We start from the raw sequence: 72,089 nt of genomic DNA on the forward strand, positions 1-72,089 counted from the left end.
GGTTCAATTTTCTACCTAAATTAATATTATACTAGCTCAAAATAATATTAATTAGATTAAGAGAAAGCCTTGGGTATAAAGCTTAGGGAGAGATCTTATACTTAGATCTTGTTCATCCATAAGGAAAGCTCAAGAACAAAAGAAAAAGAGATTTCTTTTGTGCCCAATAAAACCGAAACATCAATGTAAGGATGTGATTTCTCTTCTATTTATATTTTGTTTGCATGCATAAAATCCGTTTTAATTTTATGACAAATTATTTAGACATATATGAGTATGTTAATATGTATATGAATCTACATTTCCTTCAAGTAAATATGCTTATGCCATCTTGCTTATCCCAATGATAGCTTAATAACTAATGATTCTTTATTATTGGTGGGATAATTGCTTTCATGGGGACATCTTGACATAGTAGGTGGAAGATGAAATTTGAACCAAATAGGCTTGATCTTGACTTTTGGCAAGCCACAAAATGGTAAGGTAGAGCCGTCTTGGACCGATAAATCTATATCCGGTCTCACTTAGGTGATGTAGGTCTCCTTATAGTGTGTGTGTTATATCAATAACGCACAAGTATGATTTTTATTTCATCTCTTTATACGTATTACTTTCATAATATGCTATGCATTTGAAGCCATTCACTTTGACTATGTTGCCCATTTCTAGCCCCTTGATACACATGTTTATAATTTATCTAGCTACATTTTATACTTGCCTACCTTGTTAAGCTAGTAGCTATGTCATTGGTGTTACGGTGCTCATTTGAGATATGTTTTGATTGAGTCATTGTGATCTTGGTTATGCCGGAATTGCTATTTTCCGGAATTTGATTATGGAAGAAAAAAGAAGTGAAAAGAAAGTTGAGAAAAAAAAAAGAGTGAAAGAAATTGAAAAAAAAAGATGTGAAATGAAAAAGAAAAAGAAGAAGCATGAATTGAAATGAAAACAAAAAGAAGAGAAGTTGAGTTAAGAAGCTCTAATGTTTTTATCGTGAATATTTGGAGAGAATATAGTTTGGGATTGAGCATCCTTACATTTGTTTGTTACTAGCTTGACTTAGCTCCACATACCATAATTCATATGATCCCCCTTTTTACCCATTACATATTGCCTTCTTCTTACCCATTGACTTCTTATTCATGCTTGCATTTGATTGTTTTGACTTATGATTTGAAATGACTACCATATTAGATTGCGGGCACACTCTTATGAGTCGAGGATAGGTGAGTGCTACTCACATGAAAATCCTTTCACATATTAATGAGTATTGGGTGAATCGTGAGAGTCCAAAGTAAAAAAGATCATTCAAGGGCCGAAAACTTCATTTGAAGTCATTCATGCTACGCCGCCATGTAAATCTCATCCACGTTTATGCATTATCCTTATGCACATGTTGTTTCGGGATTTGAGTCATTATGCTTATTGCTTATATTGGGATTATGCTATTGATGGGATATGTTTGCTTGCTTGAGGCAAGGATTTAGCTTAGGGGAGTTTGATGTGTCTAATTTATATACGATTTTACCCCTTATTTTAGCCCGGTTTTATTTTATTAATGCACTCTTATTAGTGTATTTGTGAGCTAATTCCGTGTTCTAGGTGTCTTTTCTTGTATTCATTGTATTTTGTAGGAAATGAAGCTTTGGTAGCTTTTTCCGGTCAAATTTGCAAGCAAAGTTCACGAGACTAAAAGAAATGAGATCATGCAAATGGAAGGGCGTTTTGGAGAATTATGAGCAAAGAAATCCCGAGCATGGAAGAAATGAACATGGGTTGTGTGGACATGGGCCACCTGCGACACCCATCCGGCCTGTGGACGTGCGGCGGTCGGAAAGCCACTCTCGGCGGTGTATTAAATGCTTGATGCGTGTCTTTGATATGATGTTTTACATCCCATTTTACACGCATTTCAGAGCTCATTCATATAGTTTATGCTACATTTCTCCCTATTTCCGTCTACTTCCGTATTATTGTACATTATTGCAGAAATGTGAAGAATCCAGCAGAAATCGAGCTAAATCCGTCCCCGAGTATCCTGCATTGCATTTGGCGTGAATTATTCGCTTAAGGAATGAGCTTGGTGCGCAATTCAAGGCCCAAAAGACAAATCCACGAGTTTATAAAAGGCAAGTAGCAGCTCAACCAGTCGATCGACCACTACCTTCCGTCGATCGACCAACCATCGGGTTCCAGAAGCTACTGTTTACTGAAGACCAGTCGATCGACCACCATGATCAGTCGATCGACCAAACTGCTATTCCAGACGAGAATTAAAACACTGAGGAAGCATAAGCCCACTATGTTTTAGGTTTTGGAAATAAAAGTTACGTATGTTTGCTATATAACGTAACATAAACATTCAGTTTAGGTATCTCGATTTAGACTCAAGTTTTCATACGATAATATTTAGTTTTGAATTAGGGTTTGGATTATTGTTAAGCATTGGATCTTTGGTTCTTATTCCTAATCTTTCCTCTGCAAATTCGGTATTCATCTGTCCTAATTTCAGTTTATTGTTTTATTTCATCATTAGTATAGAATTGCTAGCTAGATTCCCGCAACCAATTCATTGTTTATGTTAATTGTTTACTTTATCGTTTCAAGCATGAATTCAGTAGTTAGTCTCATCATCGTTATTATTGTTTTTACCCTTAGCATGAGTAGCTAGATTATTTGTGCTAGGATGTAGGCGAGTTATAGCATAGGCGGCAATAGATTGAACACGGCCTGATTCGCGTGTCAGTCGATCGACTGACATTCTTGGTCGATCGACTGACCTCGTGGGGTTTTATTCTCGTTTTAATTGTTTTAATGTTGTATTTAACGAATCGAATGCATGCGACCAGTTAGATACTTAATTTATGACTGACCCATTAGATCGAAAGATAGGGTAAGTTATTAGATCACCAATTAAATCGACTAAACTGTGCTGAGATCGAAAGATAGGTATAGTTTAGACCGTTAGTCGCTTTTCAGGACGAGAGTTAGTATTAGTGATATTAGGGACCTATAGCGAGATCGAAAGATGCTATTTGTTAAGAATGGACCGAGAGGACCTCTTGTTTCCCGCCTCACTTGTGTTCGATTCCGACCGACTTAATATGCTGCCGTCGAAGCTATAATGAACCGACCATCCTAGTACCCCTTCTTTATCTGTTTAATCCGTCTTTTTAGTTTATTGTCTTTACATATTCTTAGTCTTAGACCAATTCAAATCAACCCCCACAATTGTTACTTTAGACTATTATTAGACAACTAGAAATTACGTCTGCCTCCTTGTGGTTCGACCCTGTTACCACTAGCCTAGGTTAGTCTTAATAGGAAATTATAAATTTTATTTTTGGTACTCACAACGACGGGTATCAAATTTTGGCGCCGTTGCCGGGGAGGCAATAGTTCTAATTTTTAGTTGTTTCAATTTTAGTCTTTCTTAGTTTAAGGGACATCCGTTCCTTAAACTTTTCTTATATTCTTTTTGTAGTTTCCTCTTATGCGCAGGTCACAGGGTGGTGAACTAGTACCATTCGATCCTGAGATAGAGAAATCTTTGCGCGAGTTGAGACGATCACAAAGGGTATTACCGACAGAGGAAGAGCTGAGTACTCTGTCAAGCTATTACGAGAATGAGCTGTTTGAGGAAGATCCACATTCCTCACCCGTTTCCACTTCTTCAGCCGAGACAGTTACTTCTCCAGAAATTCCAGTCATGGCCGAGGAAGCGAGTATAGCTAGTCATTCTGAGCCGACAGCTGTAAACTTATATAAGGGGTTCGAATTACCAGGAGATGCCAGGAAGTTCGAACCAAAGCCTTCATACATTAATATGGTTGAGAGAAACCAGTTTGGGAGCCGCAAATGAAGATGCGGCTAAGCATATGGAGACCTTTATTGACTACTGCTGTTCCATACCCCCACCAGCTGGCGTGACCCAAGACCAGATCAAGGAGACCATGTTTATCTTCTCCCTTCGTGATGCTGCAAGGGAGTGGTATAGAGATCTGGACCGAGCTGCTCATGGGATCACCGACTGGAACTCCTTGGCATTGGCATTTTACAAGAAGTACTTTTCTGCTTCAAAGACGATTGCTAATAGAGCCCAAATCACGAGTTTCAAACAAGGGCCAGATGAGAACTTCCACGAGGCATGGGTCCGAGTTAAGAAGCTGGTGCGAACCATACCGCACCATGGTTTCGAAAAATGGAGCCTGTGCAATCATTTCTATAATGGGCTGTATGACGATCAGAGGGCTATTTTGGATGCTGCAGCCAATGGCCGATTTGCTGAGAACTTGGGAGAGACCAAGGGGTGGAAGATCATTGACGACATAGCCACCCACAAGGCTGGGTATGGGAATTCCAGAGGGAACCAGAGGAGAGCCGCTGAATCTTCCTCTGTTGCTGCGCTTGAAGCTCTCACTGCGAGATTTGACAAATATGAATTAGGAGGAGCTTCAAAGGGGGGTATTTACCAAGTAAATGCTGTGTCAGACGGTCCTTTCATCTGTGAAAGGTGCGGAGCTGAGGGACACGTTTCGAAGAATTGTCCTAGTCCCTTTGAGTCTTGTGCTGCCTTTCAACACTATAGGCAGACAAACACGTACTATGAGCCGAATGTCCACCCCTACTTGAGGTGGAGTAGCCAGAATGTCTTGAATCCGACTCAACCTCCACCACAGCAGCAGCAACCCTATGTGCCCCCTCATCAAAAGCAACAACAATATCAAAAACCTCCTTATGTGCCGCAGCAGCAACAACAATCCCATGGTTCTGATTTTGCTGAGTTCAAGAACTTGTTGTTGAAGGAGTCCCAAGCAAGAGAGGCCGGGATGAAGCTACTAGAGAGCCAAATTGCTCAATTGGCTAGTAAGAGTACCACTCGAGCTCCGGACACTTACCGACTCAAACTGACCAAAAGGAGACCTTAAATGCCATCACTTTGAGGAGTGGGTCCACCCTTGAGGGTCCTGCCATGGTCGAGGACGCTGTTGAAAAAGATGAGCCGGAAACAAGTCAAAAGAAAGCTTCAACGAATAAATCAAAGAAACAGGCGTCTACCAGGTATATCAGTCGATCGACTGATACACCCGGTCGATCGACTGATATGCGGGTAACAGCAGCTTCTGGAACTGTGCACCTCGGTCGATCGACTGAGGATAGTGGTCGATCGACCAATATCACTGCTGATAGCGAGATTTTTCGTCCTTCAATGCCCGACAATTTGAGAGACCATTTGTTCCGAGGTTCGACAGTCCCGAAGACATTGGGACAAGACCCGAGTGCTGATGGGGCAGTCCCGGCTCCGAAGTTCGATCCGATGACAGTTAATGGCTAACATTTGAGACGATCTGAAGAGGGGTCAAGCTTCAATAAGGAGAAGGTGACGGACTTTCAGCCTAAGTCCACGGATACCGGCACGCGCGATTTAGAGGAGAGGGCTAAGGTACTTCTTACAGCCCCATACCCGGAGAGACTAGTGCCGACAAAAGAACAGGTATCTTTCAATAAATTTGAAAAGGTTATCCGTAGTTTGAATGTACAAGTACCTTTCCTTGAGTTGGTCAACCAAGTGCCAGCATACACTAAATTCATTAAACAACTCCTGTCTAAGAAAAAGTCGCTTGAACATGTGCACACGGTCGCTTTAACCAAAGAGTCTTGCTCTTACTTGTCTCACGCTGCACCCCATAAGCTAGAGGACCCGGGTAGCTTTTCTGTTCCTTGCAATATAGGTACCTTCTCTATTGAGAAGGCATTATGTGACTTAAGAGCTAGTATAAGCGTCATGCCCTTGAGTCTAGCTAGGAAGCTCAAATTGACTAGGTTCGCAGTGACAGATATGACCGTCCAGATGGCCGATCGCTCTGCGGTCCAACCCATAGGAGTCCTAGAGGACATCCCTGTCCAAATAGGGAAGTTTTTCTTCCCCGTAGACTTTGTGGTCCTTGACATGCCTGAGGATGCTCATATTCCCATTATTTTGGGTAGGCGTTTCTGCACACTGCTGGTGCAGTCATAGATGTCGGTCTAGGTACCTTGACTTTCAAAGTAGGCAAGCATTCTATTGTCTTTGCCCAACCGGCTAAGAAAAAGGACCCCATGTGGCCTGTGACTTGTAATACGGTTTCTGAAAAGAAATCGTACTTTGTGCTTCCTGAATTGCCTGTCTCTATTACTACTTCTGTGTTAACCCCTCCACCCCAAACTGGGAGCAAAAAGGAGGAAGAATCTGTTGTTTTAGATGTCGCAGGGGCTGGTTTGGGGAAGGAAGTGCTGCAAGTTGCTCCAGCTGTAAAGAAGCCGATCATTCAAAGAGGAGGTCTTGGTTGCCTGAGCTATGGAATTGATGAGGTAGTTGATGACGAGCCGGTCAAAGCCAGAGAGTCTGATTTGGATTCTGACAAGCCCGAAGAGATCATCGACTGGGGAGATGATGAGAATGTTGATCCGTTGAGCCATACGGACGTGGAAGCTAAGAAGGGTGCAGCTGCTCAGATAAGCACCGTTGAGGCTACCTCTAGTAGTTAGAAGCCGACAAAGTGGGCCATACCGTGGCCGTTTTTGATCAACTACTAGTTGGTCACATGTTTTCCAAACATTTTATTGCTTTTAAAACTTTTTATTGCTTTTGTGTGCGCGAAACTTCGCATTTTATTTTGCTTGCTTAGAATTTCGTACGTTTGAGACTTTATTCTGGGTTTTTTGCGCAATTTTGGGCGCGTATTATTGTGCACTTGCAGATTTTAAGACCTCAATAGCTCAAGTAATCGAGCAAATACGAAGAAAAGAGGAGTATCAGATATTTTGGTCGATCGACTGGCTACATTGGTCGATCGACTGAGTTGCACTTTCCAGGAGCTACTGTTCCTGAGACGTTGGTCGATCGACTGCCATCCTTAGTCGATCGACCGAGGACGCTGCTGTACCTATTCACGACCTCTCCCTTGCTGTGTTTGGTCGATATGCGGACTTAAGGGAGTTTTCTACTCCACTCTATTTTCCGTCCGATTATTTATTTCTTCCAATTTTCTCATTCGTGCACGTATTTACCGCTTCAAAATTGTCTTCTCGGTTTTATGCGTGGGTTTTCATTTGCCTTTTCAGGTACTTATTAGTAGCACTGCTGGCTAGTGAAACCTCCTAGCTCACGCTGGTTTGGGGAGGTTTCCTTTGCTGCGCTTAAAGTCTTGTGAGTTCCCGATTTTCATTTCATGTCATTTTTCTTCATTTTCCCGCAAATTCCCATTTCTCTTTTCTTTATCACATGGTTTTGCACATTGGGGACATTGTGCGATTTGGTTTGGGGAAGGGTTTTGCGTCGCATATCATTTGCTTGCATTCACGTTTATAGTCTGTCTTGCACTGTTTATTTCCTTACATATATACAGAAAATCCAAAAAAATTGAAAAATTTCAAAAATTTCCATAAAAAGAACGTTTATTTTAGCATATAGGTCGAGTCGGAACGGTAGTATTTCAAGGATGATATTGCATTTTGCACCTGTTTGTCTGAGCCTTGCTTGATTAACATGTTATTAGTAGAATCATATATGCATATCTACGAGTTTTCGTTAATTATTTGCTGGACTTGAGACTTGACTTTGAAAATTGGCAAGCTACATCATATTTCTGAGATTTAGAGCCTATAACTGGTGACATTCATGACCAGTTCATCTAGGAATGTGAGTAGTTACTCCTTATGAGGCATGTTTCATAAATTTGCATAAATATGAACTTAATCTGCTTAATACCTGTACGCATTCGGTTTGTGGTTAGTTGATACATGTGGTAGAGGTTTCCCTTTTCTCGTTTCACCCATAAGCTCCACACTGCCAAAAATAGCCCTTTTGTCCCATTACTACATCCTACATTTAGCCTGTCCTTTGTCAAGCTAGTAGTCCGTGTCCTTGGGATTGTTACTCATTTTTGGTGGCATATGCTCTGTTGAGACGTTATTGGGAAAATGAAATGAAGGAAAGAAAAAGAAAAAAAAATGAAAAAAAAATGAAAAAAAAAAGGTTCTGTACTGTTTAAGCAGTCGATCGACTGGCATCATAGGTCGATCGACCGAGGTTCATGATAAAGAGAAAGAATCAATTCGCATAATTCAAATCCCTATCTTTTGGCGATTTTTGCTCCCATGTATTATTCGTATTTTATGGGGAGTTAGTTGATTACTTTTATACCTGGAGATTGTGAGATTTGTGCTTGCTATAGCACCGTTTCATTTGTTTTTGAGCAAGAAGTTGGATGTTGCCATATGGTTCCATTTTGGTACTAGCTTGATCACCTGTACCTCCACTTTACCATAAAACTTTTTGCCTCTTCTTACCCATACCTCACATTTCCATATTTATACCTCGGCATGTGTCATGGTCTCTTGTTGGTTGGAATGCGTATGTACGGTTGTAGAGATTGCTTTCATATTAGGCTGCAGGCATGTTCTTATGGGTCGTAGTTAGGTGAGAGTCACTACAAAATTAATTCTTTCTATCCTCTTATTTTCACCTGTGCTTATTTGAGTGATACGAGCGACCCGTGAGAGTCCAATTTGCTAAGTCTCTATAGTTAACGGTTCAGCAATATTTCTAACGACTTCATAACTCGTTTGCATGATTCATTTGCTAATTGATTGTTGGTTGTGCATTAAATTGGTTTAGGCCTTACATGTTGCATTTCGCTCTGAGATTGAACTCGTTCCATTAGGTCAATAGATCGAGTCTAGTTCTTGCTTGGGGATAAGCAAGGGTTTGGTTTGGGGAAGTTTGATGCGTGTCTTTTATATGATGTTTTACATCCCATTTTACACGCATTTCAGAGCTCATTCATATAGTTTATGCTACATTTCTCCCTATTTCAGTCTACTTCCGTATTATTGTACATTATTACAGAAATGTGAAGAATCCAGCAGAAATCGAGCTAAATCCGTCCCCGAGTATCCTGCATTGCATTTGGCATGAAGTATTCGCTTAAGGAATGAGCTTGGTGCGCAATTCAAGGCCCAAAAGACAAATCCACGAGTTTATAAAAGGCAAGTAGCAGCTCAACCAGTCGATCGACCACTACCTTCCGTTGATCGACCAACCATCGGGTTCCAGAAGCTACTGTTTACTGAAGACCAGTCGATCGACCACCATGATCAGTCGATCGACCAAACTGCTATTCCAGACGAGAATTAAAACACTGAGGAAGCATAAGCCCACTATGTTTTAGGTTTTGGAAATAAAAGTTACGTATGTTTGCTATATAACGTAACATAAACATTCAGTTTAGGTATCTCAATTTAGACTCAAGTTTTCATACGATAATATTTAGTTTTGAATTAGGGTTTGGATTATTGTTAAGCATTGGATCTTTGGTTCTTATTCCTAATCTTTCTTCTGCAAATTCGGTATTCATCTGTCCTAATTTCAGTTTATTGTTTTATTTCATCATTAGTATAGAATTGCTAGCTAGATTCCCGCAACCAATTCATTGTTTATGTTAATTGTTTACTTTATCGTTTCAAGCATGAATTCAGTAGTTAGTTTCATCATCGTTATTATTGTTTTTACCCTTAGCATGAGTAGCTAGATTATTTGTGCTAGGATGTAGGCGAGTTATAGCATAGGCGGCAATAGATTGAACACGGCCTGATTCGCGTGTCAGTCGATCGACTGACATTCTTGGTCGATCGACTGACCTCGTGGGATTTTATTCTCGTTTTAATTGTTTTAATGTTGTATTTAACGAATCGAATGCATGAGACCAGTTAGATACTTAATTTATGACTGACCCATTAGATCGAAAGATAGGGTAAGTTATTAGATCACCAATTAAATCGACTAAACTGTGCTGAGATCGAAAGATAGGTATAGTTTAGACCGTTAGTCGCTTTTCAGGACGAGAGTTAGTATTAGTGATATTAGGGACCTATAGCGAGATCGAAAGATGCTATTTGTTAAGAGTGGACCGAGAGGACCTCTTGTTTCCCGCCTCACTTGTGTTCGATTCAGACCGACTTAATATGCTGCCGCCGAAGCTATAATGAACCGACCATCCTAGTACCCCTTCTTTATCTGTTTAATCCGTCGTTTTAGTTTATTGTCTTTACTTATTCTTAGTCATAGACCAATTCAAATCAACCCCCACAATTGTTACTTTAGACTATTATTAGACAACTAGAAATTACGTCTGCCTCCTTGTGGTTCGACCCTGTTACCACTAGCCTAGGTTAGTCTTAATAGGAAATTATAAATTTTATTTTTGGTACTCACAACGGCGGGTATCAATGCTTTCGACCGGATCATTTTAGATCGTCCGGTTTTGTCTCGGCAAGGGTCTCAAAACGATCTTAGAGATGTTCGGAGTCGCCATCAAGCAATTGTGGGATGCTTGGAAACCATTCGAATCCACTTTATACCTAGGTCAACCAAGCCAAAAAGCGGTGTTTGACATAGGTACTAAAGATAAGGAGTCGTCCCTCTTTAGCATCCTGTCTCTAGAATGACTCTCGTTCGCCCTGGATAAGGTCGTCCACTATCCAAAGTTTCTGAGTAAGAGGTGAAGGTACATATTGGGAAGCCTTTTAATTGGACACCCAATCCCGCTCGCGGTAGCGGCCTCTACTGATCGATCTTGGTTGGTTGAATGCAAAAGTTGATAAAACGGGTAAATGCATAAATGCGCATCCACAAGTTTAAACCTAACATGTGAGTTTACTATGTCGGTTGTTTATCCAAATATCAAGTAATTGATGTCAAGTTGGATTTAGTGTTGATTTGCATGCAAGACGGAAATTAAACATCCTGTTGGACCATATAGTTATATGATTTGTTTTGATAATGATAAGTGTGCTTTATAATATATATACTCTTTGCTCGTAATCGTTTGTTAGTCTTTGTTAGATTTAATAAAGGTTACAATAATAGCAAGCAATGTTATAGCATCCATGGCTATAACTTTGATGATTTGTTAAGCATCATTGAAGTAATGTTATAGCTGCTTGAGCTATAACATTGAAGATTATTAAAGCATCATTGTGACTACTTCAATCACAAGTATGATGATCACTCAAGCAAAAGGCATGATCAAGTCTATAAGAAGCTCAAGATGAAGAGCATATGATCAAGATGAAGAGATGATCCTACTACTGAAGATCTCCAGGAAGATTAGCTAGTATAGGACATCATCTAATACCAGTATCATTGGAGGTAATATTGGGAAGGTAAAGTTATAGCTATTTCACCTTTAACTTTACTTACCAAGCTTAATGTTATAGTCACTTATTCTATAACTTTAGGTTGCTTTTTGAAGGCACGATGTTAAGGTTTTAAAATCAATTTGCGAAAGCTCAAATCATTTATATATTTTCGAAAAATGTGTGTGTATGATTGAGATGAGATACGGGTTCAATTAGGTTGAATAATTTACATGTACCCTACTGGTTAGTAAAACGACTTATGAGTCGTCATGCTACCTAGGGTTTGCTAAAATTATCCAAACATAAACCCTAAATCCACACTCCTTATTCCGACTAGGGTTTCGTATGAGTTAGGCTTATGAGCTGTCTCTCATATCGGGTATACTCCTTGCACAAGTAATCTATTAGGTTAAATCTAGAAGAGATTGTCATAAGATATTCTTATAACTTAAACAATTATTTAGATTTATCCTATTTTACTTAACAAAAATATTTTGAGGATTAAACTAAGGAAGATAAGATTTGTTTCTTATGAAATAATTCATCATGCCTCATGGCACTATTAGGGTTTTTCGATCAAACCCTAGTTATCTCATCTACTATATATACACATGTGCCTCCTTATTTCAAATACAACTTTTCACGATATTAAAATTCCTTTGCAAACAAATCGAGTCAAATTCTTAATCAAGTAATTTATTTGTTTTTGCAATTCGAAAATCTTTACGAAAAGTCGTGTTCCAATTTGCTTATTATTCCATAAGATTACGTTGTTAGATAATAGTACTTAAATATTATTTCTTACTCGTTCATTCGTGTGAACACTTAGAAGAACAATCAAGTGCTTTCTTATTAACGTAAGTTAGACAAAAACCGAGTATTTAACGGTACTCAATTGAGTTACAACTAGAGTTAGTTGTACGAGTGGGTTAATAATTTTGTAATCCGTAGAAAGGTACTATAATTATTAATCGAGAATAGTGGACGTAGGTTTTGACTTGTGAGACTGAACCACTTCAAAATCACGTGTGTCACTTGTTTTCTGTTGTTCGTTTCTTTACGTTTTATCTATGTTTCGTTGATTAGTTAAAGCTTAATTAATAAGATTTAAGTAATTAATTATTAAGTCACGCTCATACGGACATTCGAAAAAGTGGGCAAAAGTTTTAATACTCAATTCACCCCCCCTCTTCAGTATTTCGGATCCATAGACTCTTCAATTGGTATCAGAACCTCGTACTCTTGATTGCCTAACCGCAAAGAGGCTGATCCGTCTATCTTTTATGTTTTTATTTTTTATTTATTCCGCTGCCTTACACGTGTGAAATGGACTTCAAGTATCTTAAGTGTCTCGTCTTTGATGGGAAGAATTATGGACTTTGGAAAAACATTATGACACACTATGTGAAAGGACACGATTGGGAGTGCTGGAAGATCATACAAAATGGACCAAATAAAATTCTGGTCGGATCTACTAAAGGCACTACCTATGAGAAAAAGGAAGAAGACTATGTGGAGGCTGATTACAAGAAAGCTGAGAAAAACTCGAAAGCGATAAGCCTGTTGCAAAACGGCATGACATCTAATGAATTCGATCGTATTTCTTCTTGTATCTCGGTCCAAGGAAATATGGGATGGTCTTGAATTAGCTTATGAGGGAATGAAAATCGTTCAGAAATATGTTATTGACTTGCTGATTCAAAAATATGAGCTCTTTACATTGGAGCCAAACGAATCTCTCGATAGCATGTCTGCACGATTTTCTAGCATTATAAATGAATTGAAAAATCTTGGTAGGAAGTTTGAGTCTGAGGACATTGCTAGAAAAGTGATACCGAGTTTGTCGTGCTCCTCGGTATACAAACAATATTTGTAAACTCAATACCAAACTAATGAATGTAGTAGGGTAAGGAGGTCGATCCACAGAGACGGTGTTTAGCTCTTAGATTGATTATTTTATTCCTAGTTTAGTTCTTGTAATAGTTGAATTAAATGATTGATAAACTAATTAACACGACTATAACTAATGACAAGTGAACGAAGTATGCGATTACTAAAGCGAATAAGATAGCAATTAAAGAGTAAGGTAATCGGGTTCACAAGTGTAGGTCAAGGTCGATTATGCTCGCAACTAAGGTAAGTCTAACGGTGAGATTAAGGTAGGCCTTCACCTCTCGGTGCGAGACGGTCCATGGTCTAAGTTTGGTTGAGATCTCTCCCTAACCACCCCCAAGCATGCAATGGTCATACACAAACCTCACCCAAGTTCAAGCTCTCACTCAAACATGGCAATGAAAATGGAAAGAATCTAAATTACTCATTCAAGCCTTTCATCAAACATGTGGTGTGCACAAAACATTGCTACAACTCAAAAGACTCAATATATGTATCAACAACCATAATCAAACCATATTTTCTACACAAGTTCCCCCATCAACCTTAGTAATACACTACTCAAACATACTAATAGAAATGAGAACAAAAGATGGGAACTTTAACATGGAAATAAGAAGAACAAACATAAAGATAAGACAAGTAATTAAACTATAATAAACAATAAACATGTAAACAATTGAGAGGAAGTAAATTAGAAGAAGGATTATACCAATATTAATTAAAGATGGAAACTTTGGTTGAAATAAGGAAGATGAATCTTTTCTTGTCTTCCAATCACAACCCAATAATCTAAATGTAAACTAATGAGAATTGTGAATATTCAATAAACTAAAGAGCAATTAAATTAATGATAGAAGGATTACAACTTTTATTGAAGGAAATTAAAGGGAGAAATATTAGGGTTCTTGTTACAATAATGGAGAAGCAGCAGTTTCTGAACCAGCTGTGGAAGAAGAAGCTATAAAATCCGGGGACTGGACTCTGGTGAAAGGTAAACACTCTTCTTCCTCTAAGGATACTGAGTCTGCTTCTTGTCATGCGAAGGAATTGTTACAATTTACTATCGAGGATGTAGCTTCAGAGGTAGCCTATTGGGTACTGCCGTGGTTTGTTATGTCTTGGGTAGTAATCCTCCATGGGAGTTGTTATCGGGTTTTGTCCAGAAATTGTGGGGAGTTTATAAAATTGAAAAAATTCTTTCCTCCCTAATGGTGTTTTCCTGGTCAGATTTTCTACCAAAGAGTGTCAAAGCTTAGTTCTTCAACAAGGTTTTCCTATGTTTGACAATAAGCCTTTAGTTGTGAAACCCTGGACTGAAACCTTTAGTCTCATGAAGGAGAGAGTCAAAGCTGTTCCTATTTGGCTAAGATTATGTGGATTACCCCTTAAGTTTTGGAGTAAGGTTTGTCTTGAGAAATTGTCTGGTCTCCTGGGTAAATTTGTCAAAAGGGATGCAGCAACAGAAGACAAGACAAGATTAGGGTATGCTCGACTATTGGTGGAGGTAGAAATAGGTCAAGAGTTCCCTGATAAACTCTTTTTTAAGGACGAAAAGGGAGCTGAGGTTAGTATTCTGGTTGAATACGAATGGAAACCAACAGTGTCTGGTAGCTGCTGGGGTATTGGTCACACTAGAGAGATATGTAAGAAAAAATCAGTGCCTATTCCTGGTCCAAAATCAACTGTTGCACCTGGCCCTAATCCTCCTGTTAACGTTTGGAGGCCAGTGCGAAAATCTGGAGTAATGCCTGCTCCTGTAGCTCCACCTGATCCACCTTTTTTTTGGGGGGGGGGGGGGGGGTATCTATCATGATTCTTCTAGCATTGTCTCACCTGTACCAGTTATTCAACAAGTCATAAGACAGGAACATAATAGCTTAATGCCTGCTCCTGTAGTTTTATCTTTTCTTATTTTAATATGCCCAATGAAGCATAGTTTGGAAAAAAACAAAAGCATTTTGGGAAGAAAAATGTGTAAGCGGAATGATTGTGTTTAAAGTAACACACAATCCCATTTACACGATTTCCATGACCCATTTATGGGTCCAAATCGGTTCTTATATTTGTCTCACAAATACGTGTAAATTTACTTTAAACATCGTTTTATGTTTAAATGCTTCCCGATTAATTTTGTCCAAAACACTCCGTAAATATACGTGCACCGCTACACATATTATTTACGTACTAATTTTAATCATATTAATCAATTAGTACAATTTTAGTGAATTAACAATTAATTTACTAAAACCCGTCTCAATAAATTTATTATTCAATTATCGCATAATTAAATAATAACAGTTGCGCCACGAGTTCGCAACTCGAAATCTCTCTAAAAATAATCGACTAACCTTTTAGTCAATAAATCAAGGGACAAAATAAATTGTATCTCATACAATTAATTAGTTGTCAATTAGGGTTTGTTCCTTTAGGTGTGACCGAAACGGGTCAGTTGATCACCGCCGTCTCACGACAATAACGTCAAACTCTAGTCAGTTAACCGTTATTCATTTACGTTAATCAACTGACGAGGATCAAATAATAACTATCCTGATGATATTCCTTTAATGAGATTTAATATATAAACGCACTATTGTGGAGGACAATAACTCCAACAATCTCCCACTTGTCCGACACAAGGTGTGCACTACCAATTCTCTTGTCCGTTTTTAATCTCGCACTTAATGCAAGGTGTCTTTCAGGTCGCACTTGCACATGAACATATCGCGAGTGGTTTTCTTGATCGGGAGTGTGACTACTAGACAGGAAAAACCTCCCACATATTACTTCCGAGCGTGGCCAAGCATTTATAGTCACAACTCCTCGAGTGGCCTTAAGATATAATTACCCAATGTGGGTGGACAATTCCTGTATGCCCGATCTATCTTTGCCCAATACAGATCATCGTGACTCAGAAGATGTCCTTTGGCCTCCTTTCACGGTACGACCTAGGACAAAAACCAAAGTCACTCAGAAACTGCACTTTACTGAGATAATAGTCTCCAGTCAAAAGAATCGACTCATAGGAACATCTTAGAGATCCCTGCCATGACCAGGCGTCTATAATAGAACTAAGGGACTCTCTAAATGGTCACTGTCCGGCAAAGTGTCACACACTCTGTCTATGTAATCGACTAGTCATCACGTATGACCTCATGGTGTTGAACAACCATCAATCGACTTATAATCTAGTCACTCCGAGACGTCACCTCATTAAGTGACTAGGGACAAAATACAATGTTCATCTTATTCACTTGAATAGTTTTCAACATTGTCTCCACAACTTATTCAGATAAATAAGGTATTAAAAATTTAGTTACACTAAATAAAAGATTCATAAATGAATGCCTAAACAATGAATTCGATTATCATGTATATAAAAGGAGATACACTATCCAATTATTACATATCCATAATCTAAAGAAAATTTGGTACTCGTCTCAATCCCATTGCGACGACATGACCATCATGCTTAGCCTTTGATAAAGGCTTGGTTAAAGGATCAGCAATATTATCGTCTGTCCCAACCTTACAAATGTCTATTTCCTTCCTTTTCACATAATCTCTAATTACATGGTATTTCCTTTCAATGTGTCTAGATTTGTTACTAGACTTCGGCTCTTTGGCTTGAAAAATAGCTCGACTGTTAACACAATATAGAGTGGTCGGATCTTTGGCAGAATGGACTACTCCTAGTCCCTCCATGAATTGCAGAATCCAAACAGCTTCCTCTGTAGCCTCAGACGCTGCAAGGTACTCAGCCTCTGTTGTAGAATCCGCGGTAACGCTTTGCTTGAAGCTCTTCCAGCAAACAGCTCCTCCATTTAGCATAAACACATAGCCGGATTGGGATTTCATATCATCCCGATCGGTTTGGAAACTTGCGTCCGTGTAACCTCTTACAAGCAACTCAGTTTCTCCTCCAAACACTAAGAACGAATCCTTAGTCCTTCTCAAGTACTTAATGATGTTCTTTACGGCTATCCAGTGACTCTCACCAGGCTTGGCTTGATAACGACTTGTCATGCTCAAGGCATACGCAATGTCGGGACGAGTGCAAATCATAGCATACATGATAGACCCAACAACGGAAGCATAAGAGACGGTCTTCATGTGTTCAATCTCCTTAGGGCTAGAGTGAGACTGTGACTTGCTTAAAGTATTCCCTTGGCCCATAGGTAGAAATCCTATCTTGGACTCTTTCATATTGAACCGGTCAAGAACTTTGTCAATATAAGCTTCATGACTCAATGCTAGTATCCTCTTGGACCTATCTCTATAGATCCGGATACCCAAGATTCGTTGTGCCTATTCCAATTCCTTCATCTGGAAGTGATTCCCTAGCCACTCCTTAACGGAAGTGAGCGATGGAATATCATTCCCGATGAGCAATATGTCATCCACATATAGGACAAGGAATGCAAGCTTACTCCCACTAAACTTCATGTATAAACATGGTTCTTCAACACTTCTAGTGAAACCATATTGTTTAATAACATGATCAAAATGATGATTCTAACTCCGAGATGCTTGCTTAAGACCATAGATGAACTTCTTGAGCTTACACACCTTCTTATGGTTAGATGTATCCACAAAACCTTCAGGTTGTATCATGTACACTTCCTCTTCTAGAATCCCATTCAAGAAGGCGGTTTTGACATCCATTTGCCAAATCTCATAATCATGAAACGCGACAACCACTAAGATTATCCTAATGGACCGAAGCTTTGCGACTGGAGCGAAGGTTTCGTCATAGTGTAAACCATGAACTTGGGTGAAACCTTTTGCCACCAATCTAGCTTTGTAAACATGTAAATGTTTACCACGCCGAGCTTAATTTTATATATCCATTTACACTGAAGGGGTCGCACTCCCTCAGGTAAATCCACCAAGTCCCATACTTGGTTCTCGTACATGGAATCAATTTCGGACCGCACGGCTTCTAGCCAGAGCAAGGAGTCGGGACTAGACATGGCCGATTTGTAGGTAGTGGGTTCGTCACTTTCCAAAAGTAACAAAACACCATCCTCTTCGATGTTACTAAGGTAGCGGTCAGGTGGATTAGAAATCCTACTTGACTTTCTAGGAATGAAAATCGTCTCAGAGGAGGAGGGAACGTTATCCTCCACGTTCTCCTCTACCTCATTCTCGATTTATGGCTCTCGAACTTCGTCAAGTTCAAATCCTCTCCCACTCTGTCTTCTAGAAATAAATACTTTTTCTAGGAATACAGCATCACGAGCCACAAACACTTTATTCTCGTGTTTATTGTAGAACTAATAGCCACGTGTTTCCCTTGGGTATCCTACAAAAAGACATTTGTCAGACCTGGGTGCAAGCTTATTGTCAGACTTGATCTTGACGTACGCTTCGCAACCCCAAATGCGCATGAATGACAAATTAGGGACTTTCCCTGTCCATATCTCATATGGAGTCTTATTGGCCACTTTAGGCGGGCTTCGATTTAGTGAAAATATTGCAGACAAGAGGGCAAAACCCTAAAACGAATCAGGAAGCTCGGTTAGACTCATCATAGACCGAACCATGTCTAATAAAGTTCGGTTTCTCCTTTCGGCCACACCATTTAATTGTGGTGTGCCAGTAGGAGTCCATTATGATACTATACCACAATCTTTTAGGTGTGAATCAAATTCAGAATTTAGGTATTCACCACCACGATCAGATCGTAGTGTCTTAATCTTTTTATCCAATTGGTTCTCTACGTCATTTTGAAACTCTTTGAACTTGTCAAAAGCTTCACTCTTGATCTTCATCAAGTAGATATACCCATATCTACTCAAGTCATCAGTAAAATTAATATAGTAGTGAAAACCTCCTCTAGCGGTGATGGTTAATTGTCCACACACATCCGTATGTATGAGAGCCAAAACCTCACTAGCTCGTGTCCCTTTTCCCGCAAAAGGTGCATGAGTCATCTTGCTTAAAAGGCAAGACTCACATATACCATAAGATTCGAAATCAAATGGTTTAAGCACTTTTGATGAAACAAGTCTCTTAATGCGTCTTTCGTTTATGTGACCTAAACGACAATGCCAAAGGTAGAATTCATTTAGATCACCCGTTTTGAGCTTTTTAGTTTCCACGTGATAAACGTCATTAACATCATTTAAAACATAAATGCCTCCAATTGAAATGGCCTTGCCATAAACCACATCATTCAATAAAAAAGTACAACTATTGTCTTTAATCATAAAACAAAAGCCTTCCACGTTTAGTGCGGAAATGGAGATGATGTTCTTGGTTAAAGTTGGTACAAAATAACACTTATTTAAATACAACTCTAGACCACTAGCTAAAGTGAGCACATAGGTCCCCACGGAAACGGCCGCTACTCTAGCTCCATTGCCCATGCGGAGATCCACATAACCTTTTGCTAGTGCTCGCACGTCCCTTAAACCCTACAAATGATTACAAAGGTGAGAGCCACATCCGGTATCTAGTAACCAAGTGGAAGTGCAAACATAATTAACGTCTATCAGATAGAGAGAGGAAATCATACCAATAGGCGTCACACGCCCTTCCTTGAGGTCCTCTAATTATTTGGGGCAACTCCTCCTATAATGCCCCTTCCCATTATAATGGAAACATTTGGCCTCGGAGAGTTTGACATTCTTTGCCTTGGGTTTGCCATTCTCAACGGCTTTCCCCTTTCCCTTGTCTTGTTTCTTTGACGATTTCTTTAATTGGGACTTTTCCTTCCCCTTTCCCTTGTTAACTCCAACGGACATGTTCTTTAACTTCATGGTTAGAACATCCCCTTTTTCACTCCCACTAGCTTCCATATCTCTCTCCGCTTGGGTGAGGAGTGCATGAATTTCATGATAACTCGTATCCATGCCATTCATGTTATAGTTTACCCTAAAGTGGGCAAACTTGGAAGGAAGTGAGTGGAGGATGTGATCCACCACAAGAGTCTTAGGAATCTTACACCCTAGACGCTCTAGGATTTCAACATATTCGACAATTTTTAGCACATGGGGACCAACCTTTTGGCCCCTCTCAAGCTTTGATTCAAAGAAGCGTGCTGCCGCTTCGTATTGGCGGACTTTTGGTGTTTGTGAAAACATAGTAGTCATACGAGTGAATATCTGGTACGCATTTAAGGAAATGCATGAAAGCTTAAGATTTGGGGACATCGACCATATCAACACATTTTTGATATCATTCGACATCCTCACATGGTCATCATAGGCGGTCCGCACCGCCGATGAAGCCCTTGCACCGGGCTCGATGGGAGGGGCATCGGTCAAGTAAGTGAGCACGTTGTCGGACAACGCGGCACTTTTGATGTTGGATTCCCATTCAAAAAAGTTACTACCGTCATCTTTTAAGATACATTTGTCCATTACGGACCTTAGCCATGAATCTTTGCCTAGTGTAGCAGTCGATGGAGTTGATGAAGTTGCCATGCGAATTAAAATGCTACAACAAAATAAGGAAATATTAACATTCATTGTTTTAAATATACTTGTGAAAACATGTTTAACAAGTTTTAACATTTATATAACGATCTCTCATTAAATTATATAAATGATTCCAAGATCCGTTTTTAAACAAAAATAAGCATCGCTTGGGCGAAACATCCCATAATCGTGTAAATTCGGTAAGTCAATGGTTGACTAATTCTACCACTAGAATTCTTGGTCGACGAACTTCCTTAAATTCATCTACTAGCCCCGGAATACAAGACCGTCTTATACCCCATTGAGTCCAACCAACTTTGGCGCGTGATAACCGTTTACCACCCCACTTACCCGAGGTAAAAAGAGAACACTCGGCTTGGGCGAGCGTGGCTCTAATGAACAAGGGATTCATAGGTGTTAGTAATTGGTAAGGCTAATCTCAATTTTAGTTATGTGAGAGATCTTGTCAATTTAGTCATAAATTCCCTATAAGTGAACTAAGTCGGTGAATGTAAATGACGTTAATTGACAACCGTGAAAATAAAATGCATGTTAATGGCGATATTGGCATTCGCGGAAAAATAAAAGCAAGCAAGCATATTAATAATCCTAGTATGGCCTCCTAGTTAATAAAAACTAGACTATTACATATCGGAAACCAACTCCTTTGTCCCTTGCCTCTTCATTCCAATAGTGGCTCCTTCTTGTGGGATTTGGAACACCTTTCCAAAGAAAAGACTCCGTCTCGATCTAAATCCGTCTTTTGGGAACGCCGGTAAAATAACTATTACAATTAAATTACATAGTTATTCCTATTATACATTAATTAATAAAATAAATAAAACTATTAATTAATTACAAACCGACGATACGAGATCGTATTTAAATTACAAACAAATCGCTATTCCCATTCATTTCGGGTAATAACGATTAAAATAAACTAGGCCATACTAGGTAGAACAAAATAAATACTTTAAATAAATGACAATCATTCATTCAACATAAATAAATATGCTTAAAATGCTGTAAAATGATGCCAAAATCGCCCTATCTAACAATCGTTGGTATCTTGCTCGGTTTTGTGGATTTAATCGATTTTTAACTTGTAAAAATCAATAATCAACTCATAAATCTCATTTAAATCCAAACTAATTGTCCAAACTGTTTTGGACCTTAAAATTAGTCCTCACTAATTTGATGATGAATAATTAGTTTGATTTGGTGATATTTGCTAATTTAATCGCTAAAATCATAACTTTTATCTAATAATTCCAAAATAATTGACAAATTACCAAAAATTGATACAAAAAATTTTGAGTATTCTGAAACACTCCCAAGAACACCAAAATGTCAGAAAATATTTCCAAAAATTTTGGATAAATTTTATGAAGAAAAAGATCGATATTTATCCGTTTTTAACCACAAAAACCAATAAACATCAAAACAAGGTGAAATCACATTTTAAATTTCACTTTTAACTTTTAAATCATATATTTAAATGTACATAAATTTATCAAGGGCAGGAACAAATTTTTCAAATATATGATTAATTTTTTAATTCACTTTTATCGACTTTTATCTCATAAAATCAATAAACATGCAAAACTTAAAACCATCCTTTGAAATTTTACATACAATCTGTAGAAAATATGCATGAAACAATATAAAAATTTCATGACTCGAATAAAATTTTAACTATTTTTAGTTAACTCTTAACCAAAATACGGCATTTTTTACTCGGTTTTCTACCAAAAATCATTAAAAATAGCAAAATAACTTCACATGTCACCAAATTTTACGACAAGCCTTTTGCGATCATTAGGTATGAATTCCCAATACTTTTCGTGCTAAAACATCTTCTAACACAATTTTTGAGTTTTTCAAATTATCTCATAATTTGTTTAATATGGTTAAAATCAACATGCAAATTACAAGCATAGCTCTGATACCACTTGAAAGATCATAGATCCATATTAGACTCTCTAATTAAAAATCAAATTATCTCATAATTTATTTTTATGTGATCTATGTGACATGCATGCAAATATAAAAGCATAATAAATAAAGATTAAGGAAATACAATTTCCTTACATTGATTTTGGTGGTAATATGGGCACAATCTAGATCACCTATCTAGATTGTTCTTGTGCTAATAAACGATGGATGATCCTCCTAGAACAAATCATCAAATTAGAAGATCTCCTTCAATATGCACCCAAGAACAAAACCCAATAATCTAACAAGTATTAACTAGATAATTGTTAAATTTAACCTTGATAATATTTGTAATATTATTAACACTCTTAGTAAATATATATTTCACTAACAAATCTTAGTAAAATGGTTTTATTATTTTTAGAGAGAAAAATAATTTTTCTTCACATGCAAAATGTTCAAGTATGTAAAATAAACAATTGATGGAGTGTTAGGGGGGGGGTAGCGGTTTTGAGAGAGGGTGAGTGGAGTGTTATATTTTCTTATTTTAATATGCCCAATGAAGCATAGTTTAGAAAAGAACAAAAGCATTTTGGGAAGAAAATTGTGTAAGTGGAATGATTGTGTTTAAAGCAACACACAATCCCATTTACACGATTTCCATGACCTATTTACGGGTCCAAATCGGTTCTTATATTTGTCGCACAAATGCGTGTAAATTTACTTTAAACATCGTTTTATTTTTAAATGCTTCCCGATTAATTTTGTCCAAAACACTCCGTAAATATACGTGTACCACTAAACATATTATTTATGTACTAATATTAATCACATTAATCAATTAGTACAATTTTAGTGGATTAACAATTAATTTGCTAATACCCGTCTCAATAAATTTATTATTCAATTATCACATAATTAAATAATAACAGCCGCGCCTCGAGTTCGCAACTCGAAATCTCTCTAAAAATAATCGACTAACCTTTTAGTCAATAAATCAAGGGACAAAATAAATTGTATCTCATACAATTAATTAGTTGTCAATTTGGGTTTGTTCCTTTAGTTGTGACCGAAAGGGGTCAATTGATCACCGCCGTCTCACGACAATAACGTCAACCTCTAGTCAGCCAACCGTTACCGATTTACGTTAATCAACTGACGAGGATCATATAATAAATATCCTGATGATATTCCTTTAATGAGATTTAATATGTAAACGCATTATTGTGGAGGACACTAACTGCAACAGTGTTCAGTATTGTGGGCTTACTGATATTAAGGGCCAAAGGGTATTCTATACTTGGAATAACAAGCTTGAGCCTCAGTCTATGGCTTTTTCATGGATTGATAGATTCCTTATTAATTCTGATTGGATGGATTTATATCCTAATTCTTATGCTCATTTCTTATCTGAAGGATTATTTGATCATAATCCTTGTGTATGCTTTAGAAGACAGCTGAGGGTTGACCTAAGGGGCACTTCAGATATTATAATATGTGGAGTCTAGATGATAATTTTCAGACTGTAGTGCAGCAGGCCTGGACTAGACCTATCATAGCTACTCTCATGTATAAACTTGTCCAAAAACTTAAGAATCTTAAGCAACCCTTGAGAGAGCTGAATAGGAATAAATTTTCTGATGTTGAGAAAGCTGTGGGAGTTTCTAAGGCACTGTTAGAAAGTATTCAAATTCAGATGAATTCTAACCCTACAGATGAGAGTATCATTAGTGCTGAAAAGGAAGCTGCTGACTCATATAAGCACACTACGCCAAATCTGGCAATCAATAAGGAGCGTATCACAATAGTTTAATGCATTTAATAACGACACTTAGATTACCGTTTTCCAAATATTGGCGGAAACCTAGACCGCGCTAATAAGAATAACGGTTTCCCTCGAAAACCGTTGTTATTATAATTTGACAACGGCTGCTTAACAAATTGTTGTCAAAAACTTTAAACGGTTTCCAAAAACTCGTTATAGAATCACTATTATCAACGGTTGTTAGAAAACTGTTACCAGTTTAAGATATCGACGTTTCGAAAACCGTTGCTAAATTAACACCAGCAACGGTTTTTTTTACCCATTGTTATCTTATAGCTACGGATTTTTTTGTAACCGTTATTATTTTCTATTATGAAATAACGGTTTTTCAATTCAACCGTTGTCAGTATTTGATTAAATTTTTCAGTTTGACTACTGCATTCAAAACATTATCAAAACTTTAATAAATATTCAATTTGACCAATAATATTCAATTTGACCAAAATAATTCTATAAATATGTCTTCATAATGTTTTAGGTCAAATTCTAAATTATCAAACATTTACTCTTTAATTTCTTTCTAAAAAAAATATGGCTGGTGTATCGGAGCTACAATCACATTCTCGTTACGCACAACCTTTTACTTGCATTCTCCATAATCTCCCGGTTCATTATGGTGTGAATGGAAAGGGTTTAAACCCTAATTTTGGGTGGTTGACGCAAATGCTTCATGACTCCGGTTTCACCGCGGTTTAAAAAGTGTACCCTGTGTCTACAAACAAGCAAGGTTTTGTAGGCTTCGCTTTTATCGTGTTTGACGAAGGCAACTGGCATGATAGTTTTCGTCAGGCAAGAAAATTAGGGGCTAGATTTGCGGGGGAAGATGCAGGGAAAGAGGACTTCTATTCGGATGATAAACAACAAGGCCCTTATCTATGGGTTGCGACCCATCTTCATCATCATCTGCTGAAACATTGCAGGAAGCATCACATTCTTGCCACTGTGCCTATGTCGTGGGAGAAAGAGGCCATTCCACCTGCACTTCCCGGTGATAATGAAGGGCCGATCTACGACTTGATCTATACCGAAATTGATAATGAGTATCCTAATACTTCATCAGATTCTAATAATTAAGTCTTTAATTATTATCTGGCATTGTAAGTTTTATTTGGATTATGGTGGTGGTTTGAATTAAAGTTTAATTATTTATGTTTTTTGTTACGTTTTTTTTGTTACCCCATCCTCTGGAATTCAGAGACAATATCACCAGAAAAATATCAAACTTTTATTATAATGACTTAGGTTTTTTTAGGAGTACATTAAAATATCAAACTAAAGAAAAAAATCGCGTAAACAAGCGTTGACAAACGTGAAAAAGCAAATATGTAGTGTGGAGTTGAATGGAGGGGGTATTTTTTTTGTTACCCTGTCCTCTGGAATTCATAAACAATATCACCATATATGTCTCTTTCACCTTCAGCCCAATCCACACAGTCGTTTTCCCATTGCAACGACACTGTCCCTTGCTCTGCAATGCGATCTTGGCGGTGCAGAATCGTAAGTAGTAGGAGACGGTCAGATTCATTCGCAACCTATAAATATGGTTCTACCCGCTGATCATCGTGATCAAACCAGAGTCTCGAAGAGTCATTGTTATAGAATGCCCGCTCAAGTTTTCGAGCCTGACGAAAGCATTCCCGCTCCTCATCCCCGCCAAACTCGATGAGGGCGCACCGCCCGAAGCCATCATGCGCATCATTGTCCGGGTAGATAGTTTGAACCAAATTCAACCCGGCTAACCGAATCAAACCTATTAACCAGTCAAGGCTATACGAGAGTATAGCCTTTCCATGCCCGTCCTCTGTATACGGGAGATTGTGAATGATGCACGTAAAGGGTTTAGGGTACATAAATCTACTTGGGGGTCCTGCAAGTGGTTCATATGATGCTTCATCATCATCATTAGCGTATGAATAATATGAACCACTATAAGTTGATGAACTTGACGAAATAATCGATCTGGAAAATTAATGGAGGACTTAACAAGTTAAGAATTGGAAAGTGCAAACGGTACAAGTTAAGATTGTGAAAATTATAATTTTACTTATAATAAGTTTGGGTTGTATTGGAAACGGTATAATAAGATACTAAGAATTGGAACCGGTATAATAATAAGATAAGAATTGGAAACTTAACAAGTTAAGAATTGGAAAGTGGAAACGGTACAAGTTAAATAAGAATCGGTCAACTCTACCGTGTTAAATATATTAGCTTAGAACGGTTATCAAAAAACCGTTGTCCAATTAGTAAAAACACAACCGTCCAATTACTTAACAAGACTAATGCATGCCTTGTACTTTTTACTTTTTCTGATTCAAAGTTGCAGTATTGCGTGTTTAACCATATGTATAACATAAAATGATAACGGTTCTTTGTTAAGCCGTTATCATATTACACATATCAACAACGGTTGGACAGAATCCGTTTTAAAAAAAATTGTTTAATTATCTGTGATTTTCTAGTGTTTGTGATTTGACTAATGCATGCCCTGTAATTTTTACTTTTTCTGATTCAAAGTTGCAGTATTGATTGGTTGACCGTATATATAACACAAAATGATAACGGTTCTTTGTTAAGCCGCTATGATCATATTTCATATATCAACAACGGTTATTGTAAATCCGTTGTCATATTACACCAATAAACAACGGTTTTTCTTATAACCGTTGTAAATACTCCACTGTGAAAACTGAAAAGTTTGTGCTTTTACCAATGCATGCCCTATTATTATTGTTTGTTTGACCATTATTCACCTCATGCATGCATGCACAATTAATACAATTTTGAATGTAACGTATGGATGAAATTAATCTAATTAATTATAGCTTTATTATACTATAAATAGCATCACATTTCCAGTAACAATAAGAATCACTTTATTATTACTAACCTTTCTACTTCACTTTTTAACTAATCTACATATATATACATATCATAATTAAAAAAATGTCGTCGTCTTCATCATCCGCAGTTGCACCTCCTCAGCAATCGGTAACCCGCTATATCAACCCGATTACGTGCATAATTCACAATCTCCGAGTCATACGCGATGCTGCTGGGAAGCCAGCTTCTAAGTCCCTTAACCCATTGAGGGACATCCTCATTGAGAATGGGTTTTGAAATGTTAGGGCAATCCACCCAGCTTAGATTTCTGGTCGTGGGTTTCTTGGATATGCTCTGATCGTGTTTCGAGGGGATGGCCTTGACGATTTTCGCCAAGCAAAACAACTCACTGGAAGGTATGCATCACGTGACCATCAAAGGGGCAAAAGTGACTTTTATGGCGACAACCCTAACGATCGTTATGTACACGCTGGGCCTTACTTATGGGTTGCCACCGCTGAGGACGCTCTTCTGATGAGGACGTTCATTCCGTATAGTTTTATTAATGTACCAAAATCATGGGAAGACGAAGAAGTGCCTCATTTTTATCACCGTCTTGATGCCGATGTAGTACGCTTGATTTATAATCAAGTTTATCCTCAGTACCGACCTCCTAGTCAAACTCCTGTTAGGGTGTTTGATTAATGTACTAATTATTTAGCTGTTTGTTTTTGTTGTTTTTTTATTTTTTATTGTGTTTCCATTTTTCCCCCCTTGTTGTACTATTTTTTTTTGCGCCATTGTATAATATGTTCGTTTTAATATATAGTTCTACTCTTTATTACATGCAAATGCTAATTAACATAGATTTTAAATAACTTGCGAACAGACAAATGAATGAAATAATAACATATAATATAATGACAACGACAGTGCATAAGAACCGTGTTAGAATATAAACACCTCTAAAAATAAATGGAAATTGGAAGATATTAATAAGATAATTACAACGGTTCTTATAAGAATCGTGATAAATTATGCAATTGTTGAATAACACTATTTTAAATAACCTTCTTTCTTTCTTTCTTTCTTTCTTCATTTCTTTCTCTCTCTCTCTCACTCTTATTACTCAAATTATGTCAAGTGGTAGCTCTTCTTCTTCCTCTATTTCAACAGGGACATGTAATTGCTCAGTTTCGGCAGCATTGTGGACTTCTTGGACTTTGGAAAATTCGGGAAGACAGTTTCTTACTTACAAATTCTATAATCCCGAGACTAAAATGCGTGGATGCAATTACTTCAAGTGGGTTGATGAACCAATGACTGAGTGGCAGAGGAAGGCTATAAATAGATTAGTGAATGAGAAAAAAAGCATGGATATCGAGATTACTCAAGTGAGAAGTATACTATATCAACTTGAAGAATCGAAGCGGGGAAATGACAGTGAAATATTGGAGGCAAAAGAAGAATGCAAGAAGTTAACCATGGATATCGTAGAACTCAAAAATAGTGAGGCATGGCTTAAGTTAATTGTCAAATTTCTTCTTCTAATTGTTATTTACCTCGTTTATTATGTATGGTGGTAGTTTGTACTCTTTATGTGTAAACTTGTAATCCTTTAAATTAATAGAAATAAGCAAGATTTTCTAAGAAACATATTGTAATTAGCTGGCATATACCAAATGATGCTTTATTTCTTGGCGGTAAAATCAAACACAATGAAATATAAAATGAAACGGTTATACCCAAACCGTTGTTTAGGATGTATACAGTTATAACGGTTCAGGCCGTTGTTATGTATATAAAAATGATGCTTTATTTCTTGGCGGGAAAATCAAACAACATGAAAATATTATAGACAACGGTTATTTCAAACCCGTTCTAGATAGCACTAATCAGTTATGGTTTCACACAAAACCGTTGTCTGTTTGGGAACAAAATACAACGGTTTTTCGTATACCGTGTTTATTACTTTCCAATAAACAAGGTCTTGCAAGTGTTGTATTATTCACACATATATACTCTGAGCTTCCCCTCCCCCACATAATATCCTCAAACATTGAGCTTCCCCTCAACCACCATCCTACCCCATCTCCGTCGCAGTCATCGCCATTGCCGCCGCCAGATCAATCCGGATTCTCCTCTTTAAAGAAGTAATAAACCCTCATCTCTGGAGATTTGTTTCTTATTATAAGTATGCCCTGTTATTATTTGTTTATTAATTTCAGCTTTAGATATGGTCCAAAAACGGAAAAGAAACGATGGAAATGCGTCAGGCGACGACTCAGGTGATGAGAATAATTTGCAACACACTGCGGGTCGAATGCGCTACAAGATTTCCCTAGAAGCAATAAATTCAAAGATAACTAATCCTTTACAGTGGGATAAATATACGGGGCTGCCATATGGTGAGTATGCCAGGTATTTTGCGAGTTGGATTGGTTGTTGTGTAAGACAGGATGTGCCTCTCGGTACGCCGCATATCAGTGAACTGAGCAAAAGACGGAACACCATGCTAATAAACAGAATAAAGGTATGTATATACAATAATAAATGTTTTAGCTGAAATTAAGTTACTACTTGATATGTGTTTTCGCCGAAACACTTGTACCAACTATGCTCATCATGTATGCAGTTAGCTTACGTTGTCCCCGAAATGTATGATAAGTACCTAAAAAAAAGACAGGGAAAGCCCTCAATTCTTGGATGTTAAAGATTGCTGAGAAGCACTTGTTCAACAAGGAAACCGGGGAGATGAACAAGAACCTACCAACAAAGAAGTATCCATATGTCAGTCAAGACCATTGGGATATCTATATCGCTTATAGGCAGTCTGACAAGTTTAAGGTAACTTAATAATAATAAGAAGTATACTTAGTTTAGTGTTTGGTCATGCTTACGTTTCTTGATACAATTTATTTGATGAAGGCTATGAGTGAGAGGAACAAGGCGAACATTTCAAAGAAAAAGACCGTCTTTTACGGCTCCCGAGGTGGTTATAGATTGATTAAGAAGAAACTTATAAGTACATAATTCTTATAGTATTAGACTGTTAGGTGATGAATGTTATATATGTTCATAGTAATCATACATATTTTGAGAGGATATCAATGTGCTGAATGAATTGTAGGCAAAGCTTGGAAAATTCAGTCGTCACGACGCTTGGGTAGAAGGTCACCTCCTAAGAATGTAAAGATGGAAATTAAATATGATAAGTACATCAAAGAGAAAATTATAAGTTTGAATAAATAAAATTGTAAGTTGCTTAATGGTTTTATGTGTATGTAGAGGATCTGTGAGAATGAGGTACATGAAGGAAAATGGAAGCCTGATGGACGTGATGGCATTCTTGCTAGGGCAATCGGCAAAGTAGAGCATCCATGTCGTGTGAGAGGGATATCGACGCATGTTGGTATCACTAAGTATTTTGGGAAAACTACTCGAAGTGGTGATGATTCCTAGAAGGTAATCTATAAATAGTGTATTTGAACCAACGTAATTTATAACTATATATGCTGACATTAATTTCTACTACACAGCTACATAAAATAGCCAGGTTGATGGTGAGAATGTTGGAAACTGGGGAAAAGCCATTAGAAAAAGAGTTGGATATGGTTCAAGAAGTCATACAGGAAGCAGAGGAGGAGGAAGAGGAGGAGGAGAAGGAGGAGGCGGAAGAGGAGGAAAAAGAGGTAATAATATTTACGTCTTATATAAATACAATGTGTTATATGATTTGGAAAATCAGTACGTGTTATATGGACAAGTGTTAATGTACAGAAGGAAGTCGAGGAGGACATGGCAAGGGAGAAGGAAATGGCAAAGGAGACTGAGATGGGAGTCGAGGATCGATATCAAGCAGTTGAAGGGGAAGAGGCAGCCAGGAAGGCCGTGACACAGGATGAGATTGAGGTAGTTGATGATCAGACGTTCTTCTCTATACCGAAAAAGGTAATAGCTGCTAGTTTATAATTATTCATCTCAGTACACGTTTTTTACTTATTAAATTTATTAAAGGTAGTGAATGTATGTGTACTAATTGATTAAAGCTATCGTGAAGGGCGATTGCAAGGTGGCTTGTCGCCTGTTCTATTTACAGGGGAAACAGAAAGTTGTTGTTGTCAGGGGATACATGTTCGCTTAGGACCGGCTTCAACAAGTTCAGGTTCATGGTATATCCCTTCCTCACAATTGCAGGAAAGTGGAAGTGTCTCAATTATATAAAGATGAGTATGGGGAAGTAAAAGTACCATTTCCTAATGAGGAGATCACTTATTTGAAAGAAGCCCTGAGCTCTTATGTGCAATGGCCTAACAGCCTCATCAATGTTGTCATCCCCGAGGTACCTATACGCAGACGTTAGTTATTACTTGTTCTTTAAATATATTAGGGTACGAATATTAACACATCGTAAGTACTTTAATCTTTACAGTTGCAGAAGTTAAGCAAAGCCATGGCGGCAGCTAAAGCAATTATTACTACGTCAGCGTAAGTTGTTGCAGTCAAGCTTGCTTATGATTCTTACTATGAATCGTGTTGAATATAAGAAAAAAATGAAAACTGCTTCGCTGATGGCTTTGCACAACCTGACTGTAAGGAAGTCACCTAGAGGGGATGTAGTCATGGTTAACATTGAAGAGGAAATTATGGGCGCAGCTGATATAGCCGTACTGGACCCGAAGCAACTGATAGAATTTGTCAACCTTGACAATTTAGATGCTGTTCACATTTTGATTTAGATGAAGTAAGTTTTATTAATAAAACTATTTAGTCATTTCCATTTACGAATAATGATGTTTGTTTAAATTATCAATTACAATAACATTTTTCGTTCCATGTGGCGTAATAGGTACCTGAATAATCAGATTGCTGAGTGGTAGGTCCCAATTCACGCCTACGGATTCTTGAGTCCTAAGGCGTCCTCTGTGCACAGAATTTCATACGAAGAACAAATCAATAGTATTGCTCGTCGGTTGATGTCGTCCAAAAAACTACGGCTTGCCCCCTACAATGAGAATATGTATGTATAGTACGTGATTATTGTAATGGATCACGGTTCTATAAATTTATTATTAACATGCTTAAATGCGTGTAAATGAACTAACAGTTCAATGTCCCAAATTGAATAGGAAGCATTGGGTGCTACTGGCAATCCAAGGGGAAACAAAATTAGTGTACTGGATTGACTCTCGCGAAGGCAAACCCTATGACAGTTGTGTTAGGATGTTAACTGAGTAAGTTTACAACCTTCAATAATGTCATTTTTTATTGTATGACTTGAGCCATATATATTCAAATAATAATGGCATGTGTGTATATTTATGAATTAGTGTTTTTGAAGCAAAAAAAAAATTTATGTCAACTTGGGAAATATGAAAGCAACGCTGTTCCCAATTTTATCACGCCATTAGTAAGTGTATTTTTACTAATAACTCGTATCATTTAATTAATGTTTCTTCGAGAGGTTGATTTTCTAATTCAGCTGATTTGTGTGTGATTTATATAATAGTCTCCTAAAGCACCAGACGACAAACAATGCGCATTTTACGTTTGTCAGTCCATGTGGGAGGTTATCAACAGAAAACTATCTACCATTCCGATACGGGTTAGTGTGACTTAAAAACTATTTCAGACGTTAATTGAGTTCATTTCTGTATACTTCCATGTATTATATCTATTTTGACTATGTATATTTTGAATTGTAGTTTCCACTAATACTCAACAAAGCCCTAGAATATTCGGCAGAGGACATTAACCAGATGAGAAATATGTGGGCCAGTTATGTTGTTTCATTAGCGGAGTCTCAATAGTTTTCTTATGCTTTATGTACGAGTGCGTATATATAGAGCTATTGTGTATTGTCTTTTGTTTTTCTGAGGAAGTTGTGTTTTGGCTGTTGATCATCCTGTTTGTACTGTTTTTAAACTGGGTTTAATTGATCGCGGGGTGTAATATTTTGATACGGGATTGCATTTTTGCACTGCACAACTGCTGGAATGATATGTTTTAGCAGCTGCTGAAAAAATAGCATTTCAGCAGCTGCTATAACAAGCTAAAATCATTATTTTTAAAAAAAAAATAATTAAAAACGATAACGGTTAAAAACAACCTGTTGCAAACAATTATTTGACAACGATTTTATTTAGATAAATAACCGTTGACATATTTTCCCTCCCATTCAAACCGCCAAAAATATAAGATAATGAACGATAGCCGTTGTCGAGTTCAAAACTTTTACAACGGTTTATTTAAGCAGAACCGTTGTCGAAAATTTCATCAATAAAAATAGATAATGGTTACATACCGTTGTCAACAGATGAATATAACAACGGTTTTGCACGCAATAAAGCCGTTGTTAAATTTTGACATTCAATTAAATAAGATAACTAAATGAACCATTATCATATATAATATTTAACAACGGTTTTGGAACGTAAGACATTGTCAATAGTAAACTACGATATCGGATTTGAAACCGTTCTTAAGATTTAATAACGGTTTCTTAGAAGATTTTATAACGGTTCTTGATGTTATATAACGGTCGCGTGTTATTTGTACAACCGTGGTATATATTTAACAACCGTCGTTGCAATAACGGTCCCGTGTTTCTATTTAAAAACAGTAATTGCATTATTTGACCGTTATTAAAGGTCTTATTTGGCGAAGTGGCATATGTGTAAAATACAGCATAGTTTCTTGAGTCAGAAGGCTAAGGTTGATTGGATTAGTAATGGTGATGAAAATACAAGATTCTTCCATAACCATATCAGATCAAGGCAAATCCATAACAGAGTTATGAGTATAAGAGGGGAAGATGGAGTAGTTTATCATAACCCATAGGACATTGAAGAAGCTTTCTTGAACTATTACAAGTCCTTAGTGGGTACTTGCCATTCAACCACTGATGTTCATGTGCCTACTGTAAGAGCAGGAAACCTGGTGACTGAGGAGCATAAAAAGATCCTGCTTGTAGATGTGATAGATGAGGAGATTAAGGAATGTTTATTTTCTATTCCAGCTACTAAGTCTCCTGCCCTGATGGTTACACTAGTCAGTTTTATAAGGATGCCTGGGAAATAGTAGGTGGAGATGTTCTGAGTGCTATAAAAATTTTTTTTCACAATGGTAAGCTCTTGAGACAGCTTAATACTACTACCTTAACTCTCATTCCTAAAATAGAGAATCCTTCTAGTGTCTTAGAATTTAGACCTATAGCTTGTTGTAATACCTTATACAAGTGTTTGTCTAAAGTTCTTTGTAAGAGACCGAGTAAGGTATTGCCTGACATTGTGAGTGACAGTCAAGGAGGGTTTGTTAAGGGAAGAAACATTGTTGAAAATGTTCTTATATGTCAAGACTTGGTGAGGTTGTATAATAGGAAGGCTGCTTCCCCAAGATGTCTGGTGACAATTGATCTTAAAAAAGCATATGACTCTATAGAATGGAAATTCTTGGAGCAAATGCTTTATGCTCTTAAGTTCCCTCAGAAAATCATTGATCTAATTATGGTCTGTGTGAGCACACTTGGTTATTCTTTGTCTGTGAATGGAGGATTCTTTGGATTTTTTCATGGTAAAAGGGGGTTAAGGCAAGGTGATCCACTCTCACCTTTACTTTTTACTCTCTGTATGGAGTACCTCTCTAGAATATTAAAAATTGCTGCTCTTCAGGATAGTTTCAGGTTTCATCCTATGTGCAGTCACTTGAAACTTAATCATTTGCTTTTTGCTGACAATCTCCTCATGTTTCGTAAAGGGACTGAGAGTTTTATTTTGTGGATTCTTAAAAGTTTTGCCACTTTCTCAGCTGCTTCTTGTCTCAATATGAACAAGTCTAAATCTGAGATTTATTTTAATGGGACTGCAGCAAGTACTGTGACTAACATCTTGCAAGTTTCTGGTTTTACGAGAGGAACTTTGCCCTTTAAATATTTGGGAATACCCATTTCTTCTAAAAACTTAACTAAGAATGAGGGTATGAAGCTTCTGGATAAGTTGGTAGCAAGAATCAGAGGATGGGGGGCAAGACACTTGTCTTATGCTGGCAGGCTCACTTTGGTGTCCTTGGTTCTTTCTACATTGCACACATACTGGGCTAATATTTTCTTGATCCCCAATGGGATAATGAATAAGGTGAATGCTATCTGCAGGAATTTTTTGTGGTCTGGAAAATCAGAGTATGGGAAGCCTCCTACTGTGAGTTGGGATACTTGCTGTGCTCCCAAGTCAGAGGTTGGTTTGGGGCTCGAGGTGGCTAAAGAGTGGAACAAGGCGTTATTGGGTAAGTATGCTTGGTGGCTGGCGTCTAAGAAAGATCATATATGGGTCAAGTGGGTCAATCATGTTTACATGAAAGGCAAAGAGTGGAATGATTATTCTCCATTTCCTGACCGTAGCTGGTCGTGGAGAAAGATTTCTCAAATTATGGCTCTTTTTTCCCAAGCATACACCAACAACAAATGGATGAACACTAATGTGGAGTACACTGTCAGAGCAGGTTATGATTGGTTAAGACAAAGTAAACCAATGGTGCCTTGGACTCACTTATGCTGGAGCAGACTCAACATCCCTAAGACCTCTTTCATTTTCTGGGCTGCACAGCATAAGAGACTTCTAACCAAAGACAGATTAGTTTGAATGGGGACTATGGTGGATACTACTTGTGATATTTGTGGGGCTCAATCTGAACATCATCAGCATCGATTCTATGGATGTGCATACAGTTCAGAGTGTTGCAGACTCCTCCAGCAACGACTGAAGATAGATTTCCCTATGACTGAACTGGTAAGGTGGTACTCTCCTGCTAGGCGTGCCAAGATGCAAAGGAAGATTATTGGGGCTTGTCATGTCTATTTGGTGTACTTCATTTGGAGGGTAAGGAATGAAGCAAGACTGAAACAATTTGTGCGAAGACCTGATCTTGTCATTCAACATATAGTAACTGATATCAAGACTCGTTTCAACAGGCTTAATGTTAGCATCTTGAAGCAAGTGGATAAGGAATGGCTTGAAAGCTTATGAAATCAGATTATGTAATTCGTTACCTAGCATTCTTTCATTGTATTTGTCTATATGAAGAGTTGTAAAACAGTGAAATTTTGATTCAATATACTTAACTTTCCCAAAAAAAAAAAGATTTACGTAAAGGCATTCAATTTGTTAAAGCGTCTAACACAGTAGTTGAAGAAGACGATGTTCCCACAAATCAACCTAACTTGAATGCTGAAAGAAATAATAACTTCCGTTGGTTCTATGATATTAGCTTTGATTACAAGAAAAAGAGCAATGAACCTAGACAACCACAAAAGCCTAAAGAGTCCTATAAGACATAAGGCTCCCCCTAAACAACTTGAAAAGAAATCACGTGAAACACCTAGAGCTTACCCTAAGATTAGGACACCTCCAAGACAAACCCATTCGTCTATCAAACGTAAAACAATTAGACAAGTATGGGTTAGAAAAGATCTAATATTTAGGGTGACTAACATTAAAGGACCCAACCTTGCTTGGGTACCTAAAAACTGAATCTAATCGTTTTGCAGGTTGTGGTAAAAGAAAATAATCTATGGTACCTTGATAGCGGTTGTTCAAGGCATATGATTGATGTCACTCATATTTGCACACATTTCGTCCCCGAACTAGCCTCGTTCCTATGCTTTCTTGCATATATTACGGTCGTTCTTATATTTAGCTTCCTACTTTGCATATTCTTTGAGGTTTTGTGCCCTTGGTAGGGAAGGAGCGCTAGCCTTGCGTGTATGGAGCAAAAACGCAGCAAAATTGATCACCTTTAACGACCAAGCATCAAAGAGGAGACCAATACTAAAGGCCTAAGTAGATATAACAATTAGAATGGGCAATGATGAAGACCCCCACGACCCCTCAATGATCCCCACGGATCTTGAGGCGGTCAAGAGAAGAGGAAGCCAAGTTGACCCATGATCCGGGCATCCCGAGGACAGCCCGAGCGTCCTGGGGAGCAGCCCGAGCGTCCTTTGCCGAGGATAGATGATTTGTTTGATCAGTTGAATGGTGCAGCGGTATTTTATAAGATTGATTTGAGGTCAGGTTATCATCAGGTAAAGATTCGGGAAGAGGACATACCGAAGACAGCTTTTACATCGAGTTATTGTCACTATGAGTATGTTGTGATGCCGTTTGGGTTGTCTAATGCACTGGCAGTGTTTATGGATTTGATGAACCGGGTCTTCAGCGAGTTTTTGGATCGGTTTGTGGTGGTCTTTATCAATGATATCTTAATCTACACTGAGACTAAGGAGGAGTATGAGGAGCATTTGAGGATAGTGATATAGACTTTGCGAGACAATCAGCTGTATGTGAAATTGTCTAAGTGTGAGTTCTGGTTAGAGGAGGTTGTTTTTCTAGGGCATGTGATTTCAAAGAAGGATGTTGCTGTGGATCCTGCAAAGATAGAGGCAATTACTCGGTGGGAAGCACCGAAGAATGTAGCAGAGAACAGGAGTTTCTTGGGTTTGGCAGGGTACTATCGATGGTTTGTGAAAGACTTTTCCAAGATAGCCAGACCTATGACAACTTTGATGAGGAAAGAGAATAGGTTTCGTTGGGATGAAAGTTGTGAGATGGCGTTCCAAACATTAAAGGAGCGTTTGACCATAGCTCCAATCTTAGCATTACCTTAAGGGAGTGAGAACTTTGAGGTATATACAGATGATTCAAAGAATGGTTTAGGATGTGTGTTGATGCAGAACGGGAAAGTGATTGCCTATGTCTCTAGGCAATTGAAGCCTTATGAGGAGAATTATCCGACACATGATTTGGAGTTGGGTGCAGTTGTGTTTGATCTCAAGATTTGGAGGCACTATCTTTATGGGCCGACCTTTAAGGTGTTTTCAGATCACAAGAGTCTCAAGTACATCTTCACTCAAAAGGAGTTGAACATGAGACAGAGAAGGTGGATGAAGCTGATTGGGGATTATGACATGGATATTGTATACCATGAAGGGAAGGATAATGTAGTTGCAGACGCATTGAGCAGGAAGAGTGTGCATTCTCTTTGCACAACTATGTCTTTGATGAGGTTGAGAGATGAGGTGGGGAAGATGGGGATACATATGATACAGAAAGGGGATGCTAGAGGGGACTTGACAGTGGAGCCAGATCTTTATGATGATATTCGCAGGAAACATGCTTTGGATCCTAAATTTGAGGAGTGGAGAGCTAGAGTAGAGAAAGGGACGGTGTCTAGATTCTCTATTCATACAGATGGTAGTGTGAGATTCGATGGTAGGTGGTGTGTACCCAATGTTGAGGAATTGAGGAAGATGATCATGACAGAGGCTCATTGCACACCGTATTCGGTACATCCAGGCGGTGACAAGTTATATAAAGATTTGTAAAAGACTTTCAGGTGGCCTGGGATGAAGAAGGAAACAGCTGAGTTTGTGGCTCATTGTTTGACATGTTAGAGAGTTAAGGGGGAGCAGCGATGACCACAAGGTAAGATTCAGTCTCTTGAGGTACCTGAGTGGAAGTGGGAGTCCATTTCTATGGATTTTATAGTGGGGCTGCCGAGGAGTCAACAGGGTAATATCATGATATGGGTAATAGTTGATTGTTTGACTAAGTCAGCTCACTTTGTGCCGATGAAAGATACTTGGACCAAGATACAGTTAGCTTTGGCTTATAGGAAGCATGTGGTTCGTTTGCATGGGGTGCCTAAGGATATAGTCTCAGATAGAGATGCGAGGTTTATATCACAGTTTTGGAAAGAGTTGCATGAGTTGATGGGAACTACCTTGAAGATGAGTACTGCGTTCCATCCTGCGACAGATGGCCAGACAGAGAGAACCATCAAGAACTTAGAGGATATGTTGTGAGCTTGTGTTATGGATTTTGGTGGTAGCTGGGAGGAGTGGTTGGACCTGATTGAGTTTTCTTATAACAATAACTATCACACGAGTATTGGTATGGCACCATTTGAGGCTTTGTATGGGAGGAGATGTAGGAGTCCGATTTGCTGGGATGATAGAACTGAGGCAGTGGTTTTAGGACCACAGATGGTACAAGAGATGGTTGAACAGGTTAAGCTGATCAGACAAAAGATGAAAGCGGCCCAGGATCGACAAAAGAGTTATGCAGATTTACATCGCCGTGATATAGAGTTTAAGGTTTGGGACAAGGTTCTTTTGAAAGTGTCTCCTATGAGTGGGGTCATGATATTTGGTAAGAAAGGGAAGTTGAGCCAGAAGTTTATCGGACCATATGAGATTTTGGATCATGTGGGTGAGGTTGCTTACCGGTTAGCTTTACCAACTGCTTTGGATAGAGTACATAAGGTGCTTCATGTGTCTCAGCTGTGGAAGTATGTGAGTGATCCTTCACTTGTGTTAGAGGTAGAGAACATCGAGTTGGATGAGTCCTTGTCTTATCTTGAGGTGCCAAAATAGATTCTTGATTGCAAGGTTAGGAAAACTAGACATGGGGAAACAGTGTTGCTTAAGGTTCTTTCGTCTAACCATGAGGTTGAGGAGGCTACTTGGGAGGCAGAGGAAGCTATGAGGGAGCGGTATCCGTCTCTTTTTGATCAGGTATGTGATACCCGTCGTTGTGAGTACCAAAAATAAAATTTATAATTTCCTATTAAGAATAACCTAGGCTAGTGGTAACAGGGTCGAACCACAAGGAGGCAGACGTAATTTCTAGTTGTCTAATAACAGTCTAAAGTATCAATTGTGGGGGTTGATTTGAATTGGTCTAAGACTAAGAATAAGTAAAGACAATAAACTAAAAAGACGGATTAAACAGATAAAGAAGGGGTACTAGGATGGTCGGTTCATTATAGCTTGGTAAAGCAAACTAAGTCGGGTCCTGAATCAAACACAAGTGAGGCGGGAAATAAAGAGGTCCTCTCGGTCCACTCTTAACAAATAGCATCTTTCGATCTCGCTATAGGTCCCTAATATCACTAATACTGACTCTCGTCCTGAAAAGTGACTAACGGTCTAAACTATACCTATCTTTCGATCTCAGCACAGTTTAGTCGATTTAATTGGTGATCTAATAACTTACCCTATCTTTCGATCTAATGGGTTAGTCATAAATTAAGTATCTAACTGGTCGCATGCATTCGATTCGTTAAATACAACATTAAAACAATTAAAACGAGAATAAAACCCCACGAGGTCAGTCGATCGACCAAGAATGTCAGTCGATCGACTGACACGCGAATCAGGCCGTGTTCAATCTATTGCCGCCTATGCTACAATTCGCCTACATCCTAGCACAAATAATCTAGCTACTCATGCTAAGGGTAAAAACAATAATAACGATGATAAAACTAACTACTGAATTCATGCTTGAAACGATAAAGTAAACAATTAACATAAACAATGATTTGGTTGCGGGAATCTAGCTAGCAATTCTATACTAATGATGAAATAAAACAATAAACTGAAATTAGGATAGATGAATACCGAATTTGCAGAGGAAATATTAGGAATAAGAACCAAAGATCCAATGCTTAACAATAATCCAAACCCTAATTTCAAACTAAATACTATCGTATGGAAACTTTAGTCTAAATCGAGATCCCTAAACTGAATGTTTATGTTACGTTATATAGCAAACATACGTAACAATTATTATCAAAACCTAAAACTTAATGGGCTTATGCTTCCTCAGTCTTATAATTCTCGTCTGGAATAGCAGTTTGGTCGATCGACTGATCATGGTGGTCGATCGACTGGTCTTCAGTAAACAGTAGCTTCTGGAACCCGATGGTTGGTCGATCGACTGAAGGTAGTGGTCGATCGACTGGTTGAGCTGCTATTTGCCTTTTATAAACTCGTGGATTTGTCTTTTGGGCCTTGAATTGCGCATCAAGCTCGTTCCTTAAGCGAATACTTCACGTCATATGCAATGCAGGATACTCGGTGACAGATTTAGCTCGATTTCCGCTGGATTCTTCACATTTCTGCAATAATGTACAAAAATACGGAAGTAGACGGAAATAGGGAGAAATGTAGCATAAACTACATGAATGAGCTCTGAAATGCGTGTAAAATGGGATGTAAAACATCATATAAAAGACACGCATCAAACTTCCCCAAACCAAACCCTTGCTTGTCCCCAAGCAAGAACTAGACTCAATCTACTTACCTAATGGAACGAGTTCAATCTCAGAGCGAAATGCAACATGTAAAGCCTAAACCAATTTAATGCAATAACTAACAATCAATTAGCAAATGAATGATGGAAACGAGTGATGGGGTCGTTAGAAATATTGCTGAACCGTCAACTGTAGAGACTTTATCAAATTGGACTCTCACGGGTCGCTCAATCACTCAAATAAGCACAGGTGAATATAAAAGAGGATAGGAAGAAGTAGATATGTAATGACTCTCACCTAACTACGACCTATAAGAACATGCCTGCAGTCTAATATGAAAGTAATCTCTACAACCGTACATACGCATTCCAACCAACGAAAGACCATGACACATGCCGAGGTGTATATATGGATATGTGAGGTAATGGGTAAGAAGAGGCAAAACAGTTATGGAAAAGTGGAGGTACAGGTGATCAAGCTAGTACCGAAACGGAACCATATGGCAACATCCAACTTCTTGCTCAAAAACAAATGAAATGGTGCTATAGCAAGCACAAATCTCACAATCTCCAGGTATAAAGGTAATCAACTAACTCCCCATAAAATATGAATAAAACATGGGAGCAAAAATCGCCAAGAGATAAGGATTTGAATTATGCGAATTGATTCTTTCTTTATCACGAACCTCGGTCGATCGACCTATGATGCCAGTCGATCGACTGCTTAAACAGTATAGAACCTCTTTTTTTTTTCCATTTTTTCGAATAATTTTTTCATCTTTTTTTATATTTCTTTTCTTTTCTATTTCTTTCTTTCCTTCATTTCGTTTCCCAACCATCATCTCAAAATGAGCATATGCCACCAAAAAACGAGTAACAATCCCAAGGACACGGACTACTAGCTTGACAAAGGACAGGCTAAATGTAGGACGTAGTAATGGGACAAAAAGGCTATTTTTGGCAGTGTGGAGCTTATGGGTGAAACGAGAAAAGGGAAACCTCTACCACATGTGTCAACTAACCACAGACCGAATGCATACAGGTATTAAGCAGATTAAGATCATATTTATGCACATTTATGTGACATGTCTCATAAGGAGTACTACTCACATTCCTAAATAAACAGGTCATAGATGTCACCAGTTATAGGCTCTAAATCTCAGAAATATGATGTAGTTTGCCAAAATTCTAAGTCAAGTCTCAAGTTCAGCAAATAATTAACGAAAACTCGTAGATATGCAAATACGATTCTACTAATAACATGTCAATTAGCAAAGCTCAGGCATAAACAGATGCAAATGCAATGTCATCATGGAAATACTACCGTTCCGACTAGACCTTATATGCTAAAATAAACGTGCATTTTATTGAATTTTTTTTTTGAAATTTTTCAATTTTTTTGGATTTTCTGTATATATATATATGAAATGAAAAAGCAATGCAAAACAAAATGTAAACGTGAATGCAAGCAAATGATATGCGACGCAAAACCCTTCCCCAAACCAAATCGCACAATGTCCCCATTGTGCAAAACCATGTGATGAAGAAAAGAGAAATGGGAATTTTGCGGGAAAATGAAGAAAAATGACACGAAGTGAAAATCGGGAACTCACAAGACGTTAAGCGCAGCAAAGGAAACCTCCCCAAACCAGCGTGAGCTAGGAGGTTTCTGTAGCCAGCAGTGCTACTAAAAGGTACCTGAAAGACAAGCAAAACAACGCATAAAACCGAGAAAACAATTTTGAAGCGGTAAAATTGTGCATAAATGAGAAAATAGAAGAAATAAATAATTTGACGGAGAGAAAAGTGGAGTGGAAAGCTCCCTTAAGTCCGCATATCGACCAAACACAGCAGGGGAGAGGTCGTGAACAGGTACAACAGCGTCCTCAGTCGATCGACCAAGGATGGCAGTCGATCGACCAAGGATGGCAGTCGATCGACCAATGTGTCAGGATCAGTAGCTCCTGGAAAGTGCATCTCAGTCGATCGACCAATGTGGCCAGTCAATCGACTGAAAGTACTGCTGTACTCCTTATTTCTTCGTATTTGCTCAGTAACTTGAGCTAATGAGGTCTAAAAACCGGCAAGTGCACAATAATACGCGCCCAAAATTGCGCAAAACCCAAAGTAAAGTCTCAAACGTATAAAATCCTAAGCAAGCAAAATAAAATGCGAAGTTTCGCGCACACCAAAGCAATAAAAAGTTTTAAAAGCAATAAAATGTCTGGAAAACATGTGACCAACTAGTAGTTGATCAAAAACGGCCACGGTATGGCCCACTTCGTCGGCTTCTGGCTACTAGAGGTAGCCTCAATGGTGCTTATCTGAGCAGCTGCACCCTTCTTAGATTCCACGTCCGTATGGCTCAACGGGTCAACACTCTCGTCATCCCCCCAGTCGATGATCTCTTCGGGCTTGTCAGAATCCAAATCAGACTCTCTGGCTTTGACCGGCTCGTCATCAACTACCTCATCAATTCCATAGCTCAGGCAACCAAGACCTCCTCTTTGTATGATCGGTTTCTTTACCGCTGGAGCAACTTGCAGTACTTCCTTCCCCAAACTAGCTCCTGCAACATCTAAAACAACAGATTCTTCCTCCTTTTTGCTCCCAATCTGGGGCGGAGGGGTCAACACAGAAGTAGTAATAGAGACAGGCAATTCAAGAAGCACAAAGTACGATTTCTTTTCAGAAACCGTATTACAAGTCACAGGCCACATGGGGTCCTTTTTCTTAGCTGGTTGGGCAAAGACAATAGAATGCTTCCCCACTTTGAAAGTCAAGGTTCCTAGACCGACATCTATGACTGCACCAGCAGTGTGCAGAAACGGCCTACCCAAAATAATGGGAATATGAGCATCCTCAGGCATGTCAAGGACCACAAAGTCTACGGGGAAGAAAAACTTCCCTATTTGGACAGGGATGTCCTCTAGGACTCCTATGGGTTGGACCGCAGAGCGATCGGCCATTTGAACTGTCATATCTGTCACTGCGAACCTAGTCAACTTGAGCTTTCTAGCTAGACTCAAAGGCATGACACTTATACTAGCTCCTAAGTCACATAATGCCTTCTCAATAGAGAAGGTACCTATATAGCAAGGAACACAAAAGCTACCCGGGTCCTCTAACTTATGGGGTGCAGTGTGAGACAAGTAAGAGCAAGACTCTTTGGTTAAAGCGACCGTGTGCACATGTTCAAGCGACTTTTTCTTAGACAGGAGTTGTTTCATGAATTTTGTGTATGCTGGCACTTGGTTGACCAACTCAAGGAAGGGTACTTGCACATTCAAGCTACGAATAACTTTTTCAAATTTACTGAAAGATACCTGTTCCTTTGTTGGCACTAGTCTCTCCGGGTATGGGGCTGTAAGAAGTACCTTAGCCCTCTCCTCTAGGTTGCGCGTGCCGGCATCCGTGGACTTACGCTGGAAGTCCACTGCTTTCTCCTTGCTCAAGCTCGAATCCTCCTCATACCGTCTCAAATGTGAGCCATTAACCGTCATTGGATCGAACTTCGGAATTGGGGCGGACCCATCAGCACTCGGGTCTGGTCCTAACACTTTCGGAGTTGTCGTGCCCCGAAACAAATAGTCCCTCAAGTTGTCGGGCATCGGAGGACGAACAATCTCGCTATCAGCAGTAATCTTGGTCGATCGACCACTCTCCTCAGTCGATCGACCAAAAGGAGCAGTTCCAGAAGCTGCTGTAACCCGCATATCAGTCGATCGACCGGGTGTATCAGTCGATCGACTGATATACCTGGTAGACGCCTGTTTCTTTGATTTATTCGTTGAAGCTTTCTTTTGACTCATTTCCCGCTCATCTTTTTCAACAGCGTCCTCGACCATGGCAGGACCCTCAAGGGAGGACCCACTCCTCAAAGTGATGGCATTTAAGGTCTCCTTTTGGTCAGTTTGAGTCGGTAAGTGTCCGGGAGCTCGAGTGGTACTCTTACTAGCCAATTGAGCAATTTGGCTCTCTAGTAGCTTCATCCCGGCCTCTCTTGCTTGGGACTCCTTTAGCAACAAGCTCTTGAACTCAGCAAAATCTGAACCATGGGATTGTTGTTGCTGCTGCGGCACATAAGGAGGTTTTTGATATTGTTGTTGCTTTTGATGAGGGGGTACATAGGGTTGCTGCTACTGTGGTGGTGGTTGAGTCGGATTCAAGACATTCTGGCTACTCCACCTCAAGTTGGGGTGGACATTCGGCTCATAGTACGTGTTTGTCTGCCTATAGTGTTGAAAGGCAGCACAAGACTCAAAGGGACTAGGACAATTCTTCGAAACGTGTCCCTCAGCTCCGCACCTTTCACAGATGAAAGGACCGTCTGACACAGCATTTACTTGGTAAATACCCCCCTTTGAAGCTCCTCCTAATTCATATTTGTGAAATCTCGCAGTGAGAGCTTCAAGCGCAACAACAGAGGAAGATTCAGCGGCTCTCCTCTGGTTCCCTCTGGAATTCCCATACTCAGCCTTGTGGGTGGCTAGATCGTCAATGATCTTCCACCCCTTGGTTGCTCCCAAGTTCTCAGCAAACCGGCCATTCGCTGCAGCATCCAAAATAGCCCTCTGATCGTCGTACAACCCATTATAGAAATGATTGCACAAGCTCCATTTTTCGAAACCATGGTGCGGTATAGTTCGCACCAACTTCTTAAAACGGACCCATGCTTCGTGGAAATTTTCGTCCGGCCCTTGTTTAAAGCTCGTGATTTTAGCTCTAATAGCAATCGTCTTTGAAGCAAAAAAGTACTTCTTGTAGAATGTCAATGCCAAGGAATTCCAGTCGGTGATCCCATGAACGGTTCGGTCCAGATCTCTATACCACTCCCTTGCAGCATCACGAAGGGAGAAGATAAACATGGTCTCCTTGATCTGGTCTTGGGTCACGCCGGGTGGTGGGGGTATGGAACAACAATGAGTCAATAAAGGTCTCCATATGCTTAGCTGCATCTTCATTTGCAGCTCCCGAATCTAGTTTCTCTCAACCATATTAATGTATGAAGGCTTTGGTTCGAACTTCCGGCATCTCCTGGTAATTCGAACCCCTTATATAAGTTTGGTGTCGGCTCGGAATGACTAGCTATACTCGCTTCCTCCGCCATGACCGGAATTTTCGGAGAAGTGACTGTCTCCAAGAGGTGGAAACGGGTGAGGAATGTGGATCTTCCTCGAACAGCTCGTTCTCGTAATAGCTCGGCAGTACTCGGCTCTTCCTCTGTTGGTAATACCCTTTGTGATCGTCTCAACTCGCGCAAAGATTTCTCTATCTCAGGATTGAATGGTACTAGTTCACCACCCTTTGACCTACGCATAAGAAGAAACTACAGAAAGAATATAAGAAAAGTTTAAGGAACAGAAGTCCCTTAAACTAAGAAAGACTAAAATTAAAACAACTAAAAATTAGAACTATTGCCTCCCCGGCAACGGCGCCAAAATTTGATACCCGTCGTTGTGAGTACCAAAAATAAAATTTATAATTTCCTATTAAGACTAACCTAGGCTAGTGGTAACAGGGTCGAACCACAAGGAGGCAGACGTAATTTCTAGTTGTCTAATAACAGTCTAAAGTATCAATTGTGGGGGTTGATTTGAATTGGTCTAAGACTAAGAATAAGTAAAGACAATAAACTAAAAAGACGGATTAAACAGATAAAGAAGGGGTACTAGGATGGTCGGTTCATTATAGCTTCGGCGGCAGCAAACTAAGTCGGTCTGAATCAAACACAAGTGAGGCGGGAATTAAAGAGGTCCTCTCGGTCCACTCTTAACAAATAGCATCTTTCGATCTCGCTATAGGTCCCTAATATCACTAATACTGACTCTCGTCCTGAAAAGTGACTAACGGTCTAAACTATACCTATCTTTCGATCTCAGCACAGTTTAGTCGATTTAATTGGTGATCTAATAACTTACCCTATCTTTCGATCTAATGGGTCAGTCATAAATTAAGTATCTAACTGGTCGCATGCATTCGATTCGTTAAATACAACATTAAAACAATTAAAACGAGAATAAAACCCCACGAGGTCAGTCGATCGACCAAGAATGTCAGTCGATCGACTGACACGCGAATCAGGCCGTGTTCAATCTATTGCCGCCTATGCTACAATTCGCCTACATCCTAGCACAAATATTCTAGCTACTCATGCTAAGGGTAAAAACAATAATAACGATGATAAAACTAACTACTGAATTCATGCTTGAAACGATAAAGTAAACAATTAACATAAACAATGATTTGGTTGCGGGAATCTAGCTAGCAATTCTATACTAAAGATGAAATAAAACAATAAACTGAAATTAGGATAGATGAATAACGAATTTGCAGAGGAAAGATTAGGAATAAGAACCAAAGATCCAATGCTTAACAATAATCCAAACCCTAATTTCAAAACTAAATACTATCGTATGGAAACTTTAGTCTAAATCGAGATCCCTAAACTTAATGTTTATGTTACGTTATATAGCAAACATACGTAACAATTATTATCAAAACCTAAAACTTAATGGGCTTATGCTTCCTCAGTCTTTTAATTCTCGTCTGGAATAGCAGTTTGGTCGATCGACTGATCATGGTGGTCGATCGACTGGTCTTCAGTAAACAGTAGCTTCTGGAACCCGATGGTTGGTCGATCGACTGAAGGTAGTGGTCGATCGACTGGTTGAGCTGCTACTTGCCTTTTATAAACTCGTGGATTTGTCTTTTGGGCCTTGAATTGCGCATCAAGCTCGTTCCTTAAGCGAATACTTCACGTCATATGCAATGCAGGATACTCGGGGACGGATTTAGCTCGATTTCCGCTGGATTCTTCACATTTCTGCAATAATGTACAAAAATACGGAAGTAGACGGAAATAGGGAGAAATGTAGCATAAACTACATGAATGAGCTCTGAAATGCGTGTAAAATGGGATGTAAAACATCATATAAAAGACACGCATCAGTATGTGTGGTTACGGGGACGTAACCACGTTTCTTTTAGGGGGTAGGAGATGGTCGCATAGAGTTTTTGTATGTTATGTTGGTTTTAGTACAGTTAGTAGTTGCTTTGAGTCGGTTTGAGTGTTTGTTGGAAGTTTGTTTTGAGTTTTGTTTTGAGTTTTTGCTTTGTTGTTGTGTCACAGTAGAGATAGTGTGTTTTGTTTCTTGTCTATGGGTTGAAATTCGGGGACGAACACTACTACAAATCCAGACAACTACAACGCCCCTTTAACAACGCTTATTCACGAAAATCACCATAAGACGTTGTAGAATGGATGGCGCGAATTTTACTAAACTTATTTTTTTTTGTGAAAGGTTAGAAATTCTCATTAAGCTCATAACAAACTATTACAAACACTACAATTCGTAAAACAAGGATAAATCAATCATATTTTAATTGATTTTATCCAAGTTTCATCACTAACTCTTTTAGTACATTTGAGCCAATACATAGTACGTAAATTGAGTATGCTACTAATATGCTGAATGACTGCATCAGGATGCATAATTTAACCATTGAGTCTTGCACAATTCCGCTGAATCCATATAGTGTAGTAAACAGCTTGGATCCAAGCTATAGTAACCCATTTCTTCACCTTAGCCCAAGATTTGGAGGAGATCCATCCAAGAAGGTTAACAGCAGGCAGAGAGATCTTCAATTTGCTGCTCAGTAATTGCATCAGTCTTCGTGTATACACACATTGACTGAACAAGTGTACATGAGTCTCAGTAGCAGCACCACATAGGCAACAGTCTGCATCAGGAGAGACTCCAAGTTGCAAGAGCCTATCCTTGAGCAGCAAAGCTTCACGAGTTATCAACCAATTAATAAACATGTGCTTGGGAACAGACCAGGAATTCCATACAGTATGCTCCCAAATGACCATAGGCTGCTTCTTCCTGATCCAATTATATCCACTAGCAGGTGTATAGTCATGAGAACCAGGCAACCATTGACCAGAGGGGGAGAAAGCCAGTTCAAACTTCTGCCTAACTCTATAAATGGTTTTCCAGCTCCAAGGAGTATCAGTTTTTGGAGTATAAACATGCCAGTGAACTCCTTTCATATACACATGGTGAACCCACTGAACCCACAGGCTATCAGGCTTTGTATCCACCAAGATAACTTGCAAATAGCAGCAAGATTCCATGCATAACTATTCATAATCCCTAATCCACCTTCACATTTAGGGACACAAACTTTCTCCCATCCAACCAAGGGAACTCTCATATATTCAGTAGAACCATCCCATAGATAGTTCCTACATAGAGCATCAATTTTCTTCAAGACCCCCTTGGGAATAATAAAGATTGTTGCCCAATAAGTATAGAGAGTAGTGAGGACAGCATTCACAAGAGTTAGCCTGCCTGAATAAGAGAGCTTTTTAGCAGCATACCCTCGAATTCTATCAGTGACTTTTTCAATGAGGCAAGCATAATCTTTGACAGGGACTCTACCAGCAGAAATAGGGACTCCCAAGTACTTAAATGGCAGAGACCCTTCACTGAAACCATAAACTTGCATAATATCAGCTTTGATACTAGAAGAAACACCATTAAAATAAATATTTGACTTCATGGTGTTCATCTGTAGACCAGTGGCCACAGAGAAGGTATCAAAGGCCCTCAAGAGAATCATAATGGAGGTTATATCACCTTTGGAAAACAACAGGAGGTCATCAGCAAACATTAGGTGAGAAATTTTGAGGTGACTGCAAAGAGGATGATACTTGAAAGGCATAGTAGTGGTCACATGCTTAAGAATCCTACTCAAATATTCCATTATGATAGTAAACAGCAAGGGGGAGATGGGATCACCCTGCCTTAGTCCTTTTGCTCCTTTAAAGTAACCAAAATTCTCTCCATTGAGAACCAGAGAGTAGGAAGAAGATCTAATACAAACCATAACCAGCTTAATGAACTTGTCAGGGAACTGCAAAGCAATGAGCATATGTTCTACAAAATCCCAATGCACAGAATCATATGCTTTCTTTAAATCAATTTTCATCAAACATCTGGGAGAGATAGATTTTCTATTGTAAAGTCTTACAAGGTCCTGACAAATTAGGATATTCTCAACTATACTCCTGCCTTTGACAAAACCTCCCTGACTCTTATCAATGATGTCAGGCAAAACAGCAGCTAATCTAGTACACAGAATCTTAGAAATAGCTTTATAAAGAACATTACAGCAGGAGATGGGTCTAAATTGAGTGACATTTTGGGGAATATCAATTTTAGGTATCAAAGTGATGAAAGTATGGTTCACTTGCTGCAAGAGTTTGCCAGTGTGAAAAAAATCCAGAATAGCATCACATACCTCCTCTCCAAGGATAGGCCATGCATCTTGATGCGTGTCTATTATATGATGTTTTGCACCTCATTTTACACGCATTTCAGAGCTCAATTGAGTAGTTTATGCTACTATTTCCCTTGTTTCGTGCATTTCTTCCTTTTCTTGCGATTTTGTAGGAATATGAAGATTTCAGCGGGAAATAAGCCGAATCCGTCCCTAAGTACTTAGAATTGCATTTGACATGGAGTATTGACTCGAGGAATGAGCTTGGTGCGCGTTTTAAGGCCTAAAGATAGCAAAAGCAAGGGTGCGTACGAGTTTAAGAAGCAAAGAAGCACTTCTCGACATTGCAGGCTGCGTCAGATGGCTATATCTCGAGTTCTAGAGCATATAATCAATTGATTAAAATTGGAGGTGAAAGCTTATCCTCTTAGCTTTCCAACGCCGCGTAGAACGCCTAATTTGACCAAGTAACGAAGAAATGGCAGCTGTTTTAAGATCGGTGCGCGCTGCAGCAGAATCGTCGAATGCAATTCAGACAAGCACCCTTGGTCGATCGATCGATGACCTTGGTCGATCGATCGAGCACGATTATCGAAGCTACTGTACAGCGGAGGTTGGTCGATCGACCGACCTATGTGGTCTATCGACTGCTATTTTAATCTGACGCACATTAAAGACGAGATTAGAAGCCCAATTGTAATTAGGTTTTCGAGTAGGGTTTTACGTGACTCTCTTATTTAAACGTAACCCCTGCCTACCTTTTGATTATCATTCATTAGTTTAGTTTAGCTTTCGACAATAAAATTTACTTTTCGCATTAAGCTTTGGTTCTTTCCTCTTGATTCTTAAATACGGTATTCTTCTGTTTTCTTTGTTAAATTTCATTACTTTAATTCTTCCGTAGTTTAGAATTGCTAGATAGGATCCCAAAGCCTATTTATCGTTTATGTTAATTATTTATTTAATTAATTCAAGTATGAATTCGATCGCTTTATTAGTTAAGTTTATTGCTGTTATTGTCAATATCATGAGTAGCTAAATCATCATTGCTAAGATGTAGGGGATCTATGGCGTAGATGGCAATAAAACAGGTGACTCCGCATTAGGGCTTGGTCGATCGACTGGCTTCTCTGGTCGACCGACTGAGCCGGTTAGTCGATCGACTGGGGTAGCCGGTCGATCGACTGACTTCGTGTTTGATTAGCATTGTTTGATTCGTTAAGTGCAATATTTAGCAATGAGACCGAGAGGAGACTTGTTAGATGCTTAGTTTTGACCGACCCATAGATCGAGAGATAGGGAAGGGCATTAATTAACGAATTAAGACGACTAAATTGCTGAGATCGAGAGATAATGTAATTTAGGCTTTAAGAATCACTTTTCAGGGCGAGAGCTAGTATTAGTGAGACTTAGGGACTGGTAGCATAGGCCGAAAGGAGCTACTAGTTAACTTGGACCGAAAGGACTTGTTTTACCCATCCTACACGACTGTATTTCGGACTTACCTAGGATTATGTGCCATCGCAGCTATAGTGAACCGACCGTCTTAGCATTCCTTACATCGTTGTTTACATCCTTATTTACTTTTATTTATTTATTTATTTTATGTTATTAGTTTTAGAATCAACTCAAACCAAAACCCCCACAATCATACGATAGATCGAAACAAAAGCAACTATAACTCCCCCGCCTCTCTGTGGTTCGACCCTGTTACCACTAGCCTAGGTTAGTCTTAATAGGAAATTATAAATATTATTTTTGGTACTCACAACGACGGGTATCAAATTTTGGCGCCGTTTCGGGAGGCAAGGGCTTAGTTTTAGTTGTTCTTTATTTTAGTTCTGTTTTTTTTCGCCTCAAGGGAAGACCGAGTACCTTGAGGCGTTCTTACCTTCTTCTTTAGTGTTGTTTTGTTAGGTCCTACAGGTCCTATCTGCAGCACTTCAGAAGGATCCACACATGTTCCATTCTCAGGAGCAGCAGGTTCCGTTTTGTGAGAGATACGGCGGAGTTGGACACACATCTGAGGCACGCGGGCACCCTAAGGAGAAGATGTTCGCTTTTCATCAACTTCAGCTCGACAATTCGTATAATTGCGCTCCTACTTCACCGCATCAACCATATGAGCCTCCAAATGAAGCCCCACCACCATCCACTCCGTCACAAAGAAGAGTTGAAAAACGAAGTTGCAGAGTTGACGAGTCTAGTGTAGGTGCTTATGGTGGAGGTACGTAAAAGCAATGCGGCAAATCAGGTCTTAATCGCGAAGTCGATATCTCATATTGCAACATTGGATCAAAATGCAGCTGAGATACCAAGTCAGTTTCATTCTCTGAATCAGCGTATTGAGACCGTACATGCAATGACGCTGAGGAGCGGGTCTGCTCTCGATGAACCCGAGAAAGCTGCTGAAAAAGGGAAGAAGAAAAAGGGCGAGAAAAAGACGATCAGCAGTAATCATGGTCGATCGACTGACATACCCAGTCGATCGACCAGCCCGCAACATACAGCCAGCCATCGTTCGTAGAAGTCGGGCCGATCGATCGACATGCATGGTCGATCGACCGACGACGACGCTCAGTAGGTGAGTCTTTTCGTCCTCCAATGCCGCACAACTTGAGGGATCACTTATTTCGGGGTACGGCAACTCCGAATTCATTGAGGCAAGACCCGAGTACTGATGGGTCAATCTCGGTTCCCAAGTATGACCCGATGTCGATTAATGGGTCATATATGAGACGGTCTGAGGAAGGTTCGAGCTTCAACAAAGAGAAGGTGGTGGATTTTCAGCCTAAATCCACTGATGCCGGTATAAGAGACCTAGAGGAGAGGGCTAAGCTACTTCTGACAGCCCCATATCCCGAGAGGCTAGTACCAACGAAGGATGAGGTATATTTTGAAAAATTTAAAAATGTCATTCATGGTCTTAATGTGCAAGTACCTTTTCTTGAGTTGGTAAATCAAGTTCCCGCTTACATGAAATTCATGAAGCAGCTTTTAAATAAAAAGCGGAAACTTGATAGGGTCGAGTCTGTTAATTTAACTGAAGAATCTAGCTCTTATTTGACTCACTCGCTCCACACAAGTTAGCCGACCCGGGTAGCTTTTTTCCGTCCCTTGTAATATTGGTACCTTCTCAATTGAGAAGGCATTATGTGATTTAGGGGCTAGTATTAGTGTCATGCCTTTAAGTCTTGCTAGAAAATTGAAATTGACTAGGTTTGCAGTTACTAGCATGACGGTACAGATGGCTGATCGTTCTGCGGTCCAGCCTATAGGAGTCTTAGAAGACATTCCTGTGCAAATAGGAAAGTTTTTCTTCCCTGTTGACTTCGTTGTACTGGATATACCCGAGGATGCTCATATTCCTATCATTTTGGGTAGACCCTTTCTGCACACTCGCCGGTGCAAATCATTGATGTTGGCTCAGGGGACACCGACCTTTAAAGTAGGGAAGCAGTCCATTAGTTTTGCCTGACTTATAGGAAGAAAGATGCTATGTGTCCCGTGACTTGTAATGCGATTTCTACTCGTAAGTCTTATGTCGTCATTCGACACTCCTACTCCCTTGCCCGTACCTATTCCTGTTATGACACCTCCGCCCCGCATTGGGAGCAAATTGGAGGAAGATTCTTCTGTTTTGAGTATTGCAGAAATGGTTTGGGAAGGAGGAACCGCTAATCGCTCCACTGTGAAGGAGCCCATTGTTCAAAGAGGCGGTTTAGGATGTCTTAGTTATGGCACGGACGAGGAGACAGATGAGGAGCCCAAGAAGAAGGAGCCAGTCAAAATTTCGGAGTCAGATCTCGAGTGTGAGAAGCTAGATGATGGCCATGCTTGGGAAGATGCTAGAGGTGATCTCGTTGAGTATTCCGGCGGAGTAGAGTGGAGTCCAGCTTTTGAGATGAGCATGCGGAAGCTACTTCATGTAGACGAAGCCTTGGTCGGAGATTTTCCGCAGCGTTGATCTATGCGTTTCTTAGACCTTTTTACAGACTCTTTGCTGCTTTTAGACTTTTTATTGCTTTTGTGTGCGCGAAACTTCGCATTTTAATTCCCTTGCTTAGGATTTTTATAGACTTTAGACTTTACAATTGGGTTGTGCGCAATTTTGGGCGCCATATTATGTGTTTTTACAGGTTTATAGACCATATTAGCTCAAGTTATTGAGCTAATTCGAAGAAATCAGAAAGTTACCGCAGGTTTTTCAGTCGATCGACTGGCCAGTATGGTCGATCGACTGAACTGCGATATCCAGGAGCTTCTGTTCCTGTTCACTCTGGTCGATCGATTGAGTGATGTGGTCGATCGACCGCCCAGAGCTGATGTACCTGTTTTCGATCACTCCCCTGCTGTGTTTGGTCGATTTGCGGAGTCAAGGGAGTATTCCCTTCACTTTATTCTTCGCTTAATTTCTGATTTCTTCTGTTTTTATTATTTTTGCACATAATTGCCGCTTCATTATTGTTTTCTCGGTTTTACACGCGGTATCTTTTGTTTGTCTTTTCAGGTGCCTATTGGTAGCACTGCTGGCTACTGAAACCTCCTAGCTCACGCTGGTTTGGGGAGGTTTCCTTTTGCTGCGCTTAAAGTCTTGTGAGTTCCCGATTTCCACTTCATGTCTTGTTTGTTTAATTTAACGCAAATTCCCGTTTCTCTTTTTATTTCATTACATGATTTTGCACAATGGGGACATTGTGCGATTTGGTTTGGGGAAGGGTTTTGCGTTGCATTTCATTTGCTTGCATTCACGTTTACATTCTGTCTTTGCATTGTTGTTTATTCCCTTATCTATATACAAAAATCCAAAAAAAAAAAAAAAAATGAAAAATTTTCAAAAATTCAAACAAAAATGCACGTTTATTTTAGCATATAGGTCGAGTCGGAACGGTAGTATTTCTATGATGATTTTGCATTTGCACCTGTTTCGCCTGAGCCTTGCTAGATTAACATGTTGTTAGTAGAATCATATATGCATAGTCTACGAGTTTTCGTTAAATTTCTTGCTGAACTTGATAACTTGACTTAGATTTTTGGCAAACTACATCATTTTCTGAGGTTTAGAGCCTTATAACTGGTGACATTCATGACCAGTTTATCTAGGATTGTGATTAGTACTCCTTATGAGACATGTTACATAAATGTGCATAAATATGAACTTAATCTGCTTAATACCTGTATGCATTCGGTTTGTGGTTTGTTGACACATGTGGTAGAGGTTTCCCTTTTCTTATTTTGCCCATGAACCCCTCATAGCCAAATTTAGCCTCTTTTGTCCCATAAACTACAGTCTAAAATTAGCCTACCTTATCTGAGCTAGTACTTGTATTTTTGGGAATATTTTATTGCGATTTGGTTATAAGCTCATTTTGAGATGATGTTGGGAAGATGAAGGAAAAAGGAAAGAAAGAAAAAAATAGAATTGAAAAGAAAAAAAAGAGAAGAAAAATGATTCAAAAAAAGAAAGAAAAGAAAAAAAGAAACGAGTGCTGTAGAAGGTGGTCGATCGACTGCTCCCTATGGTCGATCGACTGCAGCCCGAGAAAAAAGAAAGAAAAAATCACATGTTTCAATTATTATGATTTGGTGATTTTCACTCCCATGTTATCATCTATATTCTTTGGGGAGTTAACTTTTATGGAGGTTGTGAGCTTTGTGCCTTGAATTGGCACCGTCTTGTATCATTTACATTAAGTTTGAAGTTGGGATTCGCTTATAGTTTGGATTGAAGTTACTAGCTTGGCTTATTACTCCTCATATCCAAATTCTTTTTAGCCCCTTCTTACCCATTACCCCACATATCCATATTTACCTCGGCATGTGTCATGGTCATTTGATTGGTTGGAATGCATATGTACGGTTGTAGAGATTATTTTCATATTAGACTGCAGGCATGTTCTTATAGGTCGTAGTTAGGTGAGTGTCATTACAAAATTTACTTCTTTCTATCTTTTACATATACTCACCCGTATTCATTGTGTGATTTGAGCGACCCGTGAGAGTCCATAATGATAAGTCTCTATAGTTGACGGTTCAGCAGTTTTTAACGACTACATAACTCGTTTGCATGATTCACTTTGCTAATTGATTGTTGGTTATTGCATTAAATTGGTTTAGGCTTGACAAGTTGCATTTCGCTCTGAGATTGAACTCGTTCCATTAGGTTTTAGGACCGAGTCTAGTTCTTGCTTGGGGACAAGCAAGGGTTTGGTTTGGGGAATTTTGATGCGTGTCTATTATATGATGTTTTGCACCTCATTTTACACGCATTTCAGAGCTCAATTGAGTAGTTTATGCTACTATTTCCCTTGTTTCGTGCATTTCTTCCTTTTCTTGCGATTTTGTAGGAATATGAAGATTTCAGCGGGAAATAAGCCGAATCCGTCCCTAAGTACTTAGCATTGCATTTGACATGGAGTATTGACTCGAGGAATGAGCTTGGTGCGCGTTTTAAGGCCTAAAGATAGCAAAAGCAAGGGTGCGTACGAGTTTAAGAAGCAAAGAAGCACTTCTCGACATTGCAGGCTGCTTCAGATGGCTATATCTCGAGTTCTAGAGCATATAATCAATTGATTCAAATTGGAGGTGAAAGCTTATCCTCTTAGCTTTCCAACGCCGCGTAGAACGCCTAATTTGACCAAGTAACGAAGAAATGGCAGCTGTTTTAAGATCGGTGCGCGCTGCAGGAATCGTCGAATGCATTTGCATAAGACACCCTTGGTCGATCGACGATGACCTTGGTCGATCGACCGGAGCACGATTATCGAAGCTACTGTACAGCGGAGGTTGGTCGATCGACTGACCTATGTGGTCTATCGACGCTATTTTAATCGACGCACATTAAAGACGAGATTAGAAGCCCAATTGTAATTAGGTTTTCGAGTAGGGTTTTACGTGACTCTCTTATTTAAACGTAACCCCTGCCTACCTTTTGATTATCATTCATTAGTTTAGTTTAGCTTTCGACAATAAAATTTACTTTTCGCATTAAGCTTTGGTTCTTTCCTCTTCAGTTCTTCGTACGGTATTCTTCTGTTTTCTTTGTTAAATTTCATTACTTTAATTCTTCCGTAGTTTAGAATTGCTAGATAGGATCCCAAAGCCTATTTATCGTTTATGTTAATTATTTATTTAATTAATTCAAGTATGAATTCGATCGCTTTATTAGTTAAGTTTATTGTTGTTATTGTCAATATCATGAGTAGCTAAATCATCATTGCTAAGATGTAGGGGATCTATGGCGTAGATGGCAATAAAACAGGTGACTCCGCATTAGGGCTTGGTCGATCGACTGGCTTCTCTGGTCGACCGACTGAGCCGGTTAGTCGATCGACTGGGGTAGCCGGTCGATCGACTGACTTCGTGTTTGATTAGCATTGTTTGATTCGTTAAGTGCAATATTTAGCAATGAGACCGAGAGGAGACTTGTTAGATGCTTAGTTTTGACCGACCCATAGATCGAGAGATAGGGAAGGGCATTAATTAACGAATTAAGACGACTAAATTGCTGAGATCGAGAGATAATGTAATTTAGGCTTTAAGAATCACTTTTCAGGGCGAGAGCTAGTATTAGTGAGACTTAGGGACTGGTAGCATAGGCCGAAAGGAGCTACTAGTTAACTTGGACCGAAAGGACTTGTTTTACCCATCCTACACGATCGTATTTTCGGACTTACCTAGGATTATGTGCCATCGCAGCTATAGTGAACCGACCGTCTTAGCATTCCTTTCATCGTTGTTTACATCCTTATTTACTTTTATTTATTTATTTATTTTATGTTATTAGTTTTAGAATCAGCTCAAACCAAAACCCCCACAACTGTTACCGATAGACTGAAACAAAAGCAACTATAACTCCCCCGCCTCTCTGTGGTTCGACCCTGTTACCACTAGCCTAGGTTAGTCTTAATAGGAAATTATAAATATTATTTTTGGTACTCACAACGACGGGTATCACATCTTTAAAGAATGCACTAGAAAAACCATCAGGCCCAGGGGCCTTATGAGTAGAAATGGAAAAAATGGCCTCCTTTATTTCTTTTTTAGTAACAGGTGACAAGAGGATAGCAATATGCTCTTTAGAGCAAACAGGTCCCAACTGAACAACACTAGAACTGACATTAGTGACAGTTCCAGTTTTACCAAGAAGCTCCTCATAGTATTGTAAGAAAGCAATTTGAATATCACTCCCATTAGAATGTGCAACACCATTAATATCTTCAATAAGGAATATCTTATTCCTTGCACTCTTACTTTTCAAAAGACTGTGGAAATACTTGGTGTTATTGTCACCTTGATTAACCCAAGTAGCTTTGGTTTTCTGCAAAAGGAAGCTGTCACAAGCAAGCTGCAGGTTTCTGTATATGTTAGCAGCTTCTTTTTCTTGAGCAATGAGATCATGATCAACAGGGCAAATCTTTAACTGATCTTGAATGTTAGATAAAACTTTCCAGGCATGGACAGCGCTATTCTCAATATCACCAAAAAGATGCTTATTAAGTGCTTTCAAAGGATATTTCAAAATCTTCAATTTCATGACAACTTGAAACATTCTAGTCCCCTGCCAGACTTTATTCCAGTAAAGAGCAACACAAGTATGAAATTCTGGGACCTGACTCCACATGTTATAGTAGTTAAAACTTTTCCTCCCTGCTGTCTGATTGGTAGCATCCTGAATAATGCAGGGAGTATGATCAAAGAGACCTTCATTGTAGAAATGGGCATGAGAAGAAGGTCTCCACTGAAGCCATTCACTATTAACAAGAACTCTATCAAGCCTTGAATACACTCTAGTCTGTGGGTCCTGCTTGTTATTCCAGGTGTAGAAGGAACCAACAGCAGGACTATCCACTAGGTGACAATGATCAATACAAGCCTGGAAATCCACCATTTCCTCCTCAGATGTTTGACCCCCCAATCTTTCAGAAGGGCTCAAGACACAATTGAAATCTCCACAAAGAATCCAAGGAATATGAATTCCACTTGAGAGCAAATTCAAATCATGCCAAAGAGACTTTCTTCCAGCAGTGTCATTAAAGGCATATATCATGGAGCAGTAGAAATGGAATTTTGTACTAATCTCAGTAACCTCCATATGAATGAGCTGAGCACTATAATGGACAAAGTGAACATGAAAAATGCTAGGATTCCAGAGCACCCAGACTCTTCCTCCAATGTGACAAGAAGTGTTAGTAGAAACAGACCAACCATCACACACATTAGTTCTAACTGCATTTAGAGACAAAGGTTTTACCTTTGTCTCAAGGAGCCCAAATAAACCCACCTGATGAGAATGAAGGAACCATTTAACTTGTTTTTGTTTAGATGGATTGTTCAGGCCCCTAATGTTCCAGAAACCAAGGTTATGCATTACTCCCAGGACGGAGTAACACACTACCAATTATACCAATCCCCACCCTATTAGTATTGCCAGTCAAAGCAGTGCCAATCCCAGGTTTTGGAGTTGCATTATTCAAGGCATCCTGGAAAGTATATTGACTGAGGTGAGTATTGGTTTTCCCTACTCTAATAATTTCTTGCCTGCTCATAGTGATAGGTGGTTTTGCAGGAGTTGGAACTTGACTGTAAGTACAATCCTTGGACCAAGTAACCTGCAACTTATGCTGGACTTCCTCAGGGGTCCTAGTCCCAGCAGGGGTCACAGGTACAGTGACCACAGGAGATACAAGCTTAGCTGGTTGTGGAGTGGGCACAATGACAGTGGGTGGGTGAACAGTCACAACAGGAGCAATGGTCTTTTTTGGGATCCACTGTTGTTGAACAGGTTTCTCAGTTGATTTTGGTTTAGGTTTCCTGCATTTCTCACTTTCATGACCTATACCCCCACACACAGAGCATGAAATTGGTTGCCATTCATACTCAACCACAATCTTAACAATGTTACCATCTTCATCAAGAAATTTAACAAAAGTAGGTAACTTTTGACCAAAGGGGACTTCAAGTAACACACGCGCAAAGCCAAGACGAGTTTTTTCCATAGTAGAGACATCACTGCGTATGTACTTACCCAAAAGTCCTGCAATTTTTGGGAGGCACTTACCCCAGAATTTTAAAGGTAAGTTCATCAGTTTAAACCATACAGGGACTGCTTTAACATCATCCTTTGTTAATTCAACATTCTCAGTTCAATTTCTCACAATAAGGGGCTTATTATCAAACAAAAAGTGACCTTGCCTGAGAACAGCATCCTTACTCTGTACAGACTGAAAACGAACCAGGAAAATACCACTGGGTAGGAAGGATACCTTATCAATTGGATAGTTCGTCCAGATACGCCTGATAAACCCTTCAACAACATCCAAAGGGGGATTCGCACCTAGGATGAAACACTAAACAGAGGGCTTCCAGAAATTGAGCTCTTCCTGAATATCCTCCCTGGTAACTTGCATCAAATCCTTAGGTTCCTCCTCTATAGTCGCTAAAGTTGCTTTCTTTCTCCTACCCTGAACAAACCATGCTTCACCACTCTCATTAATTTCAACAGATTCAAGGTCAAAAGGAGCCAGACCAGTAATTTCATTAACATTCTTCGTTTTAGTAACAGTAGATGCAGAAGGACCAGTTTTCTTTTGGTTATTTATAACAGGAGATGAAGATTTAGACATGTTTTTGGTATTTTGTGTAGATTTATTTGCAGAATTTGAGGTTGATGCAGTAGCTCGCACCATTATTGCAGAAAAAAGCGGCGCACAAAAAACCTAGCGGATCTTCCTTTTTTTCAGAGCTTTCTCTCTCTCTAGTTTCTCTCTCTTCATGTTTAAGGAATTAAGGTTTATTTATTGTTTATGAAACAATAAATAAACTTAATTACAAGGGTTATGTGTTGATAACCGTTGTTATACGTTTTAACAACGGGTCAAACTTTCACAACCATTGTTAATATAATAACTAATAACAACAGCTTACTCTGTAATACATTATAACCGTTGTTAATAATTTGGCGCAAAATTAGTGAAAAGTAATTACAACGGTTATATTAGAACCCGTTGTTAATACTTTTTAACAACGGTTTTCTTAGGACCCGTTGTTAATATATTCTCTAATGACAATGGGTTTTTGTGTAAAAACCGTTGTCAATACTTTCCTTAATATAAACCACACAAACACAGCAGATCAGCTCCAGCCACAAACACAAACCTACCACAAACACAAACACAAACCTAACACAAACACAAACATCACAAACACAAACACACACTTTCTCATCGTCTCTTTCTCTCTTTCTCATCGTCGCTTTATCATCTCCGTCATTGTTGTTGTCGTCGTCTCTTATTTTCTTTAATTATCAGGTATCGGTTTAATTTATATGCATGGTTTTAGGTTTTGTCATCATCTCAGTCATTATTTTCTTTCTCTAATTATTTCATTTGCATGTGTTTTTATCGATCATTATTGTTCTTTCTCTAAGTATTATTCGCTTAATTAGTGAATGGTTACTGTTGTTTTTCTGCGTTTATTAGCTTGTAAATGAAATTAAATAAAATAAAACAAAAGAAGAAGATGATGGAGAGGAATGCATAATAAACTTAATTAATTAAAATATAAATAAATAAAAAATGAATTATATTGCTAAAAATGCAATTCTTAGATATGCATAGAGAGTCTTATTCTCTTCTATGATATCCATCCTCTCCTCCTTTGCTATTTGGAGGTTTCGTTCCGCAGTTGCTATATCGTCATACAACTACAACATCTTCTTCTCTGTCAAGCCATTTGTTTTGGCGTCCTTGAGTGTGGTCCGAGCGTCCTCAAGGTAGCTCCTGTACCTGCCCTCGATGTCCAGCAACCGGCGGATGAAACTCTTGTTGTACTCGGTCATAATGCATGTATTACGGATGGTATCATTCATTGTTGAAGGAAGTGTTGAACGAAGTTTGGAGTTTGTTTTAAAGCTTTAGGGTTTGGAGCAGTTTAGGACGTGAGATAGTGAGATAATGGAATGGTTATTGAGATAATGCATGAATTTATACTTAGTAATGTGTCCTTTGAGTTGTTTTTTAATTAATATATGTTTAGGAAGTTGTGCCAAATCTTATAACCCTTATCATTCCATATATTATTGTGTCCTTTCATATGCAGGGATTTGGCAGTAATAATGCATATTATGCATCGGAATTGCAGTAATAATGCATGCATCTATAGTAATATATAATTTTTTTTTCTTTTTTAAAATCAACAACAACGGTTTTTAAAAAAAAAAAACTTGTTATCTTTAGTTATAACAACGGTTTTTTCTACTGTAACCGTTGTTATAACTTTCCCACCAAAATTTAGTCACATTTTCCACAACGGTTTTTTCTACTTTAAACCGTTGTTAATAGTTTTCACAACGATCTTCTTAGAAAATCCAACCGTTGTTAAAACCTTTAACAACGGACGCTTTAACAACGTCCGCTTTTTAATATAACAACGGTTTTTAACCGTTGTTATAGCCTGTATCTGTAGTAGTGAGAAGTTCTTTTTAAGGAGGGAAGACTGTAATACTACGGTTTTCTATGTCTATGGGTACTCTATCGAGTGGGACATACTCTGTCGAGTAAGTAACTTCTTACGTAAAATAGTAGTCTGCCTGTAGGGTACTCGATCGAGTAAGTTGGGAGTAAGGGGCACTCGATCGAGTATGTCACTTACTCGATCGAGTAAGTGTGTTTTACGGGTTTGTTTAGACGGGTTTTGTTAATAACGCGAGATTAATATAAAAGCTTCCGTCATTATTTTCTTACACACTTTTAAACATTCTAAAACCTTTCAAGAGAGATTAGAAGTTACGTTGTTTGCATCTCTCGCGTTATTGGCAAATCCCCAAGGCTAGGTTTGTCGGATCATCTCGTTCGTTATACCGTTGTGATCGTCGTGTCAAGGGCAAGTTCCTTGTATAATTTTTATAGCGTTTGGTTGAGTTTCATTAAAACCCTAATTGGGTAATGTTGGGGGGTTTTAGGTGTTTTGTGATGTGTAGTTGGTAATTGTATGTGTGCATGTTATAGGAAGAGGATTCGTAGAGGAGAGATTCTGATTAGCTGCTAGATCGTCTGTGGTGATTGCTATTCCAGGTAGGGTTTCCCTACTCAGTATTGGTTACATGACATTGTTGATTGTTGGTGATTATTTTATTGTTGCTGATTGATTATCATAAAGGAATTGGTATTTGGTGATTGTGATTGTATAAGGTGATTGTTATATAACTGTCTGTGGTTCTCAGGGCGCATCCCTGGTAGAGTGGAGTCACTTGCGGGAGTGGCTTCACGCCCTTGATTCGCCTTCTGTGGAACCCGCCACAGAAGGGATGTGCACATTAGGGAACATGGGTTATCGCTCGGATGAGATGAGTGGGGATTTGGTGGGAACGGTTGCGGTCCCCCACTGGCGGTGTGGAATACTTGTTGCGATGAGTATTCTGGCAGGACTACACACTTTAGTGTGTAGTCAGGTCTGTGGTGATGTGACGGAGTTAGTGGGTTGGATTGGCTTGCCTTGTTGTTTTATTGCAGTTGTTTGTTTTGTGTAATCAATACTGACCCTGTTTAATTGTTTTAAAACCTGTGGTGATCTATTCGGGGATGGTGATCAGTTATTGAGCAGGTATGAGTTGATACGCATGAGATATATGGGTTGAGTCATCACGGTGCTATTTTAGAAGTCTCCCGTTGTGTCGAACATTCCTTTAGTTGTTTAGTTGGTTAACATTTTGAGAACATTTGTATTTCTTTTATCAGTTTCGGATTTGGTTGTATCGCTTTAAACTTTATTATTAAAGTACGTTTCGTTATTGTCTATTTGATTATCATTGCCTCGGGCAACCAAGATGGTAGCACTTCCATGCCTTAAGCGGTCCTGGTATTGCACTTGGAGTACGGGGGTGTTACACCGGGCATCCCGAGGCTCAGACCGAGCGTCCCACAAGCAAGACGGGCGGTTCTCTATGCAGTATGAGCGTCCAACATAGGGAGGTCGTGAGGCTCCTTAAGGACTTGCAAGGCGTTAGTCTTCTTCTTAGGGACTTAACCTCATTTAAGCCCTTAGTTACCCTAATACTTGTACTTAGTATAAATACCCCATTGTATTAGGAGATTATTATCAAGTCATTAGAGTAGATTAGAAATCAATTAGCTTAATTACATATCAATCCTTCCTTAATTATTGTTGAGTAATTCTTAGAACTAATTGGGTAATTGGAAGATTATCTGGGTCTATTGAAGAATTGACAACTCTTCATTGATCAATCAAGTTTTCTTTTATTATTATTTCCTTCCATTTGTTCATCATAAGTTTGGTATAATTCCTTTTATCCTTTGCTTAATTATCATTTATTCCTTATTCATTCACCATGTTTAACCTTGTTAGTACTATTGACACCCTTATTAGCATGTTTACCATGATCAAGATTGAGTAGTCTCCTAGCTAGAGTTAATTGGGGATTAGGGGAATTAATCATGGGGGTAGATCCATACTTAATTTAATATGTTTTCATAAGATTGCTTGCTTGTTGTAGTTTCAACTTATGCACATGTTATGCTTGATGAAATGCTTGATGACAACCTAGCATGAATCTTTTATCCATTCAACAAGACTTGTAAGATATAAACTAACTCAAGGCTTGTTAGACCATGCATATAGTTGAATAGGAAGAAACTAAGTCGACTTGTAGGTGTTGTAAAGTCTTGACCGACTCGGCTCCGAGACCCAAATCCTCCTAGCAATTGTAAGACATAAACTAACTCGATTCCACTACAATAATAATTTGCTTGCATCTATGTAAACTTGTTTGTATGATCTTCACCATGACTCTCATATATCCCCATGACACCCTAGTGCCTTTTATCAATTGTTTACATTCCCATTTACTTTACTTGCTTTATTCTTCCATTTACTTTCTTTTATATGTCCAGTAGTTTAGATAATTATCTCAACCCAAACTAAATTGTGACACCCTAAGACATAGCTACTTGCAAACGGCAACTTAATCCAATACCCGTCCCTTGGGATTCGACCTTTACTCACCACTTTACTAAGAGTAGTTTGTTATGTTTATAAATATTGTTTGATTGGGAGAATAGGACGACAATTTGACCCTCATCAAAATGACGTCGTTGCCAGGGACGGTGTTTAATTGAATTGTTATCATTTGTTGCTTTTGGGTGTGTCTTTCTTTGCCTTGGGGAAAAACATTTCCTCAAGGCACCTCTCACCTTTTTCTCTTAGTTTACATTGCAAGGTGGACCTTATAGATTGTTGTGTAGAGTACCATGCAAGTTCTACTCTCATTAAAGACCCTTTAGAAGCATTGGAGGCCTTAGAAGAAAGTGAGGCCAACGGTAAACATTGGGCATTGGAAGTAGATCTCCTTGAGGCAGCTCTAGCCAACAAAGAGCTCACCTACGAGCAATCCATAAGGATAGATAGCATCCTCAAAGAATCATCACAACCCATCAAGGTAGAACAAGAAATGAGGGTAGAAAGTGTGATAGAGGAGGAAAGTGTAATGAAGGTGGAAAGTATTCCCAATGGACTATCAAAGGTAGAAGTTCAGGTACAAACTCCATCTTTAAAACCCCTTCCTCCAAATTTGAAGTATGCTTACCTTGATGAGTCTAAAACCAAACCCGTGATTGTCAATGAAAAACTTGATGATAGTCAATTGGAAAGTTTGCTTGATGTGTTAAGAGAACATGAGAAGGCTATAGGTTATAGTCTAGATGACCTTAAGGGAATAATCCCCGACTTTTGCATACATAGGATTCATCTAGAGGAGGACCATAGATCCACCATTCAAGGACATAGGAGACTAAATCCCCATATGCAAGAAATAGTCAAAGCGGAGGTTATGAAATTGCTTGATGCGGGAATCATCTACCCTATATCGGATTCCTTGTGGGTTAGCCCCGTTCAAGTGTTACCCAAGAAAGGAAGTACCACGGTGAAAAAAAAAACAAGAACGAGCTAATACCCACAAGGAAGATCACCGGTTGCCGAATGTGTATTGATTATCGTAAGTTGAATTCCGCAACAAGAAAGGATCATTTCCCTCTTCCATTCATTGATCAAATGCTTGAGAGGCTTGCCTATAACAAATTATTTTGCTACCTTGACGGGTACTCGGGATTCTTCCAAATCCCGATACACCTGGATGACCAACATAAGACCACCTTCACATGCCCTTACGGAACATTTGCATATAGGAGAATGCCCTTTGGGCTATGCAATGCTCCTGCTACTTTTCAACGTTGCATGGTGAGTGTCTTTTCCGACTACTTAGAGACCATAATAAAAGTTTTTATGGATGATTTTAGTGTCTATGGGAAAGACTTTGAGTCATGTTTGCATAATCTATCTCTTGTCTTGCAAAAATGTGAAGATGTTAGCCTTGTTTTGAATTGGGAAGAGTGCTATTTCATAGTCAATGAAGGCATCGTCTTAGGTCATTTGATTTCGGAAAGGGCATCGAGGTTGATAAAGCTAAAGTTGAGGTGATAGAGAAATTACCGCCACCCGTGAATGTCAAAGGGGTGCGGAGTTTTCTCGGTCATGTGGGATTTTATCGACGATTCATAAAATATTTTTCCAAAATTGCAAAACCCCTCACTCAACTTTTGCTTAAGGATGCCCCGTTCCAATTTACTCATGGGTGTGTTCAAGCTTTTGATAGGATCAAGGAGGCTCCAATTTCGGCACCAATCATTCAACTGTTAAATTGGGAGTTGCCTTTTGCGATAATGTGTGATGCAAGCAACTAAGCCGTTGGCGCGGTACTTGGCCAACGAATTGGGAAAGCTGTACATGCTATATACTATATAAGCAAGACCCTTGATGCAACACAAGTCAAATATGATACCACGGAAAAGGAGCTTCTTGCTATAGTATATGATTTGGAGAAGTTTCGCTCCTACCTACTTGGATCAAAGGTGATAGTATTCTCGGACCACCGTACCCTTAGACATCTCTTGGTGAAGAAAGAATCAAATCCACGCTTGTTGAGGTGGATATTGTCACTCCAAGAATTTGACCTAGAGATAAGAGACAAGAACGGAGCCGAGAATGTAGTAGCGGATCACTTTTCAAGAATTCGATTTGACAACAATGATGAAGATACACCAATTTCCCGATGATGTTCTAATGGCCATCCACACACAACTTAAGAGACATTCAACACCATGGTTTGCTGATTTTGCAAACTACATTGTAGGAGGAGTCCTTCCTCCGAAATTGAACTACAATCAACGAAAGAGATTCTTGTTTGAAGTGAAGAGATACTTTTGGGATGGTCCCAATCTCTACAAAGCATGTAGTGATGGTCTTTACCACAAGTGTGTGCCGCAATGGGAAGTTCAAGGACTTTTGGAAGGTTTCCATTCATCTCCTTATGGAGGACATCATGGAGCTAGGAGGATGGTTGCCAAAGTCCTACAATCGAGCTTCTATTGGCCCACCATGTTTGAAGATGCTAGAGAGTTTATCCTTCAATGTGATCCTTGCCAAAGAACCTGGAACATATCTTGGAGGAATGAGATGCCACAACGAGGCATTTTGGAGGTTGAAATCTTTGATGTTTGGGGAATTGATTACCAAGGTCCCTTTGTATCATCTCAAGGCAACAAGTACATTCTAGTTGCCGTTGATTACGTATCCAAGTGGGTAGAAGCAATTTCCACTCCAACCGACGACGCGAAGACGGTGACCAAGCTCTTAAAGAAAGTGATCTTCCCAAGGTTTGGAGTTCCTAGAGCAATAATTAGTGATGGTGGATCACATTTTCATGAGAAGAAACTTACATCTCTCTTGACAAAGTATGGTATTCAACATGGGACCGGCTTGGGATAATATCCTCAAACAAGCGGTCAAGTCGAAGTTTCAAATAGAGAGATCAAACAAATTCTTGAGAAGGTTGTTAACAAGACTCGTAAGGATTAGAGCATGAAGCTTGATGACACTCTTTGGGCTTATAGGACGGCCTATAAGACACCCATAGGAGCTTCACCTTACAAGCTAGTCTATGGAAAGGCTTGTCACTTGCCACTTGAATTGGAATACAAAGCCTTTTGGGAAATCAAAGCCCTCAATCTTGATCTCAAGCTAAGTGGAGAAAAGAGGATCTTGCAAATTGAAGAATTGGAGGAATTTCGGCTTCACTCTTATGAAAATGCAAAGATTTACAAAGAACGAACCAAATTACTTCATGGCAAGAGAATCAAACAAAAGGCCTTGCACAAGGGAGACAAAGTCCTTCTATTCAACCCTCGATATTGGCTCTTCCCCGGAAAGTTGAATTCACAATGGACGGGTCCCTTTGTAATCACCAATGTTGGAAAGTATGGAGACTTTGAGCTAATGTCGGAAGATGGGAATCGGTTCAAATTCATTGGTCAACGTATTAAGCCTTATTATGAGGGAGCCTTTTTAGGGGAGGTTGAGGTCACTCACCTCGAGCCTCTCCCACCTTGATCTAGCATTGAAATGGAGGAGAGTTTGGTGGAGTCCTCCCTAAACCACCACTTGTAAATATACTATCCCACTTACTTACACTTAACTTCATTGCATTGCATTTTAAATTCTTGTTTTAATCAAATTTTTAACATGAGAGTAAGTGAGGGAGGGTTACTAATCAAGTTTGATGCGTGAGGGATTTAAGATTCAAGTGTGGGGAAGCTTTTGTCTAGGCTAAGAGAGAGCTTATGTCACTCATTCAAGGAAGAATGAACTATAAAAGAGCAAAAAGGAGGATCCCCACGACCCAGCCTCGACTCGTGGGAGCTGGAGCCAAGAAAGATTGAAGGATTTTATACTGAAAAGAAATCCGAGCGTCCTGGCACTAGGACGGGCATCCTGATTTTTAGAGACGAGCGTTCCACCCTAGGGATGCACGTCCCTATCTGATCATCCAAGAGAATTTTTACGCCACTTTAAAATTCGGGCGTCCTAACATCAGGACGGGTGTCTCAGTGCTTGAGACGGGCGGGCCGGCTTCAGGTCACGCGTCCCCCCCCCCCCCCGTGTTTACAAATTTCTCTAAAAGGCAGAAGACGCCCGACTCCCTAAACGAACCGCGTGCCTCCCTCCCGTGCCGCTCTTCTATTGGCTACAATGTTTCTTTGTTTTCCTAATTTCCACCACACATATCAAGCCACATCAACTCCTCTCACTTAGTAAACCCAAAACCCCCTCACAAATACTCATAATCACCCCACTTCATCCTCAAGTAAACAAATCAACGTCTAAAAACTTGAACTCACTCAATCTAGGGTTTTCAACAAAGCAAAGAGATCTAATTTGAAAGGTCTGATTTCACTCTCACTCAATCACAATCAAAGTCCTTTAACCAAAATGAGTAACACAAGGAGATTCATGACAAGGGAACAAAGAAGAACAAGTATTATAGGGAGTTCTTCTACCTCAAATCTGAACACAAGGAGAAGAGAAAATGAAGAAATTATCGATCTTTTAATACTTGACCGGTTCCTTCATATTGACTTTGTTAATGATGCTCAACGAGTTGTCTTTCATCGACTACTAGGTAAGAACATCCTCCCAACCAAGTTTCTTTGTCATGATATACTTAGAAAACTGGGGATTTATCACCAAACTGAAGCATTGTTCGACTTGTTCGGACTCTCTACCATGTTTCATATGAATGAGCTTGCTTACAAATCACTTGTACTAGAATTCGTAAGCTTTCTAAAAATTTCAACTCTCAACAACACCATTTGCATAGAATCCCGATTGGAAAATGTCATTGGAATGGTAACATTGGTTGAGTTTGCGGATATTTTGGGACTAGATGTATCACCCTCTGGATCATCCAAGCCTCGAAAATATAGTGTAGAACCACTTTGGAGAGCCCTAACGGGCCGTGACTTGACAAAGATTAAAGATTGTTTGGCCTCTTTTATCCAAAACCTGAGCCTAAGACTCACCTACCATTTCCTAACGAGCACCCTACTTGCTCGACGTGACCCCGTGGTGGTAAATGAGCTTGACCTCACTTTTATGGAATCATACTTACAAATCCAAGGTAAATGTGGATACCACTTCAATGCTCCTTTGGTATTACATGAGAGATGGGCACATTTTCGAAATAGGTGTGACAACGGGATGAAGCATATTGTGAATGGAGGCTTGATCACAAGGATTGCAAAGTGGTTTAACCCAAACTTCAACAATGATAATTCGTATACCCCTCTTCCAGGCAATACTAGGATTAATGAATACCTTCTTTTCAAAAAACATCATTGGATAACCTATGAGGTCTATGGAAGAAAGATCTAATGGCTAACAAAGAGAAGTGATCCGCTAATCCTTCCAATGGAAGGTTTGACAAGAATTTCACCAAGAAGAGGACCTCATTTCCGTCTACCTTCATACCTAGTACCCGGAAACTCGAGGCAAGAGAACCAAGCCCCACTCCTACTCCACAACAACAAGAGAATGAAAACAAGAATGAGGGGAGAAGATCACCATTCCTCCATACCCCTTCCCTTACCAACCCTACTACCACCCTAACTCGTTCATTTTTGCAAGGGACGACTTTACCACGGGTTTACTCCACGCTATGCATCGCCAACAATATGATGATAGGGTGGATGCCTATTATGCTCTATACCCTTATTTCCATCAAATGGCCCGCCAAGGGCGCATAAATGAAGAGGGAATGCTTCCCTCTTGGGCTCAACATGATATACTCTTTCCTAACTCAGCCCATGGGAATGGAGGAGCTAATGGCAATGGTGAGGGATGGGAGAGTGATGGTGACACCATTGTGGTTAATAGTGAAGGGGATGAATTCATGGACTTCTATGAAATTGATGAGTCTAGAGCGGAATGGAGTGATTAAGATGGAGGAGATGATGACGATAAGTGACGAGTTCTTTGGCTAGATGGAGCGGGCAAGAGGCACCCATCAAGGCTTATGTGAGCTCTTTCTTCCTCTCTCATCTCTATGACAAAATTTGATTTGTTTAACTAACTTGTTTTGAATAATCTTGGTTGTTTCGGCCTTTTCCCTAGTGAAGTGTCCTAGCAAAAACAAAGGACTTTTTCCACCTTAGCCACACCAAGGTAATGACAATTTTTGTTCCACTAGGAAAAATCCAAAATGACAATTAGCATAGCATTGCATGCATGGCCTTGTGGCCAAACTTACCCCATTAATTTAACCAGTTTGGGGAAGTTTAGTCACAAGCATCCTGAGTTAATCTAAATTAGCTCTCCGAACAATAGAAAGCATGCATCATTTAGAATAGTTTAGCTTACATCATTTTGTAATTTATACCATATATTTTGCATTTAGTATAGATCCATGCATCATATCATATCATTCCTTTGCATAATTCCCTATTGTTTTATCCATTTGGGACAATGTCCATATAAGTGTGGGGATATGGAATTCTAACACATATTTAAAAAAAAATGATAAAAATTTGAAAAATTTGAAAAAAATAAAAAACACGTTCTTTCCTTTGTAGTGTAGAAATGTATGTTTGCTTGTCACTCTTATCACATTGGATCGACTACGCCACATTCGAGGCATAAAGGAAATAGAAGACCGCATGGTATGATCTTTCCAAATCTCCTTCCTCCTTTTATATGTTAATGACAATGTGGCTATATTTTGACTGATGC

The 72,089-nt window shown here is 39.1% G+C and overlaps 2 protein-coding genes across 2 annotated transcripts; one reads left to right on the top strand and one right to left on the bottom strand.

The window, feature by feature from the left end:
- Positions 1 to 12,841: 12,841 nt before the first annotated feature.
- On the top strand, positions 12,842 to 35,717 carry LOC141620062 (uncharacterized). The gene is made up of 8 exons (XM_074437030.1): positions 12,842 to 13,036; positions 13,978 to 14,172; positions 14,414 to 14,833; positions 23,714 to 23,872; positions 23,956 to 24,213; positions 33,769 to 33,880; positions 34,013 to 34,122; positions 34,212 to 35,717. The coding sequence occupies exons 1-8, from the start codon at positions 12,842 to 12,844 to the stop codon at positions 35,715 to 35,717; spliced, it is 2,955 nt and encodes a 984-aa protein (XP_074293131.1).
- A 12,949-nt stretch (positions 35,718 to 48,666) lies between these two features.
- LOC141620063 (uncharacterized) lies at positions 48,667 to 49,224 on the bottom strand. The gene has a single exon (XM_074437031.1). The coding sequence runs from the start codon at positions 49,222 to 49,224 to the stop codon at positions 48,667 to 48,669; it is 558 nt and encodes a 185-aa protein (XP_074293132.1).
- Positions 49,225 to 72,089: the final 22,865 nt, after the last annotated feature.

This window comes from Silene latifolia, chromosome X (genome assembly GCF_048544455.1).
Source record: "Silene latifolia isolate original U9 population chromosome X, ASM4854445v1, whole genome shotgun sequence".
Classification (NCBI taxonomy): Eukaryota; Viridiplantae; Streptophyta; class Magnoliopsida; order Caryophyllales; family Caryophyllaceae; genus Silene; species Silene latifolia.

What these genes read in the sequence shown, in the direction of transcription:
- LOC141620063 (XM_074437031.1), bottom strand. Translation starts at nt 49,224, where the DNA reads ATGAAAGGAGTTCACTGGCATGTTTATACTCCAAAAACTGATACTCCT.
- LOC141620062 (XM_074437030.1), top strand. Translation starts at nt 12,842, where the DNA reads ATGAAAATCGTTCAGAAATATGTTATTGACTTGCTGATTCAAAAATAT. An exon ending in TATTTGATCATAATCCTTGT is followed by an intron (nt 23,873 to 23,955) that starts GTATGCTTTAGA and finishes GATAATTTTCAG; the next exon opens with ACTGTAGTGCAGCAGGCCTG. An exon ending in AGCACACTACGCCAAATCTG is followed by an intron (nt 24,214 to 33,768) that starts GCAATCAATAAG and finishes TGTAAAATACAG; the next exon opens with CATAGTTTCTTGAGTCAGAA.